The 72,089-nt window shown below is 38.3% G+C and overlaps 2 long non-coding RNA genes across 6 annotated transcripts in view; one reads left to right on the top strand and one right to left on the bottom strand.

Annotated features, from left to right (window-relative positions):
• Positions 1-44,003: 44,003 nt before the first annotated feature.
• Positions 44,004-55,438, bottom strand: LOC149917668 (uncharacterized). Of its 2 annotated transcripts, none has more exons than XR_016466616.1 (3): positions 55,326-55,438; positions 54,588-54,707; positions 44,004-44,117 (listed from the first exon to the last, which is right to left on the bottom strand). It is a non-coding gene; the product is annotated as an uncharacterized LOC149917668 (long non-coding RNA). The 2 variants fall into 2 exon arrangements; XR_016466615.1 differs by lacking the exon at positions 44,004-44,117 and adding an exon at positions 52,350-52,472.
• Positions 55,439-63,893: 8,455 nt separating this feature from the next.
• Positions 63,894-72,089, top strand: part of LOC149917667 (uncharacterized) — a 36,374-nt gene continuing 28,178 nt past the window's right edge. Inside the window, exons 1-3 of one of the 4 annotated variants that reach the window (XR_016466613.1) lie at positions 63,894-63,975; positions 64,749-64,903; positions 71,187-71,331. This is a non-coding gene — a long non-coding RNA (uncharacterized LOC149917667). Of the gene's footprint in view, positions 63,976-64,049; positions 64,166-64,748; positions 64,904-67,008; positions 67,237-71,186; positions 71,332-72,089 lie in introns of those variants that run through there. The other 3 variants (XR_016466611.1, XR_016466612.1, XR_016466614.1) reach the window with 3 other exon arrangements.

Genomic DNA, 72,089 nt, shown 5'->3' with positions numbered 1-72,089 from the left:
CACTACGCTTCTCTCTCATTCTTATGCCTTTCCTTTTATTCCTAGGGACATTTCGTTTTTCTCTGTTTTTCCGATGCTACACTTCAGCATTCTGTGACGAACAGAGTGGAAGGGAAAAGCCCCTCTAAGAAGGCAGCTAGAAGTTCCAGGAGCGACACACGTTGTACTTTCAGGGAGGACGTTACAGAAAGTCGAGAGATGTGGATTCATTCCTGCGGAGAAAAAAACCCCTGTTTTCAGGAAATGCAGTATTCTGAAATCGCACGTTCTCGGCATAGCAATTTCGCTATTTCGCTCTCGTGGGTTGACAGCGCCACTCTCTCTTAACCGCTTCGGAGAGTTTGCAGTTGCTGGCCGAGAAATCGCGGTTCTCCCCGAATGCCGCTTGCAGCCTTCAGCAGCGGTCTCGTCTCTCTCGCATGCCGAGAAAGAGCGACTTCAGCCGGATGCTTTTCTCGGACGAGCGGCTTCTTCTGCGCACATCGCAAAGGAGCGGTTCTGTCTTCTCCTTGTGTCCATGCATTCTGCACTACGCTTCTCTCTCATTCTTAACCCTTGATTCCTAGGGACATTTCGTTTTTCTCTGTTTTTCCGATGCTACACTTCAGCATTCTGTGACGAACAGAGTGGAAGGGAAAAGCCCCTCTAAGAAGGCAGCTAGAAGTTCCAGGAGCGACACACGTTGTGCTTTCAGAGAGGACGTTACATAAAGTCGAGAGATGTGGATTCTTTCCTGCGGAGAAAAAAACCCCTGTTTTCAGGAAATGCAGTATTCTGAAATCGCACGTTCTCGGCATAGCAATTTCGCTATTTCGCTCTCGTGGGTTGACAGCGCCACTCTCTCTTAACCGCTTCGGAGAGTTTGCAGTTGCTGGCCGAGAAATCGCGGTTCTCCCCGAATGCCGCTTTGTGCCTTCAGCAGCGGTCACGTCTCTCTCGCATGCCGAGAAAGAGCGACTTCAGCCGGATGCTTTTCTCGGACGAGCGGCTTCTTCTGCGCACATCGCAAAGGAGCGGTTCTGTCTTCTCCTTGTGTCCATGCATTCTGCACTACGCTTCTCTCTCATTCTTAACCCTTGATTCCTAGGGACATTTCGTTTTTCTCTGTTTTTCCGATGCTACACTTCAGCATTCTGTGACGAACAGAGTGGAAGGGAAAAGCCCCTCTAATAAGGCAGCTAGAAGTTCCAGGAGCGACACACGTTGTGCTTTCAGGGAGGACGTTACAGAAAGTCGAGAGATGTGGATTCTTTCCTGCGGAGAAAAAACCCCCTGTTTTCAGGAAATGCAGTATTCTGAAATCGCACGTTCTCGGCATAGCAATTTCGCTATTTCGCTCTCGTGGGTTGACAGCGCCACTCTCTCTTAACCGCTTCGGAGAGTTTGCAGTTGCTGGCCGAGAAATCGCGGTTCTCCCCGAATGCCGCTTTGTGCCTTCAGCAGCGGTCACGTCTCTCTCGCATGCCGAGAAAGAGCGACTTCAGCCGGATGCTTTTCTCGGACGAGCGGCTTCTTCTGCGCACATCGCAAAGGAGCGGTTCTGTCTTCTCCTTGTGTCCATGCATTCTGCACTACGCTTCTCTCTCATTCTTATGCCTTTCCTTTTATTCCTAGGGACATTTCGTTTTTCTCTGTTTTTCCGATGCTACACTTCAGCATTCTGTGACGAACAGAGTGGAAGGGAAAAGCCCCTCTAATAAGGCAGCTAGAAGTTCCAGGAGCGACACACGTTGTGCTTTCAGGGAGGACGTTACAGAAAGTCGAGAGATGTGGATTCTTTCCTGCGGAGAAAAAACCCCCTGTTTTCAGGAAATGCAGTATTCTGAAATCGCACGTTCTCGGCATAGCAATTTCGCTATTTCGCTCTCGTGGGTTGACAGCGCCACTCTCTCTTAACCGCTTCGGAGAGTTTGCAGTTGCTGGCCGAGAAATCGCGGTTCTCCCCGAATGCCGCTTGCAGCCTTCAGCAGCGGTCTCGTCTCTCTCGCATGCCGAGAAAGAGCGACGTCAGCCGGATGCTTTTCTCGGACGAGCGGCTTCTTCTGCGCACATCGCAAAGGAGCGGTTCTGTCTTCTCCTTGTGTCCATGCATTCTGCACTACGCTTCTCTCTCATTCTTAACCCTTGATTCCTAGGGACATTTCGTTTTTCTCTGTTTTTCCGATGCTACACTTCAGCATTCTGTGACGAACAGAGTGGAAGGGAAAAGCCCCTCTAATAAGGCAGCTAGAAGTTCCAGGAGCGACACACGTTGTGCTTTCAGAGAGGACGTTACAGAAAGTCGAGAGATGTGGATTCTTTCCTGCGGAGAAAAAACCCCCTGTTTTCAGGAAATGCAGTATTCTGAAATCGCACGTTCTCGGCATAGCAATTTCGCTATTTCGCTCTCGTGGGTTGACAGCGCCACTCTCTCTTAACCGCTTCGGAGAGTTTGCAGTTGCTGGCCGAGAAATCGCGGTTCTCCCCGAATGCCGCTTTGTGCCTTCAGCAGCGGTCACGTCTCTCTCGCATGCCGAGAAAGAGCGACTTCAGCCGGATGCTTTTCTCGGACGAGCGGCTTCTTCTGCGCACATCGCAAAGGAGCGGTTCTGTCTTCTCCTTGTGTCCATGCATTCTGCACTACGCTTCTCTCTCATTCTTATGCCTTTCCTTTTATTCCTAGGGACATTTCGTTTTTCTCTGTTTTTCCGATGCTACACTTCAGCATTCTGTGACGAACAGAGTGGAAGGGAAAAGCCCCTCTAAGAAGGCAGCTAGAAGTTCCAGGAGCGACACACGTTGTGCTTTCAGGGAGGACGTTACAGAAAGTCGAGAGATGTGGATTCTTTCCTGCGGAGAAAAAAACCCCTGTTTTCAGGAAATGCAGTATTCTGAAATCGCACGTTCTCGGCATAGCAATTTCGCTATTTCTCTCGCGTGGGTTGACAGCGCCACTCTCTCTTAAGCGCTTCGGAGAGTTTGCAGTTGCTGGCCGAGAAATCGCGGTTCTCCCCGAATGCCGCTTGCAGCCTTCAGCAGCGGTCTCGTCTCTCTCGCATGCCGAGAAAGAGCGACTTCAGCCGGATGCTTTTCTCGGACGAGCGGCTTCTTCTGCGCACATCGCAAAGGAGCGGTTCTGTCTTCTCCTTGTGTCCATGCATTCTGCACTACGCTTCTCTCTCATTCTAACCCTTGATTCCTAGGGACATTTCGTTTTTCTCTGTTTTTCCGATGCTACACTTCAGCATTCTGTGACGAACAGAGTGGAAGGGAAAAGCCCCTCTAAGAAGGCAGCTAGAAGTTCCAGGAGCGACACACGTTGTGCTTTCAGGGAGGACGTTACAGAAAGTCGAGAGATGTGGATTCTTTCCTGCGGAGAAAAAACCCCCTGTTTTCAGGAAATGCAGTATTCTGAAATCGCACGTTCTCGGCATAGCAATTTCGCTATTTCGCTCTCGTGGGTTGACAGCGCCACTCTCTGTTAACCGCTTCGGAGAGTTTGCAGTTGCTGGCCGAGAAATCGCGGTTCTCCCCGAATGCCGCTTTGTGCCTTCAGCAGCGGTCACGTCTCTCTCGCATGCCGAGAAAGAGCGACTTCAGCCGGATGCTTTTCTCGGACGAGCGGCTTCTTCTGCGCACATCGCAAAGGAGCGGTTCTGTCTTCTCCTTGTGTCCATGCATTCTGCACTACGCTTCTCTCTCATTCTTAACCCTTGATTCCTAGGGACATTACGTTTTTCTCTGTTTTTCCGATGCTACACTTCAGCATTCTGTGACGAACAGAGTGGAAGGGAAAAGCCCCTCTAATAAGGCAGCTAGAAGTTCCAGGAGCGACACACGTGGTGCTTTCAGAGAGGACGTTACAGAAAGTCGAGAGATGTGGATTCTTTCCTGCGGAGAAAAAAACCCCTGTTTTCAGGAAATGCAGTTTTCTGAAATCGCACGTTCTCGGCATAGCAATTTCGCTATTTCGCTCTCGTGGGTTGACAGCGCCACTGTCTCTTAACCGCTTCGGAGAGTTTGCAGTTGCTGGCCGAGAAATCGCGGTTCTCCCCGAATGCCGCTTTGTGCCTTCAGCAGCGGTCACGTCTCTCTCGCATGCCGAGAAAGAGCGACTTCAGCCGGATGCTTTTCTCGGACGAGCGGCTTCTTCTGCGCACATCGCAAAGGAGCGGTTCTGTCTTCTCCTTGTGTCCATGCATTCTGCACTACGCTTCTCTCTCATTCTTATGCCTTTCCTTTTATTCCTAGGGACATTTCGTTTTTCTCTGTTTTTCCGATGCTACACTTCAGCATTCTGTGACGAACAGAGTGGAAGGGAAAAGCCCCTCTAAGAAGGCAGCTAGAAGTTCCAGGAGCGACACACGTTGTACTTTCAGGGAGGACGTTACAGAAAGTCGAGAGATGTGGATTCATTCCTGCGGAGAAAAAAACCCCTGTTTTCAGGAAATGCAGTATTCTGAAATCGCACGTTCTCGGCATAGCAATTTCGCTATTTCGCTCTCGTGGGTTGACAGCGCCACTCTCTCTTAACCGCTTCGGAGAGTTTGCAGTTGCTGGCCGAGAAATCGCGGTTCTCCCCGAATGCCGCTGTGTGCTTTCAGCAGCGGTCTCGTCTCTCTCGCATGCCGAGAAAGAGCGACTTCAGCCGGATGCTTTTCTCGGACGAGCGGCTTCTTCTGCGCACATCGCAAAGGAGCGGTTCTGTCTTCTCCTTGTGTCCATGCATTCTGCACTACGCTTCTCTCTCATTCTTAACCCTTGATTCCTAGGGACATTTCGTTTTTCTCTGTTTTTCCGATGCTACACTTCAGCATTCTGTGACGAACAGAGTGGAAGGGAAAAGCCCCTCTAATAAGGCAGCTAGAAGTTCCAGGAGCGACACACGTTGTGCTTTCAGAGAGGACGTTACAGAAAGTCGAGAGATGTGGATTCTTTCCTGCGGAGAAAAAAACCCCTGTTTTCAGGAAATGCAGTTTTCTGAAATCGCACGTTCTCGGCATAGCAATTTCGCTATTTCGCTCTCGTGGGTTGACAGCGCCACTCTCTCTTAACCGCTTCGGAGAGTTTGCAGTTGCTGGCCGAGAAATCGCGGTTCTCCCCGAATGCCGCTTTGTGCCTTCAGCAGCGGTCACGTCTCTCTCGCATGCCGAGAAAGAGCGACTTCAGCCGGATGCTTTTCTCGGACGAGCGGCTTCTTCTGCGCACATCGCAAAGGAGCGGTTCTGTCTTCTCCTTGTGTCCATGCATTCTGCACTACGCTTCTCTCTCATTCTTATGCCTTTCCTTTTATTCCTAGGGACATTTCGTTTTTCTCTGTTTTTCCGATGCTACACTTCAGCATTCTGTGACGAACAGAGTGGAAGGGAAAAGCCCCTCTAAGAAGGCAGCTAGAAGTTCCAGGAGCGACACACGTTGTGCTTTCAGGGAGGACGTTACAGAAAGTCGAGAGATGTGGATTCTTTCCTGCGGAGAAAAAAACACCTGTTTTCAGGAAATGCAGTATTCTGAAATCGCACGTTCTCGGCATAGCAATTTCGCTATTTCGCTCTCGTGGGTTGACAGCGCCACTCTCTCTTAAGCGCTTCGGAGAGTTTGCAGTTGCTGGCCGAGAAATCGCGGTTCTCCCCGAATGCCGCTTGCAGCCTTCAGCAGCGGTCTCGTCTCTCTCGCATGCCGAGAAAGAGCGACTTCAGCCGGATGCTTTTCTCGGACGAGCGGCTTCTTCTGCGCACATCGCAAAGGAGCGGTTCTGTCTTCTCCTTGTGTCCATGCATTCTGCACTACGCTTCTCTCTCATTCTAACCCTTGATTCCTAGGGACATTTCGTTTTTCTCTGTTTTTCCGATGCTACACTTCAGCATTCTGTGACGAACAGAGTGGAAGGGAAAAGCCCCTCTAAGAAGGCAGCTAGAAGTTCCAGGAGCGACACACGTTGTGCTTTCAGGGAGGACGTTACAGAAAGTCGAGAGATGTGGATTCTTTCCTGCGGAGAAAAAACCCCCTGTTTTCAGGAAATGCAGTATTCTGAAATCGCACGTTCTCGGCATAGCCATTTCTCTATTTCGCTCTCGTGGGTTGACAGCGCCACTCTCTGTTAACCGCTTCGGAGAGTTTGCAGTTGCTGGCCGAGAAATCGCGGTTCTCCCCGAATGCCGCTTTGTGCCTTCAGCAGCGGTCACGTCTCTCTCGCATGCCGAGAAAGAGCGACTTCAGCCGGATGCTTTTCTCGGACGAGCGGCTTCTTCTGCGCACATCGCAAAGGAGCGGTTCTGTCTTCTCCTTGTGTCCATGCATTCTGCACTACGCTTCTCTCTCATTCTTAACCCTTGATTCCTAGGGACATTACGTTTTTCTCTGTTTTTCCGATGCTACACTTCAGCATTCTGTGACGAACAGAGTGGAAGGGAAAAGCCCCTCTAATAAGGCAGCTAGAAGTTCCAGGAGCGACACACGTGGTGCTTTCAGAGAGGACGTTACAGAAAGTCGAGAGATGTGGATTCTTTCCTGCGGAGAAAAAAACCCCTGTTTTCAGGAAATGCAGTTTTCTGAAATCGCACGTTCTCGGCATAGCAATTTCGCTATTTCGCTCTCGTGGGTTGACAGCGCCACTGTCTCTTAACCGCTTCGGAGAGTTTGCAGTTGCTGGCAGTATGGAGAATTCTCACGTTGCCTGAAATAGTGAAATTATTCCTGGAAAAGGCATAAGAATGAGAGAGAAGCGTAGTGCAGAATGCATGGACACAAGGAGAAGACAGAACCGCTCCTTTGCGATGTGCGCAGAAGAAGCCGCTCGTCCGAGAAAAGCATCCGGCTGAAGTCGCCCTTTCTCGGCATCCGACAAGACCGCTGTTGAAGTCTGAAAGTGGTATTCGGGGAGAGAAGCGATTTAACGGGCAGCAACTGCAAACTCTCCGTAGAGATAATGTCATTGGATTGGAGAAATGTGGTATTTCGGGGAGATAATGTCCTAATTTGGGGAGAAGATGCCGTTCTGTGAGGGGGAAGCATGCATTTCTGAGAGAAAATCTCCTATTTAGGGTGAAAGTGTCATCTTGCTAACGAACTTCATGGAGAAATTATGAGGTATTTTTATGAAACCTGGTATTCCCTTGAAAGAGTATATCTGTGATCAAATGCCATATTTCTGGGAGGGAACATCTGATGTGGGGGGGAGAAGGTGATGTATGTGTGAGAAAGCTGGTGTTTCTGGGAGAAAATGCCAGGTATTGGTGAGGAAACAGATGCTAGAGAGGGAAAAGGCCATCCCTTTGGGAGAGAAGTGGTATTTCTGGGAGAAAATGCCCCAAATCGGGGAGTAAGTGTCATCCTGAGGCGTGTCATGGAGTAGATTTGGGAGGAAATGGAGGTGTTTCACAGAGTAGCGGCACTTCTGGGAGAAAATGTCCTCAGTGGGAAAGACAATGTCCTCTTGAGGGAAGAAAACAGGTCATTCTTACAGCAAATGTCATCCAATTGGGAGAAAACCTGCTCTCTTGGGGAGAAAAGTGGTCTTTCTGAGAGAAGGTGTCCTCCTCATGGCTGCAAGTGTCCCATTTGGCATTGTCATGGAGGCTTTTTGGGGAGAAAGCGTGTGGCAGTTGTAAGAGAAGGGGTATTTCTGGGAGCAAATCTCCTCTTTTTGGAAGAGAAGGTGAAATTTCCAAGGGAAAAGTGGCATTTCTGGGAGGAAATGACATAGCTGGGGGAGAAAAGTGGGAACCGGTGGGAAAGAAGATCTTGTACTGGAGAGCAACGGTGGTCTTTTTGGTGTGCCAAGTGGTCTCTTGGGGAGACAACGTGGTAAATAGGGGAGACAATGTCCTCTGGAGGAGTGTCAAGTAGTATTTGAGAGAGCAAACGTCAGGTATTTCTCGGAAACCGGCTGTTTCTGGGAGATAGTAGCAGACTTGGTTGGAAAATGACAGGTGTTTGTGAGAAAGCTGGTATTTTGGGAAAAAAAGGCCGTTTTTTAAAGAATAAGCTGGCATTTCTGGGAGAATATGTGCCATCTTTGGGAGAAAGCGGGTGTATGTGGGAGAAAATGTCGTGTATTTGGGAGAAAGCTGGTGTATGTGGGAGAAAAGGCCATTGTGATGGGAGTCAGTGTGATCTTGAGGAGTGGAAAGCAGTATTCTTGAGGTGAAACGTGAGGTATTTCTAAGAGTCCTGGTATTTCTGGGAGAAAATGTCTTGTTTTGTTTTATTGTTTTTAATATTTATATATTTTTTTTTGTTGCAATTTCAAGGAAACACTTCGATAGAAATTGCTTTTAATTCTTTTGGCATACATAGAAGATGCGAAAATGCACATCATATTTTCACATGAATGTAGTAACACAAAAAATGTTCAAAGCAGTAACTGATACACTCAATTATAAAAGCTGCCCTTCCTGTGCAAGAAATGTAACTCAGCCCTTGGGCTAGATGCCATTCTGTGTCATTGATGTAAACCTGGCGGACAGTACAAATACTCTGAATTTAATTTAATTTTTTTCCAAGGGAAAAGTGGCATTTCTGGGAGGAAATGACATAGCTGGGGGAGAAAAGTGGGAACCGGTGGGAAAGAAGATCTTGTACTGGAGAGCAACGGTGGTCTTTTTGGTGTGCCAAGTGGTCTCTTGGGGAGACAACGTGGTAAATAGGGGAGACAATGTCCTCTGGAGGAGTGTCAAGTAGTATTTGGGAGAGCAAACGTCAGGTATTTCTCGGAAACCGGCTGTTTCTGGGAGATAGTAGCAGACTTGGTTGGAAAATGACAGGTGTTTGTGAGAAAGCTGGTATTTTGGGAAAAAAAGGCCGTTTTTTAAAGAATAAGCTGGCATTTCTGGGAGAATATGTGCCATCTTTGGGAGAAAACGGGTGTATGTGGGAGAAAATGTCGTGTATTTGGGAGAAAGCTGGTGTATGTGGGAGAAAAGGCCATTGTGATGGGAGTCAGTGTGATCTTGAGGAGTGGAAAGCAGTATTCTTGAGATGAAACGTGAGGTATTTCTAAGAGTCCTGGTATTTCTGGGAGAAAATGTCTTGTTTTGTTTTATTGTTTTTAATATTTATATACTTTTTATGTTGCAATTTCAAGGAAACACTTCGATAGAAATTGCTTTTAATTCTTTTGGCATACATAGAAGATGCGAAAATGCACATCATATTTTCACATGAATGTAGTAACACAAAAAAAGTTCAAAGTAGTAACTGATGCACTCAATTATAAAAGCTGCCCTTCCTGTGCAAGAAATGTAACTCAGCCCTTCTGTGTCATTGATGTAAACCTGGCGGACAGTACAAATACTCTGAATTTAAAATGGCATGACTAAAAATGGAGTCTTTCCTCTAGCTTTTAAGTTTTAAGAAACATAAAATATGTACGTATGCTTGGCAACTTTTCCTTTCATTATATACAAAAGTGACTCTCTCTAAAATAACTGTCAAACCAGGAGGGACTGTCAGAAACCTATCACAGGAGGTAATCTATTTGCTCAGGTTGCTGAAGAGCAATGAAAAAGTAGATATTGAGTTTCAGTTTTCAGCACATACATTAAAGTCCCATGCCTGTAATTAGGTCTCCTACCTTCCAAATAGAATTTTAAAAAAGTTTGATACATGATTATTTTAAATTATTTTTCTATAATTGGTTAGTGGTATTGTGGAACACATATTTAAGGATTAATGATGAGAAAGATTAGAAATCCAAAAAGTGTAAAATTCCATGCAAACTCAATTAAGTTTCAAGGACATTTCCATCAGAAAGAATGGAAATGAAGAAAGAACGGAGCCCCCAGGCTGGTTGTTGAGTGAGAATTACTGCTTACCCAGCATCCGTTTGCTTCATCAAATGTCCCCCATCTGCTCACAGAAACCTCTCTAAGATGCTTTTCTGAAGAATATTTGGCAGCATGTTTCCCAGGGCTGATGCCTAGAGGAGAGGGTTACATGGAGACTTGCTGTCTATCTTGATGGCAAACCCCTCCTAAGTAGGAATCCAGAGCTGGTGACTCACTTTGTAGTCTTGTATAGGTCTGGGGCAAGACAACATTATGGCAGTGGGGAGATATTCATGGTCAGGCTGGACAGGCCTCTGAGGTCTCTGACCTCTGTGGGTGTCCCTGTTCATTACTGGGGAACTGGACTCAATGGTCTGTAAGAGTCCCTTCCAACTCAAAAAAAAATTCTATGATTCTACGATTCTATGAATATTCCTGGTTTTATTACAAGTACAAATACTGATAAAGCCTACATTCAAATTGTTTATTCCTTGCTTTTGGAGAAGCTAAAACACTAGCACTAAGAGTTTTAATCAACGTAGATAATAGCTTGTCAGTTGTTATGCACAGTGGTACGTGCACCCAGTTTGAAATTTCAGTGGCATTAATGTTTTTAATTTTTTAAGTGATATGACACAGTACATGCAATCAACAATAATGAACATACCATGGTTCAGGACCCCTGATCTCTCAGCTAGTAATTTAAAATATTTTCATGTGTAGAGACAAGACAAGTATTATGTCCTAAATGGAGTCTAGGTCCCCAGCACTATTTCTCTCTCTATTTGATCCCTAAAAACAACTGTTTTCTTGCCAAAGATTTTGCATCGTTAAATCTCCTTTCTGAAACAATGAATATTGTGTAGTTGCAGGCCACTTTTTCAAACCTGTGGACATTCCCTTTGCTTCTACTTCTTTAAGCAACCTGCAGTTGCAATACACTTTTGCAGTACAGTCTTGAACCTCTTTATTCCTTGTTTTTCAGTCACCATGGGCTGTGTCTGTGCTGTCTTTGTAACCAGGACCAGGGAATGACCTCTTTTCTCCCAGTCAGTTTTCTCAACACATCTACTGGTGTGGATGAAGCAAGCAAAGGCAACAAGAAAAGCAAATACAATTATACTAGCAAGCAGGAGTATCATTTATTATAGATGATAATCACATGTTGGTTTGTCACTAGGTGTGTTTAATCAACGACTTTCTTTTTGAAATAAGAGTGAAGATAAAAGAAAAGTTCAAATAGGATTCCTACATGTCTCGTTTTCATTAAAGATTAGATCTGCTACAACACGATGAACTGAGGATAATATAATGTAACGTCCAAACACTTTTTTTCAAGTAATGTTAACACTGAATGAAAGGTATACAGGCTTCAATGAAATTAGGAAGTTGAGGCCTAGTTGAATGCTATTTGTTGTTGAATGGTATTTGTGACAGTGTTGAAAGAAATGGCTGATGTTATTGTAAAGTTACTGTCTGTCATCTATGAAAAACGGTGTTCTGCACAGGTCTGTGAGTGTTAGAAATGGGCTTTCTTGAAGAGCTGTCTTTATGGAAAAGGAGGCATTGCTTGCAAACTGGTAAATTGGGAAAAAAGAAAAAAAGAAAAAAAAGTAACATTTCTGATTTCCAATTTAGTTATTAGAAAATCCCCATCATCTCTCTTTATATTATATGAATACTCCATGGTGTCCTTGGGATGACAAGATGCCTGTACTGCTATTTAGATATGCACAAATACAACAAATCCATGGGCAGATCTTTCCCCTACTGCATTTTTTTAATGTATTTCTTTATTGCTAAACTAAAAGGAAAATAATAGTAGAAAAAATTCAATCACCTTAATCAGCACATGCAAGTCTTAAAAATCTTTTTCTTGCTCTGTAATACTGAAAAGACCTGATGGCAAATGTTACCTTCCAAATTTTGCTCTGTGTATATGCATTTCCTATTTAAACCCTCACTCAGCAAGAGAAGGAAAAACACTTCTCAGTTTCAGTGTAAGTGCCCCATGGAATTTTCTACAGGAAAAACATCACTTCAGATCTGTCAGACAATAACATTTTATTACCTCAAGGATGTTATCTGAACCTGAGGTCTAATATCTAAATGAACTGCAGTTCAGATTATTTGAGATTTAGCAGAAAGACAGAGGGATGGAAAGTTTCATAGAAAGATTCTATGGGGAGAAGTCTCATTCATTTATTGTGGATAAATATGATGAAAAGGTATTCATATACCAAGTTTTAATAACTGTATGGTTAACAGGAGGAACAGTAGACAGCTTTGAGCAGTAGCTGACATACAGAACAGGAGAGTTGGAAGAGTAATATTTCCAAGAAGATTAATTTAATTTAAAGGCAGAATGTTTTTTGGCTATTGGAAAGTTCTCTGTTGTGTTGAGCAAAAGGATATATATACTGGCTGAAAATAAACCTGTAAAAGTGAGGTAATGCATTTACTAAAACAACAATAATTGCTATATCAGGATGGATCATATATTAAAGGCAATAAAACTCTGATGAATAGCTGTCAGGTTATTTCTTTATTTTCTCAAATATTTATTTGAGCGCAACATACTATAAATACTTTAAAGAAAATGTTTATCTTATATTTGTACATGATTGCACTCAGTAATACATGGAAGAGCAGCCACTGAAGTGGGAGGATCATAAGCCCAATGTATGTGAAGAGAGAGAGCAATAAATTTGATTCTTCTCAGCATTTTTCTGTTACAGGTTTTGAGAAACTTGTTAGATTTTAGTACCTGCAAATGTAAATGAAACCAACATAAAATACCATACATAACCTTATTACTTTAAATAACATAGAAAATATGGATTGGAAGACTCGTGTGCATGTTCTTTTTTTCTGTCTTAGACCTGAATAAAGCTGTAAAGAAGAAATTAATGCTCTAGTAAGTCACTGTCAACTCTTGCAAGTCCATTTGGGAGAGAATTTGACACTCCATTTTTTTTTTTTCTTGTTGTCCTTCTATCTCCTACTCTCCTTTCTGTGTATGTTTATTATTTGCCTCATTTCTGTGAAAACAAATCAGGCTCCATTAATAAAAGCAAAAACTGTTTAAGGCCATCCATCTTACTCTTTCTCCTCAAAGGTTTGCTGCCACTTGTTCTATCACAGAGGACTGCAAAACCTCTTTGCTCCACATTGTTACCCTCTAAAGATAAAATGAATAAATTGCTTAAGAAGATGTTGAAAGACTCTTAATGGTGCATTTATGATCATAACATACGTATTTGTGAGACCTAAGGATTTTTATTCACTCTGTTTTTGTTCAATGTAAAATCAAGATTAACTTCTTAGATTTTCTGGACATCCTCGTTGTATAAATTCAATTTTTTACTCCTTTTCCTTGTACAACTTCTGAAATCTGACAGTAAGAACATTTTTATTTTTGTCTCAAACCTCTTTTTTATTCTTTGTCCATCTATTTTTTTTTTCCCCCTATGATGCTTCTTATAACTTTACCAATTACTTTGTGTTCCATTTCATTACGTTATTTATTTTTGCTTTTTCTTTAGGGCAGGATATGTCTACTGCTATGCATCTGCACAGTTCCTACAATGGAGCTTTGATCCTGGTTGGATTGCTTAAGTGCCATTAACATAAACGTGGTTAACAAAAATAGTAGTTTCAGCTTAGTATTTTTCATGCTAAATCAGGTTCAAAACTAGAAGAATAAAAGTTTTTTTGTAAGAAACATAAACATCCATGTTGATTTCATAAGTGAAACTGATTCTGTTTTTGAAGAGCGGAAGAAATTTAAATAATTCATCTGAAAGCAAAGTTCACTTCTGTTTTTATATTCTCAGAAGTGAATCATCAGATTAAACTAGCATGCCGCAGTTTAGTGGTAAACCTCTAACACTACCAAATCTACATATGTAGATTTTGCTTTAATGTCACAGGCAACAGAATGTAATCAACTAACAAACAAAACAAGCAAACAGAAAATTCACATCCAAATAAACCAGAAAGAGGAGTTTATAGACACTCTACAGAACTGTTAGCTGTGCTATGCTTTTCAAAAGCTGGAGTTTGTCCTACAGACATCTCAGAAGTTGCACATCTGTCCAAGAAGAATCATTGCACTTTATTTCTACTGTACATGTTTATCTTATATCTTATTCTTCATTACTGTTATGTACTATGCAAAATACATAAAGAAAAAAAGCAGTAATCAAACTATACGTACTGTGAGCAGGGCTTTGTGAAGGCTGCACTACTGTACAGAAGAAAGCCTTGAACAGATCTATCTCAAATTCAGGGTAATAATACATTTATTTCCTACCCACATTGCTCATGTAATCCACCAACTATTTTAGGAACGCCTAGATTCTTAAAAATACAGAAATTAAAGTGATTTCCTGATCAACCCTTACAGAAAGACACAAGTTTAAACATGAAAGCAACTATGAATGCTTTGGAGAGAAAAAAATAGAATGTAATGTTAATAATCCCTGTAATGTTAATAAGCTAAATAACAGTTTCAAAGTTTAGTATCTTGATGCTTTACGGAGCTCCCATAAAATGGCTCTGAGCCTTCCCTTTCTAATGATTTTGCACACCCACGCAACTTGCTCTGTGGGGATGGAAGATAACAGGATTTAGATCCTTGACACACTGCAATTGATTTAACAATAAATATTGTCCATCCTAGTTTTGGGTTACTATAAGATGAAAGCAAAAATGTATATACTGATCTACTGGTTTTCTTTTAAAAAACATTCATCTGATGCTGAAGGCTAATTCTGTAAAGCTGAAACTTAAATCCCAGCAGAAACAGGTTCCCAGATATTAAAAACAAACAAACAAAAAAATCATAAAAGTATGTATAATGAAATCTTTAGGCATGTGACAAACTTTGTTTTATATATTATATGATTTCAGAACATCTGTCACACACACTCACAAACTTTCCTTAGAAGGAGAAGCAGAAGTTTAGATGATGATAAAGTTATGTTCTTACCACATTAGAAGGTTCCAATTTCTTCCTTCTAGCAAGGTCAGTGATATTATTGCCATTGTAGTTGATGCTCTCCATACAGCCTTTGAAATTTTTTTCTGCTGTTACAACTTGGCTTCCCAGAAAAAGGCACGCCTCCAAAGGTTATCTTTGAATGTATCAGAAAATGAAAGACAGTTACTGGAGGACAAGGGCTTAGAATTTTTGCTTACTAGAAAAAGAAAGTATCAAACAAGTACTGGAAAAGTAGGAAAAAGTCTATGATGAAGTCATGACTGCAAATATTTTTGGTGGTAAATTGTATCTGTTATTAGGTTTTCCCAAATACAGAGAAAATATGTATCACAGTTACATATAGACTGTAACGAAGAGAAGGTCTCTAAAAGGAATGCAGTTTTAAATGCTTGGCAGAGCAAAATGTCAGTATTGTTAAGAAACAAGAATTTGTTGGCCAAAGAATGTGCTGTCTGTCTGATCTTGGAGAAGAAAAGTCTGCCTTTCTTTACAAACCTGAATGCAGAAAGTTTGAGAAGTAAAGGTGCCCAGTAAAACCTATTTCAATATGTAGACTGAAACAAACATTAAAATAAAAAAAAAAATCTACTAAATCAAAAGGGAAGAAGGAAAGTGTTGCTTTATGTAGAACATCCATCAGTTTGGTAGAGTGTCAGAAGTGAGAAGTGGTTGGTGGCAAGTAAGGAAAATAATTCTTCTCTATTATGATGCTAAAACTAACTAAAAATTGATGATAAGAAAAGAGAAGCAACTGGCACCTATAGAGAGCTTCCCTGTTATAATTTAAGCCTAGAACATGGCTTTGAGAGCACAGGGTTGTCAGCAAAAATGAGTCTGAGGGCAGGAGGGAAAACGTGAAAGAGCAAAAATGTTACAGCATTTACAAAAATACATTGTTGGGGAAAAATAATTCCCTCCTCCCCCTTCACCCCCCTTCCATATTATAGTATGTATATAGTTATCTTAATCAAAAAAGTAACCAAGGAACAAAGGCTATAAAATACAGGTGTTGTGCTGTTTCCTGTTCAATCATCCCTTCCCTAGGGAACAATCTAAATACTAAATACTATTACTAAAATTCTGAAAAATGAAAGTAGTATTTCTGACCCTTATTACTACTTGGGAGAAAAAGGAGATATCATATGAAGGACGTGGAATGGGAAACTCGAAGTTACTGTAGACAAATTGTTGGATAGCAAAAAATACAGTGAGTTGTGGCCAGTTTACCAGGCAAAACGTTTACTCTTTACATATTAAATTGCATGGACAAGACAGTGTTATACTACTTTGCATGCCCAGAATGGGAAAAAGCAGATTTCAATTCAAAACTTAAATATCAATAATAAATGGAGACAATTGTGAATTAATTTCTTTTTTATTTAGTTTAAAAACAAAAACAACAGCACAAAAATGTTTCTAAAAATCTGTTTTTACTCATGACTGGAAAATCCAAATGTGATTTCCACGCATCTCGTGGGCCTGAGATAAAGACAATTTAAAAGGAAAGAAAGAAAAAATAAAGGGGGTGGGGGGGGGATGCTATGATGGTAATGTTTAATATTCGTGTGGGGGGTGAAAGGTGTACTTGAGTTGCCTAAGCACAAGCTTCTACTGCTATTGGTGATACCTGGGGTAGTGTGCCTTAGTAACCTCTGCTTTCTGCTTGAGGAGGTATGCATCTCTATGAATTCTCTGCCATTTCTGCCAACACCATGGGAGTGCTGCAGATATCTAGGGGATATATGTATATAAGCTGCTCATTCAGTTTACGTGTTTGTCTTTTTCTTGGATGAGAAATAGTTGCTGTTTATTATTTCCTTAAATGCAACACAAGCATTTACTCATAATATCCAATCTGAGAACACCGTTCTTGTAACTGCTTATGAAAATCATAGATACAGAAATCAAAAGAAACTGTTTCAATCTGCTTGCATTTAAGGAAATAGGAAGTCTCTTTCCACCCTTGCGCATATTTAAGACTGTTTTCTGACAAACTGCTAGCTAAAGGCTTCAGTCTTTCTTTTTGTGCTTACTCCCTCAATGGAATAGCTGAGCTTTTGTAACTGTCCCTACTTTGAAGTTTTCTAGTGGATCCAGGTTGGTTTAAGTATCCTCTATTCCTCACTTCTGTCTTTTCTACCATTTTCTTCAAAAAGGAGCATGTTAAGAACATAAATTTCTATTCTGTTAAGAGTCTTCTCCTGCAGTTAGCTGGTTAGTAAATAATACTTTGCTTTCAGAAGATAGGAAATGGATTTGTGGTCATTCTAGATGTTTCTTATCAGGTAAACTCTCATATGTATGTGTTGGAGAAATTCTAATCAGTTCTTCAGTAAAGGTATTATGAAAGCTCAGACAGACTGTTCTGTCATTATTTACCAAGAGATCTGTCTCTTCCTAAAAATAAACAAGACTTTTTGAATTAGGATGTAATTTCCTTTTAAACTGAAAAATTGGAGAAAGACATTTTCTCAAGGGGGAACTGCAGTGGTTGGAAAGAATCTCTGCAAGTCATTGAGTCTAACAAAGCTGGTTCCCTACAGTAAGTTACAGGAAAACGTCCAGATGAGTTTTGAATATCTCCAGAGGAGACTCCACCACCTCTCTGGGCAGTCTGTTCCTGGGCACTGTCACCCTCACAGTAAAGAAGTTCTTCCTTGTGTTCAAATGGAACGTCATTTATTCCAGTTTGTGTCCCCTGCTCCTTGTTCTGTCATTGGGCTCCACAGGCAAGAGCCTGGCCCCATCTGCTTGACTCCCACCCTTTTGGTATTTATAAGCATTGATAAATACATGCCATAATTATTATAAACGTGGTTAACAAAAATAGTAGTTTCAGCTTAGTATTTTTCATGCTAAATCAGGTTCAAAACTAGAAGAATAAATTTTTTTTTAAGAAACATAAACATCCATGTTGATTTCATAAGTGAAACCGATTCTGTTTTTGAAGAGCGGAAGAAATTTAAATAATTCATCTGAAAGCAAAGTTCACTTCTGTTTTTATATTCTCAGAAGTGAATCATCAGATTAAACTAGCGTGCCACAGTTGAGTGGTAAACCTCTAACACTACCAAATCTACATATGTAGATTTTGCTTTAATGTCACAGGCAACAGAATGTAATCAACTAACAAACAAAACAAGCAAACAGAAAATTCACATCCAAATAAACCAGAAAGAGGAGTTTATAGACACTCTACAGAACTGTTAGCTGTGCTATGCTTTTCAAAAGCTGGAATTTGTCCTACAGACATCTCAGAAGTTGCACATCTGTCCAAGAAGAATCATTGCACTTTATTTCTACTGTACATGTTTATCTTATATCTTATTCTTCATTACTGTTATGTACTATGCAAAATACATAAAGAAAAAAAGCAGTAATCAAACTATACGTACTGTGAGCAGGGCTTTGTGAAAGCTGCAGTACTGTACAGAAGAAAGCCTTGAACAGATCTATCTCAAATTCAGGGTAATAATACATTTATTTCCTACCCACATTGCTCATGTAATCCACCAACTATTTTAGGAACGCCTAGATTCTTAAAAATACAGAAATTAAAGTGATTTCCTGATCAACCCTTACAGAAAGACACAAGTTTAAACATGAAAGCAACTATGAATGCTTTGGAGAGAAAAAAATAGAATGTAATGTTAATAATCCCTGTAATGTTAATAAGCTAAATAACAGTTTCAAAGTTTAGTATCTTGATGCTTTACGGAGCTCCCATAAAATGGCTCTGAGCCTTCCCTTTCTAATGATTTTGCACACCCACGCAACTTGCTCTGTGGGGATGGAAGATAACAGGATTTAGATCCTTGACACACTGCAATTGATTTAACAATAAATATTGTCCATCCTAGTTTTGGGTTACTATAAGATGAAAGCAAAAATGTATATACTGATCTACTGGTTTTCTTTTAAAAAACATTCATCTGATGCTGAAGGCTAATTCTGTAAAGCTGAAACTTAAATCCCAGCAGAAACAGGTTCCCAGATATTAAAAACAAACAAACAAAAAAATCATAAAAGTATGTATAATGAAATCTTTAGGCATGTGACAAACTTTGTTTTATATATTATATGATTTCAGAACATCTGTCACACACACTCACAAACTTTCCTTAGAAGGAGAAGCAGAAGTTTAGATGATGATAAAGTTATGTTCTTACCACATTAGAAGGTTCCAATTTCTTCCTTCTAGCAAGGTCAGTGATATTATTGCCATTGTAGTTGATGCTCTCCATACAGCCTTTGAAATTTTTTTCTGCTGTTACAACTTGGCTTCCCAGAAAAAGGCACGCCTCCAAAGGTTATCTTTGAATGTATCAGAAAATGAAAGACAGTTACTGGAGGACAAGGGCTTAGAATTTTTGCTTACTAGAAAAAGAAAGTATCAAACAAGTACTGGAAAAGTAGGAAAAAGTCTATGATGAAGTCATGACTGCAAATATTTTTGGTGGTAAATTGTATCTGTTATTAGGTTTTCCCAAATACAGAGAAAATATGTATCACAGTTACATATAGACTGTAACGAAGAGAAGGTCTCTAAAAGGAATGCAGTTTTAAATGCTTGGCAGAGCAAAATGTCAGTATTGTTAAGAAACAAGAATTTGTTGGCCAAAGAATGTGCTGTCTGTCTGATCTTGGAGAAGAAAAGTCTGCCTTTCTTTACAAACCTGAATGCAGAAAGTTTGAGAAGTAAAGGTGCCCAGTAAAACCTATTTCAATATGTAGACTGAAACAAACATTAAAATAAAAAAAAAAAATCTACTAAATCAAAAGGGAAGAAGGAAAGTGTTGCTTTATGTAGAACATCCATCAGTTTGGTAGAGTGTCAGAAGTGAGAAGTGGTTGGTGGCAAGTAAGGAAAATAATTCTTCTCTATTATGATGCTAAAACTAACTAAAAATTGATGATAAGAAAAGAGAAGCAACTGGCACCTATAGAGAGCTTCCCTGTTATAATATTAGCCTAGAACATGGCTTTGAGAGCACAGGGTTGTCAGCAAAAATGAGTCTGAGGGCAGGAGGGAAAACGTGAAAGAGCAAAAATGTTACAGCATTTACAAAAATACATTGTTGGGGAAAAATAATTCCCTCCTCCCCCTTCACCCCCCTTCCATATTATAGTATGTATATAGTTATCTTAATCAAAAAAGTAACCAAGGAACAAAGGCTATAAAATACAGGTGTTGTGCTGTTTCCTGTTCCCTAGGGAACAATCTAAATACTAAATACTATTACTAAAATTCTGAAAAATGAAAGTAGTATTTCTGACCCTTATTACTACTTGGGAGAAAAAGGAGATATCATATGAAGGACGTGGAATGGGAAACTCGAAGTTACTGTAGACAAATTGTTGGATAGCAAAAAATACAGTGAGTTGTGGCCAGTTTACCAGGCAAAACGTTTACTCTTTACATATTAAATTGCATGGACAAGACAGTGTTATACTACTTTGCATGCCCAGAATGGGAAAAAGCAGATTTCAATTCAAAACTTAAATATCAATAATAAATGGAGACAATTGTGAATTAATTTCTTTTTTATTTAGTTTAAAAACAAAAACAACAGCACAAAAATGTTTCTAAAAATCTGTTTTTACTCATGACTGGAAAATCCAAATGTGATTTCCACGCATCTCGTGGGCCTGAGATAAAGACAATTTAAAAGGAAAGAAAGAAAAAATAAAGGGGGTGGGGGGAATGCTATGATGGTAATGTTTAATATTCGTGTGGGGGGTGAAAGGTGTACTTGAGTTGCCTAAGCACAAGCTTCTACTGCTATTGGTGATACCTGGGGTAGTGTGCCTTAGTAACCTCTGCTTTCTGCTTGAGGAGGTATGCATCTCTATGAATTCTCTGCCATTTCTGCCAACACCATGGGAGTGCTGCAGATATCTAGGGGATATATGTATATAAGCTGCTCATTCAGTTTACGTGTTTGTCTTTTTCTTGGATGAGAAATAGTTGCTGTTTATTATTTCCTTAAATGCTACACAAGCATTTACTCATAATATCCAATCTGAGAACACCGTTCTTGTAACTGCTTATGAAAATCATAGATACAGAAATCAAAAGAAACTGTTTCAATCTGCTTGCATTTAAGGAAATAGGAAGTCTCTTTCCACCCTTGCGCATATTTAAGACTGTTTTCTGACAAACTGCTAGCTAAAGGCTTCAGTCTTTCTTTTTGTGCTTACTCCCTCAATGGAATAGCTGAGCTTTTGTAACTGTCCCTACTTTGAAGTTTTCTAGTGGATCCAGGTTGGTTTAAGTATCCTCTATTCCTCACTTCTGTCTTTTCTACCATTTTCTTCAAAAAGGAGCATGTTAAGAACATAAATTTCTATTCTGTTAAGAGTCTTCTCCTGCAGTTAGCTGGTTAGTAAATAATACTTTGCTTTCAGAAGATAGGAAATGGATTTGTGGTCATTCTAGATGTTTCTTATCAGGTAAACTCTCATATGTATGTGTTGGAGAAATTCTAATCAGTTCTTCAGTAAAGGTATTATGAAAGCTCAGACAGACTGTTCTGTCATTATTTACCAAGAGATCTGTCTCTTCCTAAAAATAAACAAGACTTTTTGAATTAGGATGTAATTTCCTTTTAAACTGAAAAATTGGAGAAAGACGTTTTCTCAAGGGGGAACTGCAGTGGTTGGAAAGAATCTCTGCAAGTCATTGAGTCTAACAAAGCTGGTTCCCTACAGTAAGTTACAGGAAAACGTCCAGATGAGTTTTGAATATCTCCAGAGGAGACTCCACCACCTCTCTGGGCAGTCTGTTCCTGGGCACTGTCACCCTCACAGTAAAGAAGTTCTTCCTTGTGTTCAAATGGAACGTCATTTATTCCAGTTTGTGTCCCCTGCTCCTTGTTCTGTCATTGGGCTCCACAGGCAAGAGCCTGGCCCCATCTGCTTGACTCCCACCCTTTTGGTATTTATAAGCATTGATAAATACATGCCATAATTATTATAAACGTGGTTAACAAAAATAGTAGTTTCAGCTTAGTATTTTTCATGCTAAATCAGGTTCAAAACTAGAAGAATAAATTTTTTTTTAAGAAACATAAACATCCATGTTGATTTCATAAGTGAAACCGATTCTGTTTTTGAAGAGCGGAAGAAATTTAAATAATTCATCTGAAAGCAAAGTTCACTTCTGTTTTTATATTCTCAGAAGTGAATCATCAGATTAAACTAGCGTGCCACAGTTGAGTGGTAAACCTCTAACACTACCAAATCTACATATGTAGATTTTGCTTTAATGTCACAGGCAACAGAATGTAATCAACTAACAAACAAAACAAGCAAACAGAAAATTCACATCCAAATAAACCAGAAAGAGGAGTTTATAGACACTCTACAGAACTGTTAGCTGTGCTATGCTTTTCAAAAGCTGGAATTTGTCCTACAGACATCTCAGAAGTTGCACATCTGTCCAAGAAGAATCATTGCACTTTATTTCTACTGTACATGTTTATCTTATATCTTATTCTTCATTACTGTTATGTACTATGCAAAATACATAAAGAAAAAAAGCAGTAATCAAACTATACGTACTGTGAGCAGGGCTTTGTGAAAGCTGCAGTACTGTACAGAAGAAAGCCTTGAACAGATCTATCTCAAATTCAGGGTAATAATACATTTATTTCCTACCCACATTGCTCATGTAATCCACCAACTATTTTAGGAACGCCTAGATTCTTAAAAATACAGAAATTAAAGTGATTTCCTGATCAACCCTTACAGAAAGACACAAGTTTAAACATGAAAGCAACTATGAATGCTTTGGAGAGAAAAAAATAGAATGTAATGTTAATAATCCCTGTAATGTTAATAAGCTAAATAACAGTTTCAAAGTTTAGTATCTTGATGCTTTACGGAGCTCCCATAAAATGGCTCTGAGCCTTCCCTTTCTAATGATTTTGCACACCCACGCAACTTGCTCTGTGGGGATGGAAGATAACAGGATTTAGATCCTTGACACACTGCAATTGATTTAACAATAAATATTGTCCATCCTAGTTTTGGGTTACTATAAGATGAAAGCAAAAATGTATATACTGATCTACTGGTTTTCTTTTAAAAAACATTCATCTGATGCTGAAGGCTAATTCTGTAAAGCTGAAACTTAAATCCCAGCAGAAACAGGTTCCCAGATATTAAAAACAAACAAACAAAAAAATCATAAAAGTATGTATAATGAAATCTTTAGGCATGTGACAAACTTTGTTTTATATATTATATGATTTCAGAACATCTGTCACACACACTCACAAACTTTCCTTAGAAGGAGAAGCAGAAGTTTAGATGATGATAAAGTTATGTTCTTACCACATTAGAAGGTTCCAATTTCTTCCTTCTAGCAAGGTCAGTGATATTATTGCCATTGTAGTTGATGCTCTCCATACAGCCTTTGAAATTTTTTTCTGCTGTTACAACTTGGCTTCCCAGAAAAAGGCACGCCTCCAAAGGTTATCTTTGAATGTATCAGAAAATGAAAGACAGTTACTGGAGGACAAGGGCTTAGAATTTTTGCTTACTAGAAAAAGAAAGTATCAAACAAGTACTGGAAAAGTAGGAAAAAGTCTATGATGAAGTCATGACTGCAAATATTTTTGGTGGTAAATTGTATCTGTTATTAGGTTTTCCCAAATACAGAGAAAATATGTATCACAGTTACATATAGACTGTAACGAAGAGAAGGTCTCTAAAAGGAATGCAGTTTTAAATGCTTGGCAGAGCAAAATGTCAGTATTGTTAAGAAACAAGAATTTGTTGGCCAAAGAATGTGCTGTCTGTCTGATCTTGGAGAAGAAAAGTCTGCCTTTCTTTACAAACCTGAATGCAGAAAGTTTGAGAAGTAAAGGTGCCCAGTAAAACCTATTTCAATATGTAGACTGAAACAAACATTAAAATAAAAAAAAAAATCTACTAAATCAAAAGGGAAGAAGGAAAGTGTTGCTTTATGTAGAACATCCATCAGTTTGGTAGAGTGTCAGAAGTGAGAAGTGGTTGGTGGCAAGTAAGGAAAATAATTCTTCTCTATTATGATGCTAAAACTAACTAAAAATTGATGATAAGAAAAGAGAAGCAACTGGCACCTATAGAGAGCTTCCCTGTTATAATATTAGCCTAGAACATGGCTTTGAGAGCACAGGGTTGTCAGCAAAAATGAGTCTGAGGGCAGGAGGGAAAACGTGAAAGAGCAAAAATGTTACAGCATTTACAAAAATACATTGTTGGGGAAAAATAATTCCCTCCTCCCCCTTCACCCCCCTTCCATATTATAGTATGTATATAGTTATCTTAATCAAAAAAGTAACCAAGGAACAAAGGCTATAAAATACAGGTGTTGTGCTGTTTCCTGTTCAATCATCCCTTCCCTAGGGAACAATCTAAATACTAAATACTATTACTAAAATTCTGAAAAATGAAAGTAGTATTTCTGACCCTTATTACTACTTGGGAGAAAAAGGAGATAGCATATGAAGGACGTGGAATGGGAAACTCGAAGTTACTGTAGACAAATTGTTGGATAGCAAAAAATACAGTGAGTTGTGGCCAGTTTACCAGGCAAAACGTTTACTCTTTACATATTAAATTGCATGGACAAGACAGTGTTATACTACTTTGCATGCCCAGAATGGGAAAAAGCAGATTTCAATTCAAAACTTAAATATCAATAATAAATGGAGACAATTGTGAATTAATTTCTTTTTTATTTAGTTTAAAAACAAAAACAACAGCACAAAAATGTTTCTAAAAATCTGTTTTTACTCATGACTGGAAAATCCAAATGTGATTTCCACGCATCTCGTGGGCCTGAGATAAAGACAATTTAAAAGGATAGAAAGAAAAAATAAAGGGAGGGGGGTGGGGGGATGCTATGATGGTAATGTTTAATATTCGTGTGGGGGGTGAAAGGTGTACTTGAGTTGCCTAAGCACAAGCTTCTACTGCTATTGGTGATACCTGGGGTAGTGTGCCTTAGTAACCTCTGCTTTCTGCTTGAGGAGGTATGCATCTCTATGAATTCTCTGCCATTTCTGCCAACACCATGGGAGTGCTGCAGATATCTAGGGGATATATGTATATAAGCTGCTCATTCAGTTTACGTGTTTGTCTTTTTCTTGGATGAGAAATAGTTGCTGTTTATTATTTCCTTAAATGCAACACAAGCATTTACTCATAATATCCAATCTGAGAACACCGTTCTTGTAACTGCTTATGAAAATCATAGATACAGAAATCAAAAGAAACTGTTTCAATCTGCTTGCATTTAAGGAAATAGGAAGTCTCTTTCCACCCTTGCGCATATTTAAGACTGTTTTCTGACAAACTGCTAGCTAAAGGCTTCAGTCTTTCTTTTTGTGCTTACTCCCTCAATGGAATAGCTGAGCTTTTGTAACTGTCCCTACTTTGAAGTTTTCTAGTGGATCCAGGTTGGTTTAAGTATCCTCTATTCCTCACTTCTGTCTTTTCTACCATTTTCTTCAAAAAGGAGCATGTTAAGAACATAAATTTCTATTCTGTTAAGAGTCTTCTCCTGCAGTTAGCTGGTTAGTAAATAATACTTTGCTTTCAGAAGATAGGAAATGGATTTGTGGTCATTCTAGATGTTTCTTATCAGGTAAACTCTCATATGTATGTGTTGGAGAAATTCTAATCAGTTCTTCAGTAAAGGTATTATGAAAGCTCAGACAGACTGTTCTGTCATTATTTACCAAGAGATCTGTCTCTTCCTAAAAATAAACAAGACTTTTTGAATTAGGATGTAATTTCCTTTTAAACTGAAAAATTGGAGAAAGACATTTTCTCAAGGGGGAACTGCAGTGGTTGGAAAGAATCTCTGCAAGTCATTGAGTCTAACAAAGCTGGTTCCCTACAGTAAGTTACAGGAAAACGTCCAGATGAGTTTTGAATATCTCCAGAGGAGACTCCACCACCTCTCTGGGCAGTCTGTTCCTGGGCACTGTCACCCTCACAGTAAAGAAGTTCTTCCTTGTGTTCAAATGGAACGTCATTTATTCCAGTTTGTGTCCCCTGCTCCTTGTTCTGTCATTGGGCTCCACAGGCAAGAGCCTGGCCCCATCTGCTTGACTCCCACCCTTTTGGTATTTATAAGCATTGATAAATACATGCCATAATTATTATAAACGTGGTTAACAAAAATAGTAGTTTCAGCTTAGTATTTTTCATGCTAAATCAGGTTCAAAACTAGAAGAATAAATTTTTTTTTAAGAAACATAAACATCCATGTTGATTTCATAAGTGAAACCGATTCTGTTTTTGAAGAGCGGAAGAAATTTAAATAATTCATCTGAAAGCAAAGTTCACTTCTGTTTTTATATTCTCAGAAGTGAATCATCAGATTAAACTAGCGTGCCACAGTTGAGTGGTAAACCTCTAACACTACCAAATCTACATATGTAGATTTTGCTTTAATGTCACAGGCAACAGAATGTAATCAACTAACAAACAAAACAAGCAAACAGAAAATTCACATCCAAATAAACCAGAAAGAGGAGTTTATAGACACTCTACAGAACTGTTAGCTGTGCTATGCTTTTCAAAAGCTGGAATTTGTCCTACAGACATCTCAGAAGTTGCACATCTGTCCAAGAAGAATCATTGCACTTTATTTCTACTGTACATGTTTATCTTATATCTTATTCTTCATTACTGTTATGTACTATGCAAAATACATAAAGAAAAAAAGCAGTAATCAAACTATACGTACTGTGAGCAGGGCTTTGTGAAAGCTGCAGTACTGTACAGAAGAAAGCCTTGAACAGATCTATCTCAAATTCAGGGTAATAATACATTTATTTCCTACCCACATTGCTCATGTAATCCACCAACTATTTTAGGAACGCCTAGATTCTTAAAAATACAGAAATTAAAGTGATTTCCTGATCAACCCTTACAGAAAGACACAAGTTTAAACATGAAAGCAACTATGAATGCTTTGGAGAGAAAAAAATAGAATGTAATGTTAATAATCCCTGTAATGTTAATAAGCTAAATAACAGTTTCAAAGTTTAGTATCTTGATGCTTTACGGAGCTCCCATAAAATGGCTCTGAGCCTTCCCTTTCTAATGATTTTGCACACCCACGCAACTTGCTCTGTGGGGATGGAAGATAACAGGATTTAGATCCTTGACACACTGCAATTGATTTAACAATAAATATTGTCCATCCTAGTTTTGGGTTACTATAAGATGAAAGCAAAAATGTATATACTGATCTACTGGTTTTCTTTTAAAAAACATTCATCTGATGCTGAAGGCTAATTCTGTAAAGCTGAAACTTAAATCCCAGCAGAAACAGGTTCCCAGATATTAAAAACAAACAAACAAAAAAATCATAAAAGTATGTATAATGAAATCTTTAGGCATGTGACAAACTTTGTTTTATATATTATATGATTTCAGAACATCTGTCACACACACTCACAAACTTTCCTTAGAAGGAGAAGCAGAAGTTTAGATGATGATAAAGTTATGTTCTTACCACATTAGAAGGTTCCAATTTCTTCCTTCTAGCAAGGTCAGTGATATTATTGCCATTGTAGTTGATGCTCTCCATACAGCCTTTGAAATTTTTTTCTGCTGTTACAACTTGGCTTCCCAGAAAAAGGCACGCCTCCAAAGGTTATCTTTGAATGTATCAGAAAATGAAAGACAGTTACTGGAGGACAAGGGCTTAGAATTTTTGCTTACTAGAAAAAGAAAGTATCAAACAAGTACTGGAAAAGTAGGAAAAAGTCTATGATGAAGTCATGACTGCAAATATTTTTGGTGGTAAATTGTATCTGTTATTAGGTTTTCCCAAATACAGAGAAAATATGTATCACAGTTACATATAGACTGTAACGAAGAGAAGGTCTCTAAAAGGAATGCAGTTTTAAATGCTTGGCAGAGCAAAATGTCAGTATTGTTAAGAAACAAGAATTTGTTGGCCAAAGAATGTGCTGTCTGTCTGATCTTGGAGAAGAAAAGTCTGCCTTTCTTTACAAACCTGAATGCAGAAAGTTTGAGAAGTAAAGGTGCCCAGTAAAACCTATTTCAAGATGTAGACTGAAACAAACATTAAAATAAAAAAAAAAATCTACTAAATCAAAAGGGAAGAAGGAAAGTGTTGCTTTATGTAGAACATCCATCAGTTTGGTAGAGTGTCAGAAGTGAGAAGTGGTTGGTGGCAAGTAAGGAAAATAATTCTTCTCTATTATGATGCTAAAACTAACTAAAAATTGATGATAAGAAAAGAGAAGCAACTGGCACCTATAGAGAGCTTCCCTGTTATAATATTAGCCTAGAACATGGCTTTGAGAGCACAGGGTTGTCAGCAAAAATGAGTCTGAGGGCAGGAGGGAAAACGTGAAAGAGCAAAAATGTTACAGCATTTACAAAAATACATTGTTGGGGAAAAATAATTCCCTCCTCCCCCTTCACCCCCCTTCCATATTATAGTATGTATATAGTTATCTTAATCAAAAAAGTAACCAAGGAACAAAGGCTATAAAATACAGGTGTTGTGCTGTTTCCTGTTCCCTAGGGAACAATCTAAATACTAAATACTATTACTAAAATTCTGAAAAATGAAAGTAGTATTTCTGACCCTTATTACTACTTGGGAGAAAAAGGAGATATCATATGAAGGACGTGGAATGGGAAACTCGAAGTTACTGTAGACAAATTGTTGGATAGCAAAAAATACAGTGAGTTGTGGCCAGTTTACCAGGCAAAACGTTTACTCTTTACATATTAAATTGCATGGACAAGACAGTGTTATACTACTTTGCATGCCCAGAATGGGAAAAAGCAGATTTCAATTCAAAACTTAAATATCAATAATAAATGGAGACAATTGTGAATTAATTTCTTTTTTATTTAGTTTAAAAACAAAAACAACAGCACAAAAATGTTTCTAAAAATCTGTTTTTACTCATGACTGGAAAATCCAAATGTGATTTCCACGCATCTCGTGGGCCTGAGATAAAGACAATTTAAAAGGAAAGAAAGAAAAAATAAAGGGGGTGGGGGGAATGCTATGATGGTAATGTTTAATATTCGTGTGGGGGGTGAAAGGTGTACTTGAGTTGCCTAAGCACAAGCTTCTACTGCTATTGGTGATACCTGGGGTAGTGTGCCTTAGTAACCTCTGCTTTCTGCTTGAGGAGGTATGCATCTCTATGAATTCTCTGCCATTTCTGCCAACACCATGGGAGTGCTGCAGATATCTAGGGGATATATGTATATAAGCTGCTCATTCAGTTTACGTGTTTGTCTTTTTCTTGGATGAGAAATAGTTGCTGTTTATTATTTCCTTAAATGCTACACAAGCATTTACTCATAATATCCAATCTGAGAACACCGTTCTTGTAACTGCTTATGAAAATCATAGATACAGAAATCAAAAGAAACTGTTTCAATCTGCTTGCATTTAAGGAAATAGGAAGTCTCTTTCCACCCTTGCGCATATTTAAGACTGTTTTCTGACAAACTGCTAGCTAAAGGCTTCAGTCTTTCTTTTTGTGCTTACTCCCTCAATGGAATAGCTGAGCTTTTGTAACTGTCCCTACTTTGAAGTTTTCTAGTGGATCCAGGTTGGTTTAAGTATCCTCTATTCCTCACTTCTGTCTTTTCTACCATTTTCTTCAAAAAGGAGCATGTTAAGAACATAAATTTCTATTCTGTTAAGAGTCTTCTCCTGCAGTTAGCTGGTTAGTAAATAATACTTTGCTTTCAGAAGATAGGAAATGGATTTGTGGTCATTCTAGATGTTTCTTATCAGGTAAACTCTCATATGTATGTGTTGGAGAAATTCTAATCAGTTCTTCAGTAAAGGTATTATGAAAGCTCAGACAGACTGTTCTGTCATTATTTACCAAGAGATCTGTCTCTTCCTAAAAATAAACAAGACTTTTTGAATTAGGATGTAATTTCCTTTTAAACTGAAAAATTGGAGAAAGACGTTTTCTCAAGGGGGAACTGCAGTGGTTGGAAAGAATCTCTGCAAGTCATTGAGTCTAACAAAGCTGGTTCCCTACAGTAAGTTACAGGAAAACGTCCAGATGAGTTTTGAATATCTCCAGAGGAGACTCCACCACCTCTCTGGGCAGTCTGTTCCTGGGCACTGTCACCCTCACAGTAAAGAAGTTCTTCCTTGTGTTCAAATGGAACGTCATTTATTCCAGTTTGTGTCCCCTGCTCCTTGTTCTGTCATTGGGCTCCACAGGCAAGAGCCTGGCCCCATCTGCTTGACTCCCACCCTTTTGGTATTTATAAGCATTGATAAATACATGCCATAATTATTATAAACGTGGTTAACAAAAATAGTAGTTTCAGCTTAGTATTTTTCATGCTAAATCAGGTTCAAAACTAGAAGAATAAATTTTTTTTTAAGAAACATAAACATCCATGTTGATTTCATAAGTGAAACCGATTCTGTTTTTGAAGAGCGGAAGAAATTTAAATAATTCATCTGAAAGCAAAGTTCACTTCTGTTTTTATATTCTCAGAAGTGAATCATCAGATTAAACTAGCGTGCCACAGTTGAGTGGTAAACCTCTAACACTACCAAATCTACATATGTAGATTTTGCTTTAATGTCACAGGCAACAGAATGTAATCAACTAACAAACAAAACAAGCAAACAGAAAATTCACATCCAAATAAACCAGAAAGAGGAGTTTATAGACACTCTACAGAACTGTTAGCTGTGCTATGCTTTTCAAAAGCTGGAATTTGTCCTACAGACATCTCAGAAGTTGCACATCTGTCCAAGAAGAATCATTGCACTTTATTTCTACTGTACATGTTTATCTTATATCTTATTCTTCATTACTGTTATGTACTATGCAAAATACATAAAGAAAAAAAGCAGTAATCAAACTATACGTACTGTGAGCAGGGCTTTGTGAAAGCTGCAGTACTGTACAGAAGAAAGCCTTGAACAGATCTATCTCAAATTCAGGGTAATAATACATTTATTTCCTACCCACATTGCTCATGTAATCCACCAACTATTTTAGGAACGCCTAGATTCTTAAAAATACAGAAATTAAAGTGATTTCCTGATCAACCCTTACAGAAAGACACAAGTTTAAACATGAAAGCAACTATGAATGCTTTGGAGAGAAAAAAATAGAATGTAATGTTAATAATCCCTGTAATGTTAATAAGCTAAATAACAGTTTCAAAGTTTAGTATCTTGATGCTTTACGGAGCTCCCATAAAATGGCTCTGAGCCTTCCCTTTCTAATGATTTTGCACACCCACGCAACTTGCTCTGTGGGGATGGAAGATAACAGGATTTAGATCCTTGACACACTGCAATTGATTTAACAATAAATATTGTCCATCCTAGTTTTGGGTTACTATAAGATGAAAGCAAAAATGTATATACTGATCTACTGGTTTTCTTTTAAAAAACATTCATCTGATGCTGAAGGCTAATTCTGTAAAGCTGAAACTTAAATCCCAGCAGAAACAGGTTCCCAGATATTAAAAACAAACAAACAAAAAAATCATAAAAGTATGTATAATGAAATCTTTAGGCATGTGACAAACTTTGTTTTATATATTATATGATTTCAGAACATCTGTCACACACACTCACAAACTTTCCTTAGAAGGAGAAGCAGAAGTTTAGATGATGATAAAGTTATGTTCTTACCACATTAGAAGGTTCCAATTTCTTCCTTCTAGCAAGGTCAGTGATATTATTGCCATTGTAGTTGATGCTCTCCATACAGCCTTTGAAATTTTTTTCTGCTGTTACAACTTGGCTTCCCAGAAAAAGGCACGCCTCCAAAGGTTATCTTTGAATGTATCAGAAAATGAAAGACAGTTACTGGAGGACAAGGGCTTAGAATTTTTGCTTACTAGAAAAAGAAAGTATCAAACAAGTACTGGAAAAGTAGGAAAAAGTCTATGATGAAGTCATGACTGCAAATATTTTTGGTGGTAAATTGTATCTGTTATTAGGTTTTCCCAAATACAGAGAAAATATGTATCACAGTTACATATAGACTGTAACGAAGAGAAGGTCTCTAAAAGGAATGCAGTTTTAAATGCTTGGCAGAGCAAAATGTCAGTATTGTTAAGAAACAAGAATTTGTTGGCCAAAGAATGTGCTGTCTGTCTGATCTTGGAGAAGAAAAGTCTGCCTTTCTTTACAAACCTGAATGCAGAAAGTTTGAGAAGTAAAGGTGCCCAGTAAAACCTATTTCAATATGTAGACTGAAACAAACATTAAAATAAAAAAAAAAATCTACTAAATCAAAAGGGAAGAAGGAAAGTGTTGCTTTATGTAGAACATCCATCAGTTTGGTAGAGTGTCAGAAGTGAGAAGTGGTTGGTGGCAAGTAAGGAAAATAATTCTTCTCTATTATGATGCTAAAACTAACTAAAAATTGATGATAAGAAAAGAGAAGCAACTGGCACCTATAGAGAGCTTCCCTGTTATAATATTAGCCTAGAACATGGCTTTGAGAGCACAGGGTTGTCAGCAAAAATGAGTCTGAGGGCAGGAGGGAAAACGTGAAAGAGCAAAAATGTTACAGCATTTACAAAAATACATTGTTGGGGAAAAATAATTCCCTCCTCCCCCTTCACCCCCCTTCCATATTATAGTATGTATATAGTTATCTTAATCAAAAAAGTAACCAAGGAACAAAGGCTATAAAATACAGGTGTTGTGCTGTTTCCTGTTCAATCATCCCTTCCCTAGGGAACAATCTAAATACTAAATACTATTACTAAAATTCTGAAAAATGAAAGTAGTATTTCTGACCCTTATTACTACTTGGGAGAAAAAGGAGATAGCATATGAAGGACGTGGAATGGGAAACTCGAAGTTACTGTAGACAAATTGTTGGATAGCAAAAAATACAGTGAGTTGTGGCCAGTTTACCAGGCAAAACGTTTACTCTTTACATATTAAATTGCATGGACAAGACAGTGTTATACTACTTTGCATGCCCAGAATGGGAAAAAGCAGATTTCAATTCAAAACTTAAATATCAATAATAAATGGAGACAATTGTGAATTAATTTCTTTTTTATTTAGTTTAAAAACAAAAACAACAGCACAAAAATGTTTCTAAAAATCTGTTTTTACTCATGACTGGAAAATCCAAATGTGATTTCCACGCATCTCGTGGGCCTGAGATAAAGACAATTTAAAAGGATAGAAAGAAAAAATAAAGGGAGGGGGGTGGGGGGATGCTATGATGGTAATGTTTAATATTCGTGTGGGGGGTGAAAGGTGTACTTGAGTTGCCTAAGCACAAGCTTCTACTGCTATTGGTGATACCTGGGGTAGTGTGCCTTAGTAACCTCTGCTTTCTGCTTGAGGAGGTATGCATCTCTATGAATTCTCTGCCATTTCTGCCAACACCATGGGAGTGCTGCAGATATCTAGGGGATATATGTATATAAGCTGCTCATTCAGTTTACGTGTTTGTCTTTTTCTTGGATGAGAAATAGTTGCTGTTTATTATTTCCTTAAATGCAACACAAGCATTTACTCATAATATCCAATCTGAGAACACCGTTCTTGTAACTGCTTATGAAAATCATAGATACAGAAATCAAAAGAAACTGTTTCAATCTGCTTGCATTTAAGGAAATAGGAAGTCTCTTTCCACCCTTGCGCATATTTAAGACTGTTTTCTGACAAACTGCTAGCTAAAGGCTTCAGTCTTTCTTTTTGTGCTTACTCCCTCAATGGAATAGCTGAGCTTTTGTAACTGTCCCTACTTTGAAGTTTTCTAGTGGATCCAGGTTGGTTTAAGTATCCTCTATTCCTCACTTCTGTCTTTTCTACCATTTTCTTCAAAAAGGAGCATGTTAAGAACATAAATTTCTATTCTGTTAAGAGTCTTCTCCTGCAGTTAGCTGGTTAGTAAATAATACTTTGCTTTCAGAAGATAGGAAATGGATTTGTGGTCATTCTAGATGTTTCTTATCAGGTAAACTCTCATATGTATGTGTTGGAGAAATTCTAATCAGTTCTTCAGTAAAGGTATTATGAAAGCTCAGACAGACTGTTCTGTCATTATTTACCAAGAGATCTGTCTCTTCCTAAAAATAAACAAGACTTTTTGAATTAGGATGTAATTTCCTTTTAAACTGAAAAATTGGAGAAAGACATTTTCTCAAGGGGGAACTGCAGTGGTTGGAAAGAATCTCTGCAAGTCATTGAGTCTAACAAAGCTGGTTCCCTACAGTAAGTTACAGGAAAACGTCCAGATGAGTTTTGAATATCTCCAGAGGAGACTCCACCACCTCTCTGGGCAGTCTGTTCCTGGGCACTGTCACCCTCACAGTAAAGAAGTTCTTCCTTGTGTTCAAATGGAACGTCATTTATTCCAGTTTGTGTCCCCTGCTCCTTGTTCTGTCATTGGGCTCCACAGGCAAGAGCCTGGCCCCATCTGCTTGACTCCCACCCTTTTGGTATTTATAAGCATTGATAAATACATGCCATAATTATTATAAACGTGGTTAACAAAAATAGTAGTTTCAGCTTAGTATTTTTCATGCTAAATCAGGTTCAAAACTAGAAGAATAAATTTTTTTTTAAGAAACATAAACATCCATGTTGATTTCATAAGTGAAACCGATTCTGTTTTTGAAGAGCGGAAGAAATTTAAATAATTCATCTGAAAGCAAAGTTCACTTCTGTTTTTATATTCTCAGAAGTGAATCATCAGATTAAACTAGCGTGCCACAGTTGAGTGGTAAACCTCTAACACTACCAAATCTACATATGTAGATTTTGCTTTAATGTCACAGGCAACAGAATGTAATCAACTAACAAACAAAACAAGCAAACAGAAAATTCACATCCAAATAAACCAGAAAGAGGAGTTTATAGACACTCTACAGAACTGTTAGCTGTGCTATGCTTTTCAAAAGCTGGAATTTGTCCTACAGACATCTCAGAAGTTGCACATCTGTCCAAGAAGAATCATTGCACTTTATTTCTACTGTACATGTTTATCTTATATCTTATTCTTCATTACTGTTATGTACTATGCAAAATACATAAAGAAAAAAAGCAGTAATCAAACTATACGTACTGTGAGCAGGGCTTTGTGAAAGCTGCAGTACTGTACAGAAGAAAGCCTTGAACAGATCTATCTCAAATTCAGGGTAATAATACATTTATTTCCTACCCACATTGCTCATGTAATCCACCAACTATTTTAGGAACGCCTAGATTCTTAAAAATACAGAAATTAAAGTGATTTCCTGATCAACCCTTACAGAAAGACACAAGTTTAAACATGAAAGCAACTATGAATGCTTTGGAGAGAAAAAAATAGAATGTAATGTTAATAATCCCTGTAATGTTAATAAGCTAAATAACAGTTTCAAAGTTTAGTATCTTGATGCTTTACGGAGCTCCCATAAAATGGCTCTGAGCCTTCCCTTTCTAATGATTTTGCACACCCACGCAACTTGCTCTGTGGGGATGGAAGATAACAGGATTTAGATCCTTGACACACTGCAATTGATTTAACAATAAATATTGTCCATCCTAGTTTTGGGTTACTATAAGATGAAAGCAAAAATGTATATACTGATCTACTGGTTTTCTTTTAAAAAACATTCATCTGATGCTGAAGGCTAATTCTGTAAAGCTGAAACTTAAATCCCAGCAGAAACAGGTTCCCAGATATTAAAAACAAACAAACAAAAAAATCATAAAAGTATGTATAATGAAATCTTTAGGCATGTGACAAACTTTGTTTTATATATTATATGATTTCAGAACATCTGTCACACACACTCACAAACTTTCCTTAGAAGGAGAAGCAGAAGTTTAGATGATGATAAAGTTATGTTCTTACCACATTAGAAGGTTCCAATTTCTTCCTTCTAGCAAGGTCAGTGATATTATTGCCATTGTAGTTGATGCTCTCCATACAGCCTTTGAAATTTTTTTCTGCTGTTACAACTTGGCTTCCCAGAAAAAGGCACGCCTCCAAAGGTTATCTTTGAATGTATCAGAAAATGAAAGACAGTTACTGGAGGACAAGGGCTTAGAATTTTTGCTTACTAGAAAAAGAAAGTATCAAACAAGTACTGGAAAAGTAGGAAAAAGTCTATGATGAAGTCATGACTGCAAATATTTTTGGTGGTAAATTGTATCTGTTATTAGGTTTTCCCAAATACAGAGAAAATATGTATCACAGTTACATATAGACTGTAACGAAGAGAAGGTCTCTAAAAGGAATGCAGTTTTAAATGCTTGGCAGAGCAAAATGTCAGTATTGTTAAGAAACAAGAATTTGTTGGCCAAAGAATGTGCTGTCTGTCTGATCTTGGAGAAGAAAAGTCTGCCTTTCTTTACAAACCTGAATGCAGAAAGTTTGAGAAGTAAAGGTGCCCAGTAAAACCTATTTCAAGATGTAGACTGAAACAAACATTAAAATAAAAAAAAAAATCTACTAAATCAAAAGGGAAGAAGGAAAGTGTTGCTTTATGTAGAACATCCATCAGTTTGGTAGAGTGTCAGAAGTGAGAAGTGGTTGGTGGCAAGTAAGGAAAATAATTCTTCTCTATTATGATGCTAAAACTAACTAAAAATTGATGATAAGAAAAGAGAAGCAACTGGCACCTATAGAGAGCTTCCCTGTTATAATATTAGCCTAGAACATGGCTTTGAGAGCACAGGGTTGTCAGCAAAAATGAGTCTGAGGGCAGGAGGGAAAACGTGAAAGAGCAAAAATGTTACAGCATTTACAAAAATACATTGTTGGGGAAAAATAATTCCCTCCTCCCCCTTCACCCCCCTTCCATATTATAGTATGTATATAGTTATCTTAATCAAAAAAGTAACCAAGGAACAAAGGCTATAAAATACAGGTGTTGTGCTGTTTCCTGTTCCCTAGGGAACAATCTAAATACTAAATACTATTACTAAAATTCTGAAAAATGAAAGTAGTATTTCTGACCCTTATTACTACTTGGGAGAAAAAGGAGATATCATATGAAGGACGTGGAATGGGAAACTCGAAGTTACTGTAGACAAATTGTTGGATAGCAAAAAATACAGTGAGTTGTGGCCAGTTTACCAGGCAAAACGTTTACTCTTTACATATTAAATTGCATGGACAAGACAGTGTTATACTACTTTGCATGCCCAGAATGGGAAAAAGCAGATTTCAATTCAAAACTTAAATATCAATAATAAATGGAGACAATTGTGAATTAATTTCTTTTTTATTTAGTTTAAAAACAAAAACAACAGCACAAAAATGTTTCTAAAAATCTGTTTTTACTCATGACTGGAAAATCCAAATGTGATTTCCACGCATCTCGTGGGCCTGAGATAAAGACAATTTAAAAGGAAAGAAAGAAAAAATAAAGGGGGTGGGGGGAATGCTATGATGGTAATGTTTAATATTCGTGTGGGGGGTGAAAGGTGTACTTGAGTTGCCTAAGCACAAGCTTCTACTGCTATTGGTGATACCTGGGGTAGTGTGCCTTAGTAACCTCTGCTTTCTGCTTGAGGAGGTATGCATCTCTATGAATTCTCTGCCATTTCTGCCAACACCATGGGAGTGCTGCAGATATCTAGGGGATATATGTATATAAGCTGCTCATTCAGTTTACGTGTTTGTCTTTTTCTTGGATGAGAAATAGTTGCTGTTTATTATTTCCTTAAATGCTACACAAGCATTTACTCATAATATCCAATCTGAGAACACCGTTCTTGTAACTGCTTATGAAAATCATAGATACAGAAATCAAAAGAAACTGTTTCAATCTGCTTGCATTTAAGGAAATAGGAAGTCTCTTTCCACCCTTGCGCATATTTAAGACTGTTTTCTGACAAACTGCTAGCTAAAGGCTTCAGTCTTTCTTTTTGTGCTTACTCCCTCAATGGAATAGCTGAGCTTTTGTAACTGTCCCTACTTTGAAGTTTTCTAGTGGATCCAGGTTGGTTTAAGTATCCTCTATTCCTCACTTCTGTCTTTTCTACCATTTTCTTCAAAAAGGAGCATGTTAAGAACATAAATTTCTATTCTGTTAAGAGTCTTCTCCTGCAGTTAGCTGGTTAGTAAATAATACTTTGCTTTCAGAAGATAGGAAATGGATTTGTGGTCATTCTAGATGTTTCTTATCAGGTAAACTCTCATATGTATGTGTTGGAGAAATTCTAATCAGTTCTTCAGTAAAGGTATTATGAAAGCTCAGACAGACTGTTCTGTCATTATTTACCAAGAGATCTGTCTCTTCCTAAAAATAAACAAGACTTTTTGAATTAGGATGTAATTTCCTTTTAAACTGAAAAATTGGAGAAAGACGTTTTCTCAAGGGGGAACTGCAGTGGTTGGAAAGAATCTCTGCAAGTCATTGAGTCTAACAAAGCTGGTTCCCTACAGTAAGTTACAGGAAAACGTCCAGATGAGTTTTGAATATCTCCAGAGGAGACTCCACCACCTCTCTGGGCAGTCTGTTCCTGGGCACTGTCACCCTCACAGTAAAGAAGTTCTTCCTTGTGTTCAAATGGAACGTCATTTATTCCAGTTTGTGTCCCCTGCTCCTTGTTCTGTCATTGGGCTCCACAGGCAAGAGCCTGGCCCCATCTGCTTGACTCCCACCCTTTTGGTATTTATAAGCATTGATAAATACATGCCATAATTATTATAAACGTGGTTAACAAAAATAGTAGTTTCAGCTTAGTATTTTTCATGCTAAATCAGGTTCAAAACTAGAAGAATAAATTTTTTTTTTAAGAAACATAAACATCCATGTTGATTTCATAAGTGAAACCGATTCTGTTTTTGAAGAGCGGAAGAAATTTAAATAATTCATCTGAAAGCAAAGTTCACTTCTGTTTTTATATTCTCAGAAGTGAATCATCAGATTAAACTAGCATGCCACAGTTGAGTGGTAAACCTCTAACACTACCAAATCTACATATGTAGATTTTGCTTTAATGTCACAGGCAACAGAATGTAATCAACTAACAAACAAAACAAGCAAACAGAAAATTCACATCCAAATAAACCAGAAAGAGGAGTTTATAGACACTCTACAGAACTGTTAGCTGTGCTATGCTTTTCAAAAGCTGGAATTTGTCCTACAGACATCACAGAAGTTGCACATCTGTCCAAGAAGAATCATTGCACTTTATTTCTACTGTACATGTTTATCTTATATCTTATTCTTCATTACTGTTATGTACTATGCAAAATACATAAAGAAAAAAAGCAGTAATCAAACTATACGTACTGTGAGCAGGGCTTTGTGAAGGCTGCAGTACTGTACAGAAGAAAGCCTTGAACAGATCTATCTCAAATTCAGGGTAATAATACATTTATTTCCTACCCACATTGCTCATGTAATCCACCAACTATTTTAGGAACGCCTAGATTCTTAAAAATACAGAAATTAAAGTGATTTCCTGATCAACCCTTACAGAAAGACACAAGTTTAAACATGAAAGCAACTATGAATGCTTTGGAGAGAAAAAAATAGAATGTAATGTTAATAATCCCTGTAATGTTAATAAGCTAAATAACAGTTTCAAAGTTTAGTATCTTGATGCTTTACGGAGCTCCCATAAAATGGCTCTGAGCCTTCCCTTTCTAATGATTTTGCACACCCACGCAACTTGCTCTGTGGGGATGGAAGATAACAGGATTTAGATCCTTGACACACTGCAATTGATTTAACAATAAATATTGTCCATCCTAGTTTTGGGTTACTATAAGATGAAAGCAAAAATGTATATACTGATCTACTGGTTTTCTTTTAAAAAACATTCATCTGATGCTGAAGGCTAATTCTGTAAAGCTGAAACTTAAATCCCAGCAGAAACAGGTTCCCAGATATTAAAAACAAACAAACAAAAAAATCATAAAAGTATGTATAATGAAATCTTTAGGCATGTGACAAACTTTGTTTTATATATTATATGATTTCAGAACATCTGTCACACACACTCACAAACTTTCCTTAGAAGGAGAAGCAGAAGTTTAGATGATGATAAAGTTATGTTCTTACCACATTAGAAGGTTCCAATTTCTTCCTTCTAGCAAGGTCAGTGATATTATTGCCATTGTAGTTGATGCTCTCCATACAGCCTTTGAAATTTTTTTCTGCTGTTACAACTTGGCTTCCCAGAAAAAGGCATGCCTCCAAAGGTTATCTTTGAATGTATCAGAAAATGAAAGACAGTTACTGGAGGACAAGGGCTTAGAATTTTTGCTTACTAGAAAAAGAAAGTATCAAACAAGTACTGGAAAAGTAGGAAAAAGTCTATGATGAAGTCATGACTGCAAATATTTTTGGTGGTAAATTGTATCTGTTATTAGGTTTTCCCAAATACAGAGAAAATATGTATCACAGTTACATATAGACTGTAACGAAGAGAAGGTCTCTAAAAGGAATGCAGTTTTAAATGCTTGGCAGAGCAAAATGTCAGTATTGTTAAGAAACAAGAATTTGTTGGCCAAAGAATGTGCTGTCTGTCTGATCTTGGAGAAGAAAAGTCTGCCTTTCTTTACAAACCTGAATGCAGAAAGTTTGAGAAGTAAAGGTGCCCAGTAAAACCTATTTCAATATGTAGACTGAAACAAACATTAAAATAAAAAAAAAAAAATCTACTAAATCAAAAGGGAAGAAGGAAAGTGTTGCTTTATGTAGAACATCCATCAGTTTGGTAGAGTGTCAGAAGTGAGAAGTGGTTGGTGGCAAGTAAGGAAAATAATTCTTCTCTATTATGATGCTAAAACTAACTAAAAATTGATGATAAGAAAAGAGAAGCAACTGGCACCTATAGAGAGCTTCCCTGTTATAATATTAGCCTAGAACATGGCTTTGAGAGCACAGGGTTGTCAGCAAAAATGAGTCTGAGGGCAGGAGGGAAAACGTGAAAGAGCAAAAATGTTACAGCATTTACAAAAATACATTGTTGGGGAAAAATAATTCCCTCCTCCCCCTTCACCCCCCTTCCATATTATAGTATGTATATAGTTATCTTAATCAAAAAAGTAACCAAGGAACAAAGGCTATAAAATACAGGTGTTGTGCTGTTTCCTGTTCAATCATCCCTTCCCTAGGGAACAATCTAAATACTAAATACTATTACTAAAATTCTGAAAAATGAAAGTAGTATTTCTGACCCTTATTACTACTTGGGAGAAAAAGGAGATAGCATATGAAGGACGTGGAATGGGAAACTCGAAGTTACTGTAGACAAATTGTTGGATAGCAAAAAATACAGTGAGTTGTGGCCAGTTTACCAGGCAAAACGTTTACTCTTTACATATTAAATTGCATGGACAAGACAGTGTTATACTACTTTGCATGCCCAGAATGGGAAAAAGCAGATTTCAATTCAAAACTTAAATATCAATAATAAATGGAGACAATTGTGAATTAATTTCTTTTTTATTTAGTTTAAAAACAAAAACAACAGCACAAAAATGTTTCTAAAAATCTGTTTTTACTCATGACTGGAAAATCCAAATGTGATTTCCACGCATCTCGTGGGCCTGAGATAAAGACAATTTAAAAGGATAGAAAGAAAAAATAAAGGGAGGGGGGTGGGGGGATGCTATGATGGTAATGTTTAATATTCGTGTGCGGGGGTGAAAGGTGTACTTGAGTTGCCTAAGCACAAGCTTCTACTGCTATTGGTGATACCTGGGGTAGTGTGCCTTAGTAACCTCTGCTTTCTGCTTGAGGAGGTATGCATCTCTATGAATTCTCTGCCATTTCTGCCAACACCATGGGAGTGCTGCAGATATCTAGGGGATATATGTATATAAGCTGCTCATTCAGTTTACGTGTTTGTCTTTTTCTTGGATGAGAAATAGTTGCTGTTTATTATTTCCTTAAATGCAACACAAGCATTTACTCATAATATCCAATCTGAGAACACCGTTCTTGTAACTGCTTATGAAAATCATAGATACAGAAATCAAAAGAAACTGTTTCAATCTGCTTGCATTTAAGGAAATAGGAAGTCTCTTTCCACCCTTGCGCATATTTAAGACTGTTTTCTGACAAACTGCTAGCTAAAGGCTTCAGTCTTTCTTTTTGTGCTTACTCCCTCAATGGAATAGCTGAGCTTTTGTAACTGTCCCTACTTTGAAGTTTTCTAGTGGATCCAGGTTGGTTTAAGTATCCTCTATTCCTCACTTCTGTCTTTTCTACCATTTTCTTCAAAAAGGAGCATGTTAAGAACATAAATTTCTATTCTGTTAAGAGTCTTCTCCTGCAGTTAGCTGGTTAGTAAATAATACTTTGCTTTCAGAAGATAGGAAATGGATTTGTGGTCATTCTAGATGTTTCTTATCAGGTAAACTCTCATATGTATGTGTTGGAGAAATTCTAATCAGTTCTTCAGTAAAGGTATTATGAAAGCTCAGACAGACTGTTCTGTCATTATTTACCAAGAGATCTGTCTCTTCCTAAAAATAAACAAGACTTTTTGAATTAGGATGTAATTTCCTTTTAAACTGAAAAATTGGAGAAAGACATTTTCTCAAGGGGGAACTGCAGTGGTTGGAAAGAATCTCTGCAAGTCATTGAGTCTAACAAAGCTGGTTCCCTACAGTAAGTTACAGGAAAACGTCCAGATGAGTTTTGAATATCTCCAGAGGAGACTCCACCACCTCTCTGGGCAGTCTGTTCCTGGGCACTGTCACCCTCACAGTAAAGAAGTTCTTCCTTGTGTTCAAATGGAACGTCATTTATTCCAGTTTGTGTCCCCTGCTCCTTGTTCTGTCATTGGGCTCCACAGGCAAGAGCCTGGCCCCATCTGCTTGACTCCCACCCTTTTGGTATTTATAAGCATTGATAAATACATGCCATAATTATTATAAACGTGGTTAACAAAAATAGTAGTTTCAGCTTAGTATTTTTCATGCTAAATCAGGTTCAAAACTAGAAGAATAAATTTTTTTTTAAGAAACATAAACATCCATGTTGATTTCATAAGTGAAACCGATTCTGTTTTTGAAGAGCGGAAGAAATTTAAATAATTCATCTGAAAGCAAAGTTCACTTCTGTTTTTATATTCTCAGAAGTGAATCATCAGATTAAACTAGCGTGCCACAGTTGAGTGGTAAACCTCTAACACTACCAAATCTACATATGTAGATTTTGCTTTAATGTCACAGGCAACAGAATGTAATCAACTAACAAACAAAACAAGCAAACAGAAAATTCACATCCAAATAAACCAGAAAGAGGAGTTTATAGACACTCTACAGAACTGTTAGCTGTGCTATGCTTTTCAAAAGCTGGAATTTGTCCTACAGACATCTCAGAAGTTGCACATCTGTCCAAGAAGAATCATTGCACTTTATTTCTACTGTACATGTTTATCTTATATCTTATTCTTCATTACTGTTATGTACTATGCAAAATACATAAAGAAAAAAAGCAGTAATCAAACTATACGTACTGTGAGCAGGGCTTTGTGAAAGCTGCAGTACTGTACAGAAGAAAGCCTTGAACAGATCTATCTCAAATTCAGGGTAATAATACATTTATTTCCTACCCACATTGCTCATGTAATCCACCAACTATTTTAGGAACGCCTAGATTCTTAAAAATACAGAAATTAAAGTGATTTCCTGATCAACCCTTACAGAAAGACACAAGTTTAAACATGAAAGCAACTATGAATGCTTTGGAGAGAAAAAAATAGAATGTAATGTTAATAATCCCTGTAATGTTAATAAGCTAAATAACAGTTTCAAAGTTTAGTATCTTGATGCTTTACGGAGCTCCCATAAAATGGCTCTGAGCCTTCCCTTTCTAATGATTTTGCACACCCACGCAACTTGCTCTGTGGGGATGGAAGATAACAGGATTTAGATCCTTGACACACTGCAATTGATTTAACAATAAATATTGTCCATCCTAGTTTTGGGTTACTATAAGATGAAAGCAAAAATGTATATACTGATCTACTGGTTTTCTTTTAAAAAACATTCATCTGATGCTGAAGGCTAATTCTGTAAAGCTGAAACTTAAATCCCAGCAGAAACAGGTTCCCAGATATTAAAAACAAACAAACAAAAAAATCATAAAAGTATGTATAATGAAATCTTTAGGCATGTGACAAACTTTGTTTTATATATTATATGATTTCAGAACATCTGTCACACACACTCACAAACTTTCCTTAGAAGGAGAAGCAGAAGTTTAGATGATGATAAAGTTATGTTCTTACCACATTAGAAGGTTCCAATTTCTTCCTTCTAGCAAGGTCAGTGATATTATTGCCATTGTAGTTGATGCTCTCCATACAGCCTTTGAAATTTTTTTCTGCTGTTACAACTTGGCTTCCCAGAAAAAGGCACGCCTCCAAAGGTTATCTTTGAATGTATCAGAAAATGAAAGACAGTTACTGGAGGACAAGGGCTTAGAATTTTTGCTTACTAGAAAAAGAAAGTATCAAACAAGTACTGGAAAAGTAGGAAAAAGTCTATGATGAAGTCATGACTGCAAATATTTTTGGTGGTAAATTGTATCTGTTATTAGGTTTTCCCAAATACAGAGAAAATATGTATCACAGTTACATATAGACTGTAACGAAGAGAAGGTCTCTAAAAGGAATGCAGTTTTAAATGCTTGGCAGAGCAAAATGTCAGTATTGTTAAGAAACAAGAATTTGTTGGCCAAAGAATGTGCTGTCTGTCTGATCTTGGAGAAGAAAAGTCTGCCTTTCTTTACAAACCTGAATGCAGAAAGTTTGAGAAGTAAAGGTGCCCAGTAAAACCTATTTCAAGATGTAGACTGAAACAAACATTAAAATAAAAAAAAAAATCTACTAAATCAAAAGGGAAGAAGGAAAGTGTTGCTTTATGTAGAACATCCATCAGTTTGGTAGAGTGTCAGAAGTGAGAAGTGGTTGGTGGCAAGTAAGGAAAATAATTCTTCTCTATTATGATGCTAAAACTAACTAAAAATTGATGATAAGAAAAGAGAAGCAACTGGCACCTATAGAGAGCTTCCCTGTTATAATATTAGCCTAGAACATGGCTTTGAGAGCACAGGGTTGTCAGCAAAAATGAGTCTGAGGGCAGGAGGGAAAACGTGAAAGAGCAAAAATGTTACAGCATTTACAAAAATACATTGTTGGGGAAAAATAATTCCCTCCTCCCCCTTCACCCCCCTTCCATATTATAGTATGTATATAGTTATCTTAATCAAAAAAGTAACCAAGGAACAAAGGCTATAAAATACAGGTGTTGTGCTGTTTCCTGTTCCCTAGGGAACAATCTAAATACTAAATACTATTACTAAAATTCTGAAAAATGAAAGTAGTATTTCTGACCCTTATTACTACTTGGGAGAAAAAGGAGATATCATATGAAGGACGTGGAATGGGAAACTCGAAGTTACTGTAGACAAATTGTTGGATAGCAAAAAATACAGTGAGTTGTGGCCAGTTTACCAGGCAAAACGTTTACTCTTTACATATTAAATTGCATGGACAAGACAGTGTTATACTACTTTGCATGCCCAGAATGGGAAAAAGCAGATTTCAATTCAAAACTTAAATATCAATAATAAATGGAGACAATTGTGAATTAATTTCTTTTTTATTTAGTTTAAAAACAAAAACAACAGCACAAAAATGTTTCTAAAAATCTGTTTTTACTCATGACTGGAAAATCCAAATGTGATTTCCACGCATCTCGTGGGCCTGAGATAAAGACAATTTAAAAGGAAAGAAAGAAAAAATAAAGGGGGTGGGGGGAATGCTATGATGGTAATGTTTAATATTCGTGTGGGGGGTGAAAGGTGTACTTGAGTTGCCTAAGCACAAGCTTCTACTGCTATTGGTGATACCTGGGGTAGTGTGCCTTAGTAACCTCTGCTTTCTGCTTGAGGAGGTATGCATCTCTATGAATTCTCTGCCATTTCTGCCAACACCATGGGAGTGCTGCAGATATCTAGGGGATATATGTATATAAGCTGCTCATTCAGTTTACGTGTTTGTCTTTTTCTTGGATGAGAAATAGTTGCTGTTTATTATTTCCTTAAATGCTACACAAGCATTTACTCATAATATCCAATCTGAGAACACCGTTCTTGTAACTGCTTATGAAAATCATAGATACAGAAATCAAAAGAAACTGTTTCAATCTGCTTGCATTTAAGGAAATAGGAAGTCTCTTTCCACCCTTGCGCATATTTAAGACTGTTTTCTGACAAACTGCTAGCTAAAGGCTTCAGTCTTTCTTTTTGTGCTTACTCCCTCAATGGAATAGCTGAGCTTTTGTAACTGTCCCTACTTTGAAGTTTTCTAGTGGATCCAGGTTGGTTTAAGTATCCTCTATTCCTCACTTCTGTCTTTTCTACCATTTTCTTCAAAAAGGAGCATGTTAAGAACATAAATTTCTATTCTGTTAAGAGTCTTCTCCTGCAGTTAGCTGGTTAGTAAATAATACTTTGCTTTCAGAAGATAGGAAATGGATTTGTGGTCATTCTAGATGTTTCTTATCAGGTAAACTCTCATATGTATGTGTTGGAGAAATTCTAATCAGTTCTTCAGTAAAGGTATTATGAAAGCTCAGACAGACTGTTCTGTCATTATTTACCAAGAGATCTGTCTCTTCCTAAAAATAAACAAGACTTTTTGAATTAGGATGTAATTTCCTTTTAAACTGAAAAATTGGAGAAAGACGTTTTCTCAAGGGGGAACTGCAGTGGTTGGAAAGAATCTCTGCAAGTCATTGAGTCTAACAAAGCTGGTTCCCTACAGTAAGTTACAGGAAAACGTCCAGATGAGTTTTGAATATCTCCAGAGGAGACTCCACCACCTCTCTGGGCAGTCTGTTCCTGGGCACTGTCACCCTCACAGTAAAGAAGTTCTTCCTTGTGTTCAAATGGAACGTCATTTATTCCAGTTTGTGTCCCCTGCTCCTTGTTCTGTCATTGGGCTCCACAGGCAAGAGCCTGGCCCCATCTGCTTGACTCCCACCCTTTTGGTATTTATAAGCATTGATAAATACATGCCATAATTATTATAAACGTGGTTAACAAAAATAGTAGTTTCAGCTTAGTATTTTTCATGCTAAATCAGGTTCAAAACTAGAAGAATAAATTTTTTTTTTAAGAAACATAAACATCCATGTTGATTTCATAAGTGAAACCGATTCTGTTTTTGAAGAGCGGAAGAAATTTAAATAATTCATCTGAAAGCAAAGTTCACTTCTGTTTTTATATTCTCAGAAGTGAATCATCAGATTAAACTAGCATGCCACAGTTGAGTGGTAAACCTCTAACACTACCAAATCTACATATGTAGATTTTGCTTTAATGTCACAGGCAACAGAATGTAATCAACTAACAAACAAAACAAGCAAACAGAAAATTCACATCCAAATAAACCAGAAAGAGGAGTTTATAGACACTCTACAGAACTGTTAGCTGTGCTATGCTTTTCAAAAGCTGGAATTTGTCCTACAGACATCTCAGAAGTTGCACATCTGTCCAAGAAGAATCATTGCACTTTATTTCTACTGTACATGTTTATCTTATATCTTATTCTTCATTACTGTTATGTACTATGCAAAATACATAAAGAAAAAAAGCAGTAATCAAACTATACGTACTGTGAGCAGGGCTTTGTGAAGGCTGCAGTACTGTACAGAAGAAAGCCTTGAACAGATCTATCTCAAATTCAGGGTAATAATACATTTATTTCCTACCCACATTGCTCATGTAATCCACCAACTATTTTAGGAACGCCTAGATTCTTAAAAATACAGAAATTAAAGTGATTTCCTGATCAACCCTTACAGAAAGACACAAGTTTAAACATGAAAGCAACTATGAATGCTTTGGAGAGAAAAAAATAGAATGTAATGTTAATAATCCCTGTAATGTTAATAAGCTAAATAACAGTTTCAAAGTTTAGTATCTTGATGCTTTACGGAGCTCCCATAAAATGGCTCTGAGCCTTCCCTTTCTAATGATTTTGCACACCCACGCAACTTGCTCTGTGGGGATGGAAGATAACAGGATTTAGATCCTTGACACACTGCAATTGATTTAACAATAAATATTGTCCATCCTAGTTTTGGGTTACTATAAGATGAAAGCAAAAATGTATATACTGATCTACTGGTTTTCTTTTAAAAAACATTCATCTGATGCTGAAGGCTAATTCTGTAAAGCTGAAACTTAAATCCCAGCAGAAACAGGTTCCCAGATATTAAAAACAAACAAACAAAAAAATCATAAAAGTATGTATAATGAAATCTTTAGGCATGTGACAAACTTTGTTTTATATATTATATGATTTCAGAACATCTGTCACACACACTCACAAACTTTCCTTAGAAGGAGAAGCAGAAGTTTAGATGATGATAAAGTTATGTTCTTACCACATTAGAAGGTTCCAATTTCTTCCTTCTAGCAAGGTCAGTGATATTATTGCCATTGTAGTTGATGCTCTCCATACAGCCTTTGAAATTTTTTTCTGCTGTTACAACTTGGCTTCCCAGAAAAAGGCATGCCTCCAAAGGTTATCTTTGAATGTATCAGAAAATGAAAGACAGTTACTGGAGGACAAGGGCTTAGAATTTTTGCTTACTAGAAAAAGAAAGTATCAAACAAGTACTGGAAAAGTAGGAAAAAGTCTATGATGAAGTCATGACTGCAAATATTTTTGGTGGTAAATTGTATCTGTTATTAGGTTTTCCCAAATACAGAGAAAATATGTATCACAGTTACATATAGACTGTAACGAAGAGAAGGTCTCTAAAAGGAATGCAGTTTTAAATGCTTGGCAGAGCAAAATGTCAGTATTGTTAAGAAACAAGAATTTGTTGGCCAAAGAATGTGCTGTCTGTCTGATCTTGGAGAAGAAAAGTCTGCCTTTCTTTACAAACCTGAATGCAGAAAGTTTGAGAAGTAAAGGTGCCCAGTAAAACCTATTTCAATATGTAGACTGAAACAAACATTAAAATAAAAAAAAAAAAATCTACTAAATCAAAAGGGAAGAAGGAAAGTGTTGCTTTATGTAGAACATCCATCAGTTTGGTAGAGTGTCAGAAGTGAGAAGTGGTTGGTGGCAAGTAAGGAAAATAATTCTTCTCTATTATGATGCTAAAACTAACTAAAAATTGATGATAAGAAAAGAGAAGCAACTGGCACCTATAGAGAGCTTCCCTGTTATAATATTAGCCTAGAACATGGCTTTGAGAGCACAGGGTTGTCAGCAAAAATGAGTCTGAGGGCAGGAGGGAAAACGTGAAAGAGCAAAAATGTTACAGCATTTACAAAAATACATTGTTGGGGAAAAATAATTCCCTCCTCCCCCTTCACCCCCCTTCCATATTATAGTATGTATATAGTTATCTTAATCAAAAAAGTAACCAAGGAACAAAGGCTATAAAATACAGGTGTTGTGCTGTTTCCTGTTCAATCATCCCTTCCCTAGGGAACAATCTAAATACTAAATACTATTACTAAAATTCTGAAAAATGAAAGTAGTATTTCTGACCCTTATTACTACTTGGGAGAAAAAGGAGATAGCATATGAAGGACGTGGAATGGGAAACTCGAAGTTACTGTAGACAAATTGTTGGATAGCAAAAAATACAGTGAGTTGTGGCCAGTTTACCAGGCAAAACGTTTACTCTTTACATATTAAATTGCATGGACAAGACAGTGTTATACTACTTTGCATGCCCAGAATGGGAAAAAGCAGATTTCAATTCAAAACTTAAATATCAATAATAAATGGAGACAATTGTGAATTAATTTCTTTTTTATTTAGTTTAAAAACAAAAACAACAGCACAAAAATGTTTCTAAAAATCTGTTTTTACTCATGACTGGAAAATCCAAATGTGATTTCCACGCATCTCGTGGGCCTGAGATAAAGACAATTTAAAAGGATAGAAAGAAAAAATAAAGGGAGGGGGGTGGGGGGATGCTATGATGGTAATGTTTAATATTCGTGTGCGGGGGTGAAAGGTGTACTTGAGTTGCCTAAGCACAAGCTTCTACTGCTATTGGTGATACCTGGGGTAGTGTGCCTTAGTAACCTCTGCTTTCTGCTTGAGGAGGTATGCATCTCTATGAATTCTCTGCCATTTCTGCCAACACCATGGGAGTGCTGCAGATATCTAGGGGATATATGTATATAAGCTGCTCATTCAGTTTACGTGTTTGTCTTTTTCTTGGATGAGAAATAGTTGCTGTTTATTATTTCCTTAAATGCAACACAAGCATTTACTCATAATATCCAATCTGAGAACACCGTTCTTGTAACTGCTTATGAAAATCATAGATACAGAAATCAAAAGAAACTGTTTCAATCTGCTTGCATTTAAGGAAATAGGAAGTCTCTTTCCACCCTTGCGCATATTTAAGACTGTTTTCTGACAAACTGCTAGCTAAAGGCTTCAGTCTTTCTTTTTGTGCTTACTCCCTCAATGGAATAGCTGAGCTTTTGTAACTGTCCCTACTTTGAAGTTTTCTAGTGGATCCAGGTTGGTTTAAGTATCCTCTATTCCTCACTTCTTTCTTTTCTACCATTTTCTTCAAAAAGGAGCATGTTAAGAACATAAATTTCTATTCTGTTAAGAGTCTTCTCCTGCAGTTAGCTGGTTAGTAAATAATACTTTGCTTTCAGAAGATAGGAAATGGATTTGTGGTCATTCTAGATGTTTCTTATCAGGTAAACTCTCATATGTATGTGTTGGAGAAATTCTAATCAGTTCTTCAGTAAAGGTATTATGAAAGCTCAGACAGACTGTTCTGTCATTATTTACCAAGAGATCTGTCTCTTCCTAAAAATAAACAAGACTTTTTGAATTAGGATGTAATTTCCTTTTAAACTGAAAAATTGGAGAAAGACGTTTTCTCAAGGGGGAACTGCAGTGGTTGGAAAGAATCTCTGCAAGTCATTGAGTCTAACAAAGCTGGTTCCCTACAGTAAGTTACAGGAAAACGTCCAGATGAGTTTTGAATATCTCCAGAGGAGACTCCACCACCTCTCTGGGCAGTCTGTTCCTGGGCACTGTCACCCTCACAGTAAAGAAGTTCTTCCTTGTGTTCAAATGGAACGTCATTTATTCCAGTTTGTGTCCCCTGCTCCTTGTTCTGTCATTGGGCTCCACAGGCAAGAGCCTGGCCCCATCTGCTTGACTCCCACCCTTTTGGTATTTATAAGCATTGATAAATACATGCCATAATTATTATAAACGTGGTTAACAAAAATAGTAGTTTCAGCTTAGTATTTTTCATGCTAAATCAGGTTCAAAACTAGAAGAATAAATTTTTTTTTTAAGAAACATAAACATCCATGTTGATTTCATAAGTGAAACCGATTCTGTTTTTGAAGAGCGGAAGAAATTTAAATAATTCATCTGAAAGCAAAGTTCACTTCTGTTTTTATATTCTCAGAAGTGAATCATCAGATTAAACTAGCATGCCACAGTTGAGTGGTAAACCTCTAACACTACCAAATCTACATATGTAGATTTTGCTTTAATGTCACAGGCAACAGAATGTAATCAACTAACAAACAAAACAAGCAAACAGAAAATTCACATCCAAATAAACCAGAAAGAGGAGTTTATAGACACTCTACAGAACTGTTAGCTGTGCTATGCTTTTCAAAAGCTGGAATTTGTCCTACAGACATCTCAGAAGTTGCACATCTGTCCAAGAAGAATCATTGCACTTTATTTCTACTGTACATGTTTATCTTATATCTTATTCTTCATTACTGTTATGTACTATGCAAAATACATAAAGAAAAAAAGCAGTAATCAAACTATACGTACTGTGAGCAGGGCTTTGTGAAGGCTGCAGTACTGTACAGAAGAAAGCCTTGAACAGATCTATCTCAAATTCAGGGTAATAATACATTTATTTCCTACCCACATTGCTCATGTAATCCACCAACTATTTTAGGAACGCCTAGATTCTTAAAAATACAGAAATTAAAGTGATTTCCTGATCAACCCTTACAGAAAGACACAAGTTTAAACATGAAAGCAACTATGAATGCTTTGGAGAGAAAAAAATAGAATGTAATGTTAATAATCCCTGTAATGTTAATAAGCTAAATAACAGTTTCAAAGTTTAGTATCTTGATGCTTTACGGAGCTCCCATAAAATGGCTCTGAGCCTTCCCTTTCTAATGATTTTGCACACCCACGCAACTTGCTCTGTGGGGATGGAAGATAACAGGATTTAGATCCTTGACACACTGCAATTGATTTAACAATAAATATTGTCCATCCTAGTTTTGGGTTACTATAAGATGAAAGCAAAAATGTATATACTGATCTACTGGTTTTCTTTTAAAAAACATTCATCTGATGCTGAAGGCTAATTCTGTAAAGCTGAAACTTAAATCCCAGCAGAAACAGGTTCCCAGATATTAAAAACAAACAAACAAAAAAATCATAAAAGTATGTATAATGAAATCTTTAGGCATGTGACAAACTTTGTTTTATATATTATATGATTTCAGAACATCTGTCACACACACTCACAAACTTTCCTTAGAAGGAGAAGCAGAAGTTTAGATGATGATAAAGTTATGTTCTTACCACATTAGAAGGTTCCAATTTCTTCCTTCTAGCAAGGTCAGTGATATTATTGCCATTGTAGTTGATGCTCTCCATACAGCCTTTGAAATTTTTTTCTGCTGTTACAACTTGGCTTCCCAGAAAAAGGCATGCCTCCAAAGGTTATCTTTGAATGTATCAGAAAATGAAAGACAGTTACTGGAGGACAAGGGCTTAGAATTTTTGCTTACTAGAAAAAGAAAGTATCAAACAAGTACTGGAAAAGTAGGAAAAAGTCTATGATGAAGTCATGACTGCAAATATTTTTGGTGGTAAATTGTATCTGTTATTAGGTTTTCCCAAATACAGAGAAAATATGTATCACAGTTACATATAGACTGTAACGAAGAGAAGGTCTCTAAAAGGAATGCAGTTTTAAATGCTTGGCAGAGCAAAATGTCAGTATTGTTAAGAAACAAGAATTTGTTGGCCAAAGAATGTGCTGTCTGTCTGATCTTGGAGAAGAAAAGTCTGCCTTTCTTTACAAACCTGAATGCAGAAAGTTTGAGAAGTAAAGGTGCCCAGTAAAACCTATTTCAATATGTAGACTGAAACAAACATTAAAATAAAAAAAAAAAAAATCTACTAAATCAAAAGGGAAGAAGGAAAGTGTTGCTTTATGTAGAACATCCATCAGTTTGGTAGAGTGTCAGAAGTGAGAAGTGGTTGGTGGCAAGTAAGGAAAATAATTCTTCTCTATTATGATGCTAAAACTAACTAAAAATTGATGATAAGAAAAGAGAAGCAACTGGCACCTATAGAGAGCTTCCCTGTTATAATATTAGCCTAGAACATGGCTTTGAGAGCACAGGGTTGTCAGCAAAAATGAGTCTGAGGGCAGGAGGGAAAACGTGAAAGAGCAAAAATGTTACAGCATTTACAAAAATACATTGTTGGGGAAAAATAATTCCCTCCTCCCCCTTCACCCCCCTTCCATATTATAGTATGTATATAGTTATCTTAATCAAAAAAGTAACCAAGGAACAAAGGCTATAAAATACAGGTGTTGTGCTGTTTCCTGTTCAATCATCCCTTCCCTAGGGAACAATCTAAATACTAAATACTATTACTAAAATTCTGAAAAATGAAAGTAGTATTTCTGACCCTTATTACTACTTGGGAGAAAAAGGAGATAGCATATGAAGGACGTGGAATGGGAAACTCGAAGTTACTGTAGACAAATTGTTGGATAGCAAAAAATACAGTGAGTTGTGGCCAGTTTACCAGGCAAAACGTTTACTCTTTACATATTAAATTGCATGGACAAGACAGTGTTATACTACTTTGCATGCCCAGAATGGGAAAAAGCAGATTTCAATTCAAAACTTAAATATCAATAATAAATGGAGACAATTGTGAATTAATTTCTTTTTTATTTAGTTTAAAAACAAAAACAACAGCACAAAAATGTTTCTAAAAATCTGTTTTTACTCATGACTGGAAAATCCAAATGTGATTTCCACGCATCTCGTGGGCCTGAGATAAAGACAATTTAAAAGGATAGAAAGAAAAAATAAAGGGAGGGGGGTGGGGGGATGCTATGATGGTAATGTTTAATATTCGTGTGCGGGGGTGAAAGGTGTACTTGAGTTGCCTAAGCACAAGCTTCTACTGCTATTGGTGATACCTGGGGTAGTGTGCCTTAGTAACCTCTGCTTTCTGCTTGAGGAGGTATGCATCTCTATGAATTCTCTGCCATTTCTGCCAACACCATGGGAGTGCTGCAGATATCTAGGGGATATATGTATATAAGCTGCTCATTCAGTTTACGTGTTTGTCTTTTTCTTGGATGAGAAATAGTTGCTGTTTATTATTTCCTTAAATGCAACACAAGCATTTACTCATAATATCCAATCTGAGAACACCGTTCTTGTAACTGCTTATGAAAATCATAGATACAGAAATCAAAAGAAACTGTTTCAATCTGCTTGCATTTAAGGAAATAGGAAGTCTCTTTCCACCCTTGCGCATATTTAAGACTGTTTTCTGACAAACTGCTAGCTAAAGGCTTCAGTCTTTCTTTTTGTGCTTACTCCCTCAATGGAATAGCTGAGCTTTTGTAACTGTCCCTACTTTGAAGTTTTCTAGTGGATCCAGGTTGGTTTAAGTATCCTCTATTCCTCACTTCTTTCTTTTCTACCATTTTCTTCAAAAAGGAGCATGTTAAGAACATAAATTTCTATTCTGTTAAGAGTCTTCTCCTGCAGTTAGCTGGTTAGTAAATAATACTTTGCTCACTCACCTCACTCAACCTGCTGGCCACATTCTTTTTAATGCATCCCAGGATACCATTGGCCTTCTTGACCACAAGGCCACATTGCTGGTTTGTGGACACCCTGCTGTCTACAGGGACACCCAGGCCCTGTTTGTAAGAGAATGTGATTGACTTCACTTCTTCTAGCAAAAAAAGAGAAGCAGGTCTAAGACATCTGTTTATCTCCAATTTAAACAACTTAATTTAGGTAGAATTATGTGTTTTACAGCTATTCACGTTGCTGTGAAAAGAAGCGCGGCTATACGAATAAGAAGTCGCGCGGCTCTGCCCTCGCAACTCCCCCCGCCCCGCGCACGGAGGCGGCCCCCAGCCGCAGCCCCCAGCCGCAGCCCCCAGCCGCTCCCCCCCTCGCGCAGCGCCACTCCGCGGTGCCGCCTGCCGCAGCGACGGCGGCGGGGAGCCCTCGCGCCCAGAGGCGGCCTTCCCGGGGTCTGCCCTCTCCGCCCCCCTCCCACCTACCTGAGGGCAGCCGGCATCCGTCCGCGCGGCGGCGCACAGCCGGTGGCACCGCGCGCACAGCCTGCCTGCTTGCCTGCCTGCCTGCCTGCCGCCCTCCCTCGGACGAGGGTCCCCTTAGACGAAAGCACAGCCCCAGCCCGGCCGCTACCGCGAGGGACCGCGCCCGCGGCCGGAGCCCGGGGGCCGCGAGGAGGGAGGGCTGAGCGCCCGGTGACAGGTGAGGACGGCCCCCGCGCCGCTCCCTACCTCGCGCCGCTCTCCTCGCAGCCGGTGGCTCGCTTACCCTCGACCGCCGCCGCCCCCTCGCTCCGTTCCCCCGCCCTAACGCGGCGTTCAACGCGGCCCCGCTAGCCGCGAGGCCCCGCCCCCCGCCCCGCACTGACGGCTCTCTCCGCCAATAGCGAAGAAGACGGCCGTCCTCGAGCTCCGCCCTCACCTCCTTCGACCAATAGGAGCTATCCGTGGTGCTGCCCCTCCGCCTTCCCGGCAGGCTCGGTTGGCTCGCAGCTGCCGAGCAACGGGCGCGGGGCTGCGGGTGGGGCCGCTGAGGGCGGTGGCCGGGTGAGGCCCCGCTGCGGGCCGGGGTTGGTGCCGCGGGATTGTGCCCGGGGCTCCTCGTTCGGGAGCTTTCGCCTCATAGATGGACGTTTTTTGTTCCCCTCCCCTTTTTCCCTCTTGGCTCAGCCATCAGGAGGATGGAAATATCTCCCGCACTCACAAAGCTGTAATCTCGGCTTGCAGAAATGATAACTGGTATGTGAAGATGTTTCTAATTTTTTTGTTTCTTCACTTGTTTGTGAACCTAGGGTAGGGAGAAAGAACTGAAGTAACCTGCAGTGAGATTCTATCACTTTTGTAACTCCTTAAGCATAGTCAAGAATGTATGTTTGTGAACTACTTTATTAAGATAGTCCTGGTGGAGTATACTTTATATCACTGGGAGTCCAGGATTTTCTGAACAGTTCTTAAATCAGAGTCTAGCAATAGCAAAGTTGAATTACATGTACACTGTACAGTTAGGTTGTTGGTAATAAGCAGAGCTTGTGCATCTCAACAGCTGCAGCTATACAAGCTATACATTTGTCAAGTAAGCTCAGTATGAGTGGAGTATCAGCTTTATTAATTCAAGTCATTCTCATAATCTTATCCATACATAATGTTTGTGTTCTTAATACCTTAACCAAGTGAGTGAAAAGTTTCCAGCTAATCTGTTTAGCTTCCAGGCAAGTGATTCCACATGTTAAATTTGCTGCTTCCTCCTTTCTCCCATTCCCTGGTCTCTTAGGTCAGTGTTCGTTCTCTTATGTCCTCTATTAAGGAATAGGTTTAGTTCTGCTACATATTAATGCCATGCCTACAGATAAATTATCCTTACATCTCAAACTGAATAGCTGCTGCTTGACGTTTTTTTTTTTCCTTCTAGGCTAGGAAGTCTCTGTATGGCACGCCAGCAACGTTTTGTTGCAACGTTCTTAAAAGAAGAAATCTTTTACAGCGTGCAAGTTCTTTAAGATATGGTGATGCATTGGGGTTTAACCCAGCAGATCACTGAGCGTCACGTGGCTGTTCATTCACTGCCCCCATCTCAGTGAGATGGAGAGGAGAAATGAGGGAAAAAATGAGATAGAGAAAAAGAAAAGCATAATAATTATGGCATGTATATCTACATATACACACAGATACTTGTAATCTAGATTTATAACAACGGATGCGCAAGCAATTGCTCATCTCCTCTTGAGGTCTTGAAACAGTAAACGTTCGGTGCAGAAAGTCTATACCAAATTAACTTGAAAAACTGATGCTTTCCAGCTTCAGGTGAGACAATTATTCATTGATCTTTTGTACATTTCAAGTGTGCAAAAACTCACCTCTGGAAGACTGATATTTGTAGATAAAATTGATATGGCTTACTGGGCTCTGTTAGTGGCTCTTAGATGTAGTAAATTTGATGTTGTTAATGATCTTCTGCATATGGAAGTTCTACTTCTGCTGAATTTACCTGTCATTAACAGCTTGCTGCATTGTGAAATCATTAAATAGCAGCCTTTAACATATTTAACTCTGGTTTTTGAAAAGCTGAACTTCCTAATTGGGACTCATACATGTATGAACCCTTGGTGTCTGGTGCTGACTTGAGAATAAAACTTCAGTTATTACTTACAGGGCCTGCCTTACAGCATAAGATCACATGGCAGTGCCTTCTGCTTTCAGTATTTTACCAGTGCTGTGGTACAACTGGGTCTGGTTAATACCTGTTCAGATACAAGACAGAGTAAGGAAAATGTGTCCTTTTTTACAAGGCATCGATTGGTTACTTGGTGGTGAATGTTGGGTTCTATTGCAGATGTGATGCCATCCATGCAGTAATGGATGGAAATACATTAAAGGAGCAGCATAACAATTTATTTCACAGGGCAAAGGTCAAGAGAGTGCTGATTCCATATTACAAATCTAACAAAACTGAAGTGGCAGAAGCATTCTTTGAAGGCTTAAGCAGATGAGGGATGTTCAGTTTTCTGTTACAAAACCTAAATCAGAGAGCACTGAAATCTGTTGAATTTTGGAATAGTTGAGAGTAAGAATGTGAATTCTGTTTGTAACAGAAAAAAACTTGTTCTCATTCCATCCCTCTACTACTCGCATCTGCTCCACATGTCGAAGTAGGAAAAGAATCATTTGTATACAATTTGTATACAAGATTATGTAATACTGTGTGAATGTTGTTATGACTGGGTGACAGTTCACCGATCAGTTCACAGATGTTTTTGCTTCTCAATTGTTTTTACAAAATGTAAATAGTATTCATGAGAAGAGAATGTGATTGACTTCACTTCTTCTAGCAAAATTTTGGCCTTGGAGCTTTGTATCTGTGCAGACTGGAACCATAAGTCAATCACAGAACTTGCCACATCACCATTTGCTTTGGTAAACCATCACCACCCCCTTATTCAATATTCTTGAAGGTTCCCTTTTAAGTGAATTCAGATCTGGTCCAGTTGTGGAACTTGCAGCTTTCAGCGTAAGAATATTGTGAAAAGAAGAAGTATCACTAGTCTGTACAGGACTAACACATTTCATTTTACATATGACATTCTTAACAATAGGCTTTTATTATTCATTCTTTGTCATATATTAAAATAAAGGATGTTTTATTTTCTTTCATGTACCAAACCGTAATACCAAACAGTTCCATTTGTCTTAAATACTCTATACAACTGCAGATAATTACAGCAACATAAAAACCAGCATTATGACATACCTAGAGGGATTAGTTTGACTTGTGTTTGGTTCCCAGGTCCCAAGATGCCAGTATCTGGGAAAGTGGCAAATGGAAATTCAACTGTGCAGAGGAACAGGAAAAAACCCTATATCTGTATATCAGCAATACAGAAATAATTGATAAAATGCTCAGGAAACAAGCTGTGTTTAACCAGCACTGTCCAATCCAGCCTGTTGCAGGGTCCACGACAGCAGTGAGAGGAAAGAGCAGCAGACAAGACTCCTCTGGCTTGTACCATGGTATTAGTTCTAGCACGCTTAAGTTCTGCATTTGAAGTTACATTAGCAAGCCTGATGTGCTTGGCAACAGCACAACATCTCACTCCATATGTAACGTATTTTCTGTGGCAAAGAACTTCTTTGTTCATAACTCACGGACTTTGCATGTTCATAAAAGCTGTTACATACTTTGGAAAGTTCAGGCATACCTTCAATCCTCCTCTGTATTCGATTCCTACTGACTTCATAGTAACTGCTGTTCCCAGCAGAGCTCAATGACAGCCGGCGCAGGATCGGGGCTGAATTTGAGGTAGCAGTCACTGGCTGAAAGGAATTCCTGTAATATGCTGCACTCCCCGAAGTACGATATTCAGTGGAATTTCGACGGGCTGGGCTTGACAGATTTACTGAATTAAGTGCAGAATCCATAGAGTCCTCAGAAAAGCGATGCTCTTTGGAAGTGCTGTTTTCTTCTATACGTAACGTTTCTGCTACAGAAAACAAAAGCATCAATCTGTTCAAAACGATGGGCTTTGCAGCTTTGTTATTTAATTCCTTGCTATGTTCTCTTGAAGATAATAACAAGCTCCAAGCCTGTTAACAAGTCTCCTGTGAGACAAGACTTACTGAAGAATAGTCATTCTCAAGTAATCACTGGTCCTTTACTACATTAAAAAATTTCCAGTAAAATGTCTAATAGACAAGTTTGAGACAGTCTTCCATAAATCATCTCAGCTGTATATGTTAAATATTATGAGCAGGATGTGGACATAAGGTTTGATTTTTTTTTCATTGTCTGATATTAGCATTAACACATATGCAATCTCAGTCAAGCATTTTCATTATCTTTCTTAATGGTTATCTTCTGAGAATTTGTTTAGGAGTGCATTATGTGTCTATTTTTTATAAATATAAAAAGAATTTTTTAACATAAAAAAACCTCTCATGTTAACTAGCAAATGTTTAATTTGTTCTACACAGTAGAGGGAGTCTCTAACTTCATATGCAAGAGGACAATTATCATCTGTAGATCTCCATATGTTCGGAGACAATAGCCATCACAAAAAACTGAAGAGACTACATGCAGAGCTGCACAAGGCTGTAAATCCTAGACTCACATGCACACTAACACAATACAGTCTGATCACAATGCTGCAACTACGAGTCGTTAAACATCAGTGGGAACACCACTCCATTCTCTCATCATTGTATGTTCTCAGCTCCACTTGCACTAGGCCAACATCTAGCCTGAGGAAGAAGTTGGAAGCCTGATGCAAAAATCTGCATGAAACAAATGCTGCTTTGGCAAGAGAGTTAAGAGCTGGAAAATATAGCTAACAGGTTCACAGAAGTGTAAACTCCACATTACCATCTTGAAAATTACTCTATGAAAGTTATAAAACATATGCTAGTGGAGCAGCATATTCTTGGGGGTAACTGGTACAATCTGTGAAACAAGTTCCTAGAATATGCTCTTTATTACTCTTCTTATATGACAACTTCCAATAATTTCTTGGGAAAATTCCAGAATTAAATAAAGGAAGAATATTTTCCACAAACAAACAAACAACAGCAACAAAAAACACACAGAGAGCTTTTTAAGCACGTTTAACTTGTTCTATTAGCAATTACGTTCTCTCTCCTGAAGTCTGTATAAAACTGGAGTTTAGTGAAGAACTTGAGGTGTATTTCACAGTTATGATCTTCAGGCAACATTATCCCAAAGTGGAACAAAGACACCCAGAGAACCGGTTCCCTACTTAGTGAATTCAGTAAAGCAAGACATGCAATCCACCATAACATCTTCTATTAAACACAACACTTGTGGCAAAAAGAAGCTTTTAAGTCCACAAGCCCTTCTCTTTCAAGTACACAATCCTCAAGACAATAATGATAAACTTTCTAGTTTGATCTGTATCAAAAAAGCAAAGCAGTGGCTACTGAGGTTTTTGGAGAAAGCAAACTTTTATTTGTCGGCTTGAAGTAGCTGCAGCAACTTGCTAAAAGGAAAGCAATAGCCATCTTTCTATAGAATTTCAGAGATACTAACAGACACAATCAATGATAAGCACTATAATATTAAAGGAAACAAATGAGAAAATTAGATCAGTAGAGAATGAGACCACCAAATGAAGTCTCAGTGCAAGACTGAAAGGCAGAAGTAATACTTCAAATGGCTACAGAAAAGCACTATGAAGGAGTCCAAAACTTGTAGATTGAAACTTCATAAGTTTTTAAAGGTATGATGAAATACTGGAAGCAATATTCCACACCAGAAAGTTTCAACAGGAGTATTTCAGCAAATATCAGCCAACTCCATACAATGTCTTATGAAGGAATCTTTTTATAGTAATCAAGCAGAGATCCCAAATACATCCGTTAAATAATCATTTTATGTCACTCTTTCCATGATCGCTCAAGACATAAAGGGTTTTAAATTGACTATTTTACAGAAGAATTTAATTGCATTTACTCCAATTATATCCCAGGTTTCTTTCTGATACTACAAATCCTAGTTAAGCAACTGTAAATAGGGATGGCAAAGAGAAACTCTGCTTTGATTCCCAAGACACTAGCATTTGAGCTTAGAATCAGAAAATCATAGAATGGCTTGGGTTGGAAGGGACCCTCAAAGATCATGAAGCTCCAACCCCTCCACCATATGCAGGGCCACCAACCTCCCTATTAAATATTAGACCAGGCTGCCCAGGACCTCATCCAACTGGCCTTGAACACCTCCAGGAAGAGGGGTGTCCACAGCCTCTCTGGGCAGCCTGTTCCAGCACCTCACCATTCACTCTGTAAAGAACTTCCCCTGATACTCAACCTAAATCCTCCCTCCCTCAACTTAAAGCCATTTCCCCTTGTCCTGCCATTATCTTAAGCTTATCTTAACATAGCTCCTCAGGTCACATACACAAGGTGGGAAAACTGGCATACTTCATAGGATGATCATCTTTTAAAATAGGTGTTTCTGTCCAGCAGCTATACTATCCCAATCCACTCCCTTTCAATTCATCTAGCCTCCCTACAAACCAACCCCAACTGCAGTCTTGTCATTGAAAGCACGGTAACAGGTATGAGAGCTGATTCAGAACTGGTGTCTGACAAATACAGTTTTGCAATTAACGGAGCAACAAATGACTCTTTTCCTACTTCGACATGTGGAGCAGATGCGAGTAGTAGAGGGATGGAATGAGAACAAGTTTTTTTCTGTTACAAACAGAATTCACATTCTTACTCTCAACTATTCCAAAATTCAACAGATTTCAGTGCTCTCTGATTTAGGTTTTGTAACAGAAAACTGAACATCCCTCATCTGCTTAAGCCTTCAAAGAATGCTTCTGCCACTTCAGTTTTGTTAGATTTGTAATATGGAATCAGCACTCTCTTGACCTTTGCCCTGTGAAATAAATTGTTATGCTGCTCCTTTAATGTATTTCCATCCATTACTGCATGGATGGCATCACATCTGCAATAGAACCCAACATTCACCACCAAGTAACCAATCGATGCCTTGTAAAAAAGGGCTGATCTGAAATAATAAACACATTTTCCTTACTCTGTCTTGTATCTGAACAGGTATTAACCAGACCCAGTTGTACCACAGCACTGGTAAAATACTGAAAGCAGAAGGCACTGCCATGTGATCTTATGCTGTAAGGCAGGCCCTGTAAGTAATAACTGAAGTTTTATTCTCAAGTCAGCACCAGACACCAAGGGTTCATACATGTATGAGTCCCAATTAGGAAGTTCAGCTTTTCAAAAACCAGAGTTAAATATGTTAAAGGCTGCTATTTAATGATTTCACAATGCAGCAAGCTGTTAATGACAGGTAAATTCAGCAGAAGTAGAACTTCCATATGCAGAAGATCATTAACAACATCAAATTTACTACATCTAAGAGCCACTAACAGAGCCCAGTAAGCCGTATCAATTTTATCTACAAATATCAGTCTTCCAGAGGTGAGTTTTTGCACACTTGAAATGTACAAAAGATCAATGAATAATTGTCTCACCTGAAGCTGGAAAGCATCAGTTTTTCAAGTTAATTTGGTATAGACTTTCTGCACCGAACGTTTACTGTTTCAAGACCTCAAGAGGAGATGAGCAATTGCTTGCGCATCCGTTGTTATAAATCTAGATTACAAGTATCTGTGTGTATATGTAGATATACATGCCATAATTATTATGCTTTTCTTTTTCTCTATCTCATTTTTTCCCTCATTTCTCCTCTCCATCTCACTGAGATGGGGGCAGTGAATGAACAGCCACGTGACGCTCAGTGATCTGCTGGGTTAAACCCCAATGCATCACCATATCTTAAAGAACTTGCACGCTGTAAAAGATTTCTTCTTTTAAGAACGTTGCAACAAAACGTTGCTGGCGTGCCATACAGAGACTTCCTAGCCTAGAAGGAAAAAAAAAAACGTCAAGCAGCAGCTATTCAGTTTGAGATGTAAGGATAATTTATCTGTAGGCATGGCATTAATATGTAGCAGAACTAAACCTATTCCTTAATAGAGGACATAAGAGAACGAACACTGACCTAAGAGACCAGGGAATGGGAGAAAGGAGGAAGCAGCAAATTTAACATGTGGAATCACTTGCCTGGAAGCTAAAGAGATTAGCTGGAAACTTTTCACTCACTTGGTTAAGGTATTAAGAACACAAACATTATGTATGGATAAGATTATGAGAATGACTTGAATTAATAAAGCTGATACTCCACTCATACTGAGCTTACTTGACAAATGTATAGCTTGTATAGCTGCAGCTGTTGAGATGCACAAGCTCTGCTTATTACCAACAACCTAACTGTACAGTGTACATGTAATTCAACTTTGCTATTGCTAGACTCTGATTTAAGAACTGTTCAGAAAATCCTGGACTCCCAGTGATATAAAGTATACTCCACCAGGACTATCTTAATAAAGTAGTTCACAAACATACATTCTTGACTATGCTTAAGGAGTTACAAAAGTGATAGAATCTCACTGCAGGTTACTTCAGTTCTTTCTCCCTACCCTAGGTTCACAAACAAGTGAAGAAACAAAAAAATCAGAAACATCTTCACATACCAGTTATCATTTCTGCAAGCCGAGATTACAGCTTTGTGAGTGCGGGAGATATTTCCATCCTCCTGATGGCTGAGCCAAGAGGGAAAAAGGGGAGGGGAACAAAAAACGTCCATCTATGAGGTGAAAGCTCCCGAACGAGGAGCCCCGGGCACAATCCCGCGGCACCAACCCCGGCCCGCAGCGGGGCCTCACCCGGCCACCGCCCTCAGCGGCCCCACCCGCAGCCCCGCGCCCGTTGCTCGGCAGCTGCGAGCCAACCGAGCCTGCCGGGAAGGCGGAGGGGCAGCACCACGGATAGCTCCTATTGGTCGAAGGAGGTGAGGGCGGAGCTCGAGGACGGCCGTCTTCTTCGCTATTGGCGGAGAGAGCCGTCAGTGCGGGGCGGGGGGCGGGGCCTCGCGGCTAGCGGGGCCGCGTTGAACGCCGCGTTAGGGCGGGGGAACGGAGCGAGGGGGCGGCGGCGGTCGAGGGTAAGCGAGCCACCGGCTGCGAGGAGAGCGGCGCGAGGTAGGGAGCGGCGCGGGGGCCGTCCTCACCTGTCACCGGGCGCTCAGCCCTCCCTCCTCGCGGCCCCCGGGCTCCGGCCGCGGGCGCGGTCCCTCGCGGTAGCGGCCGGGCTGGGGCTGTGCTTTCGTCTAAGGGGACCCTCGTCCGAGGGAGGGCGGCAGGCAGGCAGGCAGGCAAGCAGGCAGGCTGTGCGCGCGGTGCCACCGGCTGTGCGCCGCCGCGCGGACGGATGCCGGCTGCCCTCAGGTAGGTGGGAGGGGGGCGGAGAGGGCAGACCCCGGGAAGGCCGCCTCTGGGCGCGAGGGCTCCCCGCCGCCGTCGCTGCGGCAGGCGGCACCGCGGAGTGGCGCTGCGCGAGGGGGGGAGCGGCTGGGGGCTGCGGCTGGGGGCTGCGGCTGGGGGCCGCCTCCGTGCGCGGGGCGGGGGGAGTTGCGAGGGCAGAGCCGCGCGACTTCTTATTCGTATAGCCGCGCTTCTTTTCACAGCAACGTGAATAGCTGTAAAACACATAATTCTACCTAAATTAAGTTGTTTAAATTGGAGATAAACAGATGTCTTAGACCTGCTTCTCTTTTTTTGCTAGAAGAAGTGAAGTCAATCACATTCTCTTACAAACAGGGCCTGGGTGTCCCTGTAGACAGCAGGGTGTCCACAAACCAGCAATGTGGCCTTGTGGTCAAGAAGGCCAATGGTATCCTGGGATGCATTAAAAAGAATGTGGCCAGCAGGTTGAGTGAGGTGAGTGAGCAAAGTATTATTTACTAACCAGCTAACTGCAGGAGAAGACTCTTAACAGAATAGAAATTTATGTTCTTAACATGCTCCTTTTTGAAGAAAATGGTAGAAAAGACAGAAGTGAGGAATAGAGGATACTTAAACCAACCTGGATCCACTAGAAAACTTCAAAGTAGGGACAGTTACAAAAGCTCAGCTATTCCATTGAGGGAGTAAGCACAAAAAGAAAGACTGAAGCCTTTAGCTAGCAGTTTGTCAGAAAACAGTCTTAAGTATGCGCAAGGGTGGAAAGAGACTTCCTATTTCCTTAAATGCAAGCAGATTGAAACAGTTTCTTTTGATTTCTGTATCTATGATTTTCATAAGCAGTTACAAGAACGGTGTTCTCAGATTGGATATTATGAGTAAATGCTTGTGTTGCATTTAAGGAAATAATAAACAGCAACTATTTCTCATCCAAGAAAAAGACAAACACGTAAACTGAATGAGCAGCTTATATACATATATCCCCTAGATATCTGCAGCACTCCCATGGTGTTGGCAGAAATGGCAGAGAATTCATAGAGATGCATACCTCCTCAAGCAGAAAGCAGAGGTTACTAAGGCACACTACCCCAGGTATCACCAATAGCAGTAGAAGCTTGTGCTTAGGCAACTCAAGTACACCTTTCACCCCCCACACGAATATTAAACATTACCATCATAGCATCCCCCCCCCCCTTTATTTTTTCTTTCTTTCCTTTTAAATTGTCTTTATCTCAGGCCCACGAGATGCATGGAAATCACATTTGGATTTTCCAGTCATGAGTAAAAACAGATTTTTAGAAACATTTTTGTGCTGTTTTTGTTTTTAAACTAAATAAAAAAGAAATTAATTCACAATTGTCTCCATTTATTATTGATATTTAAGTTTTGAATTGAAATCTGCTTTTTCCCATTCTGGGCATGCAAAGTAGTATAACACTGTCTTGTCCATGCAATTTAATATGTAAAGAGTAAACGTTTTGCCTGGTAAACTGGCCACAACTCACTGTATTTTTTGCTATCCAACAATTTGTCTACAGTAACTTCGAGTTTCCCATTCCACGTCCTTCATATGCTATCTCCTTTTTCTCCCAAGTAGTAATAAGGGTCAGAAATACTACTTTCATTTTTCAGAATTTTAGTAATAGTATTTAGTATTTAGATTGTTCCCTAGGGAAGGGATGATTGAACAGGAAACAGCACAACACCTGTATTTTATAGCCTTTGTTCCTTGGTTACTTTTTTGATTAAGATAACTATATACATACTATAATATGGAAGGGGGATGAAGGGGGAGGAGGGAATTATTTTTCCCCAACAATGTATTTTTGTAAATGCTGTAACATTTTTGCTCTTTCACGTTTTCCCTCCTGCCCTCAGACTCATTTTTGCTGACAACCCTGTGCTCTCAAAGCCATGTTCTAGGCTAATATTATAACAGGGAAGCTCTCTATAGGTGCCAGTTGCTTCTCTTTTCTTATCATCAATTTTTAGTTAGTTTTAGCATCATAATAGAGAAGAATTATTTTCCTTACTTGCCACCAACCACTTCTCACTTCTGACACTCTACCAAACTGATGGATGTTCTACATAAAGCAACACTTTCCTTCTTCCCTTTTGATTTAGTAGATTTTTTTTTTTATTATTTTAATGTTTGTTTCAGTCTACATATTGAAATAGGTTTTACTGGGCACCTTTACTTCTCAAACTTTCTGCATTCAGGTTTGTAAAGAAAGGCAGACTTTTCTTCTCCAAGATCAGACAGACAGCACATTCTTTGGCCAACAAATTCTTGTTTCTTAACAATACTGACATTTTGCTCTGCCAAGCATTTAAAACTGCATTCCTTTTAGAGACCTTCTCTTCGTTACAGTCTATATGTAACTGTGATACATATTTTCTCTGTATTTGGGAAAACCTAATAACAGATACAATTTACCACCAAAAATATTTGCAGTCATGACTTCATCATAGACTTTTTCCTACTTTTCCAGTACTTGTTTGATACTTTCTTTTTCTAGTAAGCAAAAATTCTAAGCCCTTGTCCTCCAGTAACTGTCTTTCATTTTCTGATACATTCAAAGATAACCTTTGGAGGCATGCCTTTTTCTGGGAAGCCAAGTTGTAACAGCAGAAAAAAATTTCAAAGGCTGTATGGAGAGCATCAACTACAATGGCAATAATATCACTGACCTTGCTAGAAGGAAGAAATTGGAACCTTCTAATGTGGTAAGAACATAACTTTATCATCATCTAAACTTCTGCTTCTCCTTCTAAGGAAAGTTTGTGAGTGTGTGTGACAGATGTTCTGAAATCATATAATATATAAAACAAAGTTTGTCACATGCCTAAAGATTTCATTATACATACTTTTATGATTTTTTTGTTTGTTTGTTTTTAATATCTGGGAACCTGTTTCTGCTGGGATTTAAGTTTCAGCTTTACAGAATTAGCCTTCAGCATCAGATGAATGTTTTTTAAAAGAAAACCAGTAGATCAGTATATACATTTTTGCTTTCATCTTATAGTAACCCAAAACTAGGATGGACAATATTTATTGTTAAATCAATTGCAGTGTGTCAAGGATCTAAATCCTGTTATCTTCCATCCCCACAGAGCAAGTTGCGTGGGTGTGCAAAATCATTAGAAAGGGAAGGCTCAGAGCCATTTTATGGGAGCTCCGTAAAGCATCAAGATACTAAACTTTGAAACTGTTATTTAGCTTATTAACATTACAGGGATTATTAACATTACATTCTATTTTTTTCTCTCCAAAGCATTCATAGTTGCTTTCATGTTTAAACTTGTGTCTTTCTGTAAGGGTTGATCAGGAAATCACTTTAATTTCTGTATTTTTAAGAATCTAGGCGTTCCTAAAATAGTTGGTGGATTACATGAGCAATGTGGGTAGGAAATAAATGTATTATTACCCTGAATTTGAGATAGATCTGTTCAAGGCTTTCTTCTGTACAGTACTGCAGCCTTCACAAAGCCCTGCTCACAGTACGTATAGTTTGATTACTGCTTTTTTTCTTTATGTATTTTGCATAGTACATAACAGTAATGAAGAATAAGATATAAGATAAACATGTACAGTAGAAATAAAGTGCAATGATTCTTCTTGGACAGATGTGCAACTTCTGAGATGTCTGTAGGACAAATTCCAGCTTTTGAAAAGCATAGCACAGCTAACAGTTCTGTAGAGTGTCTATAAACTCCTCTTTCTGGTTTATTTGGATGTGAATTTTCTGTTTGCTTGTTTTGTTTGTTAGTTGATTACATTCTGTTGCCTGTGACATTAAAGCAAAATCTACATATGTAGATTTGGTAGTGTTAGAGGTTTACCACTCAACTGTGGCACGCTAGTTTAATCTGATGATTCACTTCTGAGAATATAAAAACAGAAGTGAACTTTGCTTTCAGATGAATTATTTAAATTTCTTCCGCTCTTCAAAAACAGAATCAGTTTCACTTATGAAATCAACATGGATGTTTATGTTTCTTTAAAAAAACTTTTATTCTTCTAGTTTTGAACCTGATTTAGCATGAAAAATACTAAGCTGAAACTACTATTTTTGTTAACCACGTTTATAATAATTATGGCATGTATTTATCAATGCTTATAAATACCAAAAGGGTGGGAGTCAAGCAGATGGGGCCAGGCTCTTGCCTGTGGAGCCCAATGACAGAACAAGGAGCAGGGGACACAAACTGGAATAAATGACGTTCCATTTGAACACAAGGAAGAACTTCTTTACTGTGAGGGTGACAGTGCCCAGGAACAGACTGCCCAGAGAGGTGGTGGAGTCTCCTCTGGAGATATTCAAAACTCATCTGGACGTTTTCCTGTAACTTACTGTAGGGAACCAGCTTTGTTAGACTCAATGACTTGCAGAGATTCTTTCCAACCACTGCAGTTCCCCCTTGAGAAAACGTCTTTCTCCAATTTTTCAGTTTAAAAGGAAATTACATCCTAATTCAAAAAGTCTTGTTTATTTTTAGGAAGAGACAGATCTCTTGGTAAATAATGACAGAACAGTCTGTCTGAGCTTTCATAATACCTTTACTGAAGAACTGATTAGAATTTCTCCAACACATACATATGAGAGTTTACCTGATAAGAAACATCTAGAATGACCACAAATCCATTTCCTATCTTCTGAAAGCAAAGTATTATTTACTAACCAGCTAACTGCAGGAGAAGACTCTTAACAGAATAGAAATTTATGTTCTTAACATGCTTCTTTTTGAAGAAAATGGTAGAAAAGAAAGAAGTGAGGAATAGAGGATACTTAAACCAACCTGGATCCACTAGAAAACTTCAAAGTAGGGACAGTTACAAAAGCTCAGCTATTCCATTGAGGGAGTAAGCACAAAAAGAAAGACTGAAGCCTTTAGCTAGCAGTTTGTCAGAAAACAGTCTTAAATATGCGCAAGGGTGGAAAGAGACTTCCTATTTCCTTAAATGCAAGCAGATTGAAACAGTTTCTTTTGATTTCTGTATCTATGATTTTCATAAGCAGTTACAAGAACGGTGTTCTCAGATTGGATATTATGAGTAAATGCTTGTGTTGCATTTAAGGAAATAATAAACAGCAACTATTTCTCATCCAAGAAAAAGACAAACACGTAAACTGAATGAGCAGCTTATATACATATATCCCCTAGATATCTGCAGCACTCCCATGGTGTTGGCAGAAATGGCAGAGAATTCATAGAGATGCATACCTCCTCAAGCAGAAAGCAGAGGTTACTAAGGCACACTACCCCAGGTATCACCAATAGCAGTAGAAGCTTGTGCTTAGGCAACTCAAGTACACCTTTCACCCCCCACACGAATATTAAACATTACCATCATAGCATCCCCCCCCCCCTTTATTTTTTCTTTCTTTCCTTTTAAATTGTCTTTATCTCAGGCCCACGAGATGCATGGAAATCACATTTGGATTTTCCAGTCATGAGTAAAAACAGATTTTTAGAAACATTTTTGTGCTGTTGTTTTTGTTTTTAAACTAAATAAAAAAGAAATTAATTCACAATTGTCTCCATTTATTATTGATATTTAAGTTTTGAATTGAAATCTGCTTTTTCCCATTCTGGGCATGCAAAGTAGTATAACACTGTCTTGTCCATGCAATTTAATATGTAAAGAGTAAACGTTTTGCCTGGTAAACTGGCCACAACTCACTGTATTTTTTGCTATCCAACAATTTGTCTACAGTAACTTCGAGTTTCCCATTCCACGTCCTTCATATGCTATCTCCTTTTTCTCCCAAGTAGTAATAAGGGTCAGAAATACTACTTTCATTTTTCAGAATTTTAGTAATAGTATTTAGTATTTAGATTGTTCCCTAGGGAAGGGATGATTGAACAGGAAACAGCACAACACCTGTATTTTATAGCCTTTGTTCCTTGGTTACTTTTTTGATTAAGATAACTATATACATACTATAATATGGAAGGGGGATGAAGGGGGAGGAGGGAATTATTTTTCCCCAACAATGTATTTTTGTAAATGCTGTAACATTTTTGCTCTTTCACGTTTTCCCTCCTGCCCTCAGACTCATTTTTGCTGACAACCCTGTGCTCTCAAAGCCATGTTCTAGGCTAATATTATAACAGGGAAGCTCTCTATAGGTGCCAGTTGCTTCTCTTTTCTTATCATCAATTTTTAGTTAGTTTTAGCATCATAATAGAGAAGAATTATTTTCCTTACTTGCCACCAACCACTTCTCACTTCTGACACTCTACCAAACTGATGGATGTTCTACATAAAGCAACACTTTCCTTCTTCCCTTTTGATTTAGTAGATTTTTTTTTTTATTTTAATGTTTGTTTCAGTCTACATCTTGAAATAGGTTTTACTGGGCACCTTTACTTCTCAAACTTTCTGCATTCAGGTTTGTAAAGAAAGGCAGACTTTTCTTCTCCAAGATCAGACAGACAGCACATTCTTTGGCCAACAAATTCTTGTTTCTTAACAATACTGACATTTTGCTCTGCCAAGCATTTAAAACTGCATTCCTTTTAGAGACCTTCTCTTCGTTACAGTCTATATGTAACTGTGATACATATTTTCTCTGTATTTGGGAAAACCTAATAACAGATACAATTTACCACCAAAAATATTTGCAGTCATGACTTCATCATAGACTTTTTCCTACTTTTCCAGTACTTGTTTGATACTTTCTTTTTCTAGTAAGCAAAAATTCTAAGCCCTTGTCCTCCAGTAACTGTCTTTCATTTTCTGATACATTCAAAGATAACCTTTGGAGGCATGCCTTTTTCTGGGAAGCCAAGTTCTAACAGCAGAAAAAAATTTCAAAGGCTGTATGGAGAGCATCAACTACAATGGCAATAATATCACTGACCTTGCTAGAAGGAAGAAATTGGAACCTTCTAATGTGGTAAGAACATAACTTTATCATCATCTAAACTTCTGCTTCTCCTTCTAAGGAAAGTTTGTGAGTGTGTGTGACAGATGTTCTGAAATCATATAATATATAAAACAAAGTTTGTCACATGCCTAAAGATTTCATTATACATACTTTTATGATTTTTTTGTTTGTTTGTTTTTAATATCTGGGAACCTGTTTCTGCTGGGATTTAAGTTTCAGCTTTACAGAATTAGCCTTCAGCATCAGATGAATGTTTTTTAAAAGAAAACCAGTAGATCAGTATATACATTTTTGCTTTCATCTTATAGTAACCCAAAACTAGGATGGACAATATTTATTGTTAAATCAATTGCAGTGTGTCAAGGATCTAAATCCTGTTATCTTCCATCCCCACAGAGCAAGTTGCGTGGGTGTGCAAAATCATTAGAAAGGGAAGGCTCAGAGCCATTTTATGGGAGCTCCGTAAAGCATCAAGATACTAAACTTTGAAACTGTTATTTAGCTTATTAACATTACAGGGATTATTAACATTACATTCTATTTTTTTCTCTCCAAAGCATTCATAGTTGCTTTCATGTTTAAACTTGTGTCTTTCTGTAAGGGTTGATCAGGAAATCACTTTAATTTCTGTATTTTTAAGAATCTAGGCGTTCCTAAAATAGTTGGTGGATTACATGAGCAATGTGGGTAGGAAATAAATGTATTATTACCCTGAATTTGAGATAGATCTGTTCAAGGCTTTCTTCTGTACAGTACTGCAGCCTTCA

Source organism: Phasianus colchicus, chromosome 5, assembly GCF_987193195.1.
Source record: "Phasianus colchicus chromosome 5, bPhaCol1.hap1.1, whole genome shotgun sequence".
NCBI classification, from domain to species: domain Eukaryota; kingdom Metazoa; phylum Chordata; class Aves; order Galliformes; family Phasianidae; genus Phasianus; species Phasianus colchicus.
Note: the sequence above shows the minus strand (reverse complement) of the source record. Positions and strands in the feature narration are given on the sequence as shown.